Source organism: Carassius auratus, chromosome 27 (assembly GCF_003368295.1).
Source record: "Carassius auratus strain Wakin chromosome 27, ASM336829v1, whole genome shotgun sequence".
NCBI lineage: Eukaryota > Metazoa > Chordata > Actinopteri > Cypriniformes > Cyprinidae > Carassius > Carassius auratus.
In genome coordinates this window covers 25426804-25490771 of record NC_039269.1, presented here as the reverse complement: position 1 = coordinate 25490771, position 63968 = coordinate 25426804, and the positions used below count along the sequence as shown (strand labels likewise).

Genomic DNA, 63968 nt, shown 5'->3' with positions numbered 1-63968 from the left:
AAGGTCAAGCTCTCACTCATCCATCAGTCATGGAGATCGCCCAGAAACACGGCCGCAGCGCGTCACAAATATGCATACGCTGGAGTATCCAGGTACAGTTAGCATTTCAGTAGATCATCACCAGTGGGGACCTGGATAGTTCACTAGAAACTGAAAATCATCAACTCTCTCTCAAGTTGTAAATGTTAAATGCCGGTTTCCTATTAACTTAAGGTCTATTGTAGTTAATAGTTTCATAATATTTGTGAAGCATCCTGTCTGCTCTTGATATTTTTTTTTCTCAGCTAGAATGTCAAGCAAGTGTAAATCAGAAGCAGCAGTTATGTTACTCATTTATTTTAGTTGTACATTTAATTTCAGAATGGAGTTGTCACAATTCCAAAGTCCACCAAACCAGAAAGGGTCCGTGAAAACTGCCAAGTAAGTTTCTGTTTTTTTTTCTTCACTTTTTATTTTTCATGACTGAAGCCATCAATAGTTTCTCTTTGAGATCATCCTTTTTTGAAGCTGCACTCACAATGTTGTGCCGTTCAGGTGTTTGGGTTCAGCTTGGATGATTCAGACATGGCAGCGCTCAGTTTGCTGCATGATGGGAGACATGTGAGCTGGGACCCAACTCATTTGGAATGACCAAAGCTCCAAGAAAACCACCTGTTCAGGTGAGCTTGGAAAGCCACCAGAGGCTCAGATTTAAAATGATCAAAAATGGTATTCTATCCAGATGAAATCATGTATGGGATATTAACAGGTTACAGTATGAAGGATGATCTCAAAGACAATTTTAAACTACCAGTTTCAGTGTTTAAAAAAGTCACAGGCCTTCTTAATCATTTCACAGGTTTTTGGATTCACACTAACAGCAGAAGACATGGACCGGATTAGAGATTTACACACCAATCAGAAGCTGATTCATCTCACTTATCCAATCTGGAAAGGATAACCTAGCAATCAGAATGCAGGATCATGATGTCCTGAACTCACTGTGAAAGGAACGCTTTCTTTAGAAAATGAAATCAAGGGATTCAGTGATTTGCATGCTGCTGATGTCACACATGCTGTGCCTTTTGAAAACTGGTACTCGGGGGTGTTGAGACTTAATATTTGTTATGGTCTTAATAGTAACAATTAGTACGGAGAGCAATTTTGTGTGAAAACTAACTGCTAGTTACACTTCATATCCTCAAACATCAGATGTGACAGAACCACTGGTAAACACAGTCAAGTTGACATTTAATACACATTGTATTAACTGTTATGACATGTTCTCATTTCCCCTATGAATTGTTTTCTGTTATGCTGAAATGTGTCAAATTGTTGGTTAAAGAGTTTCTCAGAAACCGCTCCGGTGAAACCATAATAAATGGAGCCAGCACACATCTTTATAGCAGTGTTACCAATATTGTTTATTCCATCCCTCTCATTTAGAGTCATTGTTGAACACAAGTTACATTTTCTTCAATATCACAGGTTTCTGTTCATTTTTTATCTTGTCCTCTTAACATCCAGTTTCACCTCCCTCTCTCATTTTAAACAAACAAAAAAGCAGATTGTATTATACAAAAATGCAAACCAATTTTCACACAGTGAATTCTTTTACAAAGTCATAAAATGGCGTAATAATGGCTACATCCACATTGGAGTAAGATGGTTCTAAACATTCCTTAATGGAGTATAATATATATTTATATATAAAACCTTTCCTTGTTGAAATTGAGCCTGTACCTTAATTTAAGAGATTTTACAAGACAACTTGGAAGTAATCATAAAAAAGCCATTACATATCCCAAAAAGTTAGGAATAAAACAAAACGACAAAGACAGCCATAACAGTGTTGTAAGGTTGAAAATGAGTTAATTTGCGTTGCATTTAAATGAATTCAACAGGTCTGCTCAAAACAGACACAATCCAGTCCGAGAAATGAATATCATCCATCAGGAACAGACCCATTCTCAAAGAAAATCACATTATCCTGCAATTTCTCACTTGAGGAAAAATAACCTCATGCACAAAACTGTAAATGAGCCTTACCGAGTCGTTTCCCATAAATTGCTATGTGTGGATGGTTGTAAAACAAACAAAAAAATATATATATCCACGCAGAAGTAATTAGCTCAGTGAGATCACTGATTATTAGAGGGGGAAAAAAATTTATTCTACAGCACCCAAGCAAGTGCCAAATATTAAATACAAGATAGCACAATCCAAAGATTCAAATAAAAGCAGCATCCTGGCAGTGCATCACTCGAGAATGCTGGCATTAGTACAGCTTTGGGCATTCTGTGAAAGCCAAATGAAAAAATCTCAACACACCGAGCACTGGCTAAACGTTTGCCCATCGTAAGAACACTCGTCATGCTAGCGCTTACGCCCAACAAGAGCCAAAGAAAATCCGATGTTAGCGGTGGCAGGAGAGTGTTAGCTCAGGAAAATTTGGTGATCGCAGGGGAGGAGGAAAACGATCATTTTCAGACTGCTAAGGAGAAATAGTATAAAAGCCTGCCGTGTTACTTATGCTTGGCCGCTTTCACATGTCTACTGATGAGACGTCAAGATTAAAACATATCCTGCGCAATTTTAAGCAGTGTGCAATCGTTTAATTTTCCCGGTTTGAATAAAAGAGTGATTTTGCGGAGCGCATTGTATCCTCCTGGTGTTACGTTCCTCAATTTAGAATTTTTAAAAATTTGATCACTGAGAATAAATGACAATTAAGAATATGAACATACGGGGGACAAAGATGTGCTTAAACATTATAGGTCCTATACATTTTCTATCCTTTATATTTCTTGCTGAAATGTGACCTGGGTGTTTTTATGAATTTCACTTGAATTATTGGGCTACAAAGCAGCTTTGAACCACAGGAGAATGTGGTACGATCTAAATTCAATAAGAGGCAGATTCACCAGAATGGAAGCAAGAAGCTCAATTAAATCATAATAAGCGAACCTTACACAGCACATCTCAGATCTAGTGGGATCTCAAAAGCATGAAATGAAAAAACTACGAGAATTTAATTTCCACGTTGTGGAGAAGGAGGAGGGTAACAATTTAGCATGGAGAAATATAACATTCTGGAGAATTTACTCAGCGAGGGTGACGGACATCACGCGATAAGTCTAAACCTCGACAGTGAGGTTGACGTCATCTCTGCGTGTCGGCACAGCTCGATTTCAATCCCGGCGACTGCTTGAAAAGGCTGCGTGTGCTCTTTGACAAGCAAGAACATCAAATAATGACCGTGACTATAAGTCATCGTAATAAGAGAAATCAACTATATCACCACGGCTATAGCACATAAACCACAAAAGATTACACGTTAAGAGGTTGCACCCAAAATTGGAGCTGTATATCATAGTCGGTCTCAAGAGACTAGAACAAAATGTCACACGTGAAGAATGTCATCACTATAGGAAGACTTGTTCTCTTCGTTTACGGGGCCACGTTCGGAAACAGTCGTTGAATAAGTTGTGTAAAAACACATTTAGGTCAAAGCGGGGAGGATAAACAACAGGCCTTGTTTCACGAGTCGCATTAAATATTCTGCTGAAATTTGAAATAGTCTCTGGAGAATTAATTCCAAACTAATTTAGAGTTTATAAAGAGGAAAGCTATGAGACATTAAATAGCTCATCTTTAATAAACAACCCTCTGGATTTTATTTAAAGGGACAGCCATCATTTATTTCCCCTGCATGACTTACTTTCTTGTGCGGAACACAAAAGATGACTTTCTGAAGAATGTTTCAACTTTTTTTGTCCATAATTTTTTCCCCCCCAAAAAATATCCATTTGGAACATCGTGAGGGCAACTAAATCCTTTTTGTTTGAAAAATCCCTATACCAATTTATTTCAGTGTCAAAACCCTGCGTTGTCCAAACTACTGCCCTGGTGTACTTCTATGCAGCGATTTAGTGTCGAGACCCGAATATGCAAACTCGACCAGGAGAGCCAAATATGCAACTTCACAGAAGTTAGGGAAAATGGATGAAATAATTTCCTAATAGGCTGTAATTTTACAAAACAACTGTGGTGCTGGCAGAAAGGAAACTCATCCCGACCACAGAGCTCTGAAGAACACAAGGGATGCGAAGTGTTGCACCTCTTCTACTAAAAAGCACACACTCATGGAAAACATGGAAAAAAAGTGTTTGCATTCTATAAAACAGAATGCTTTAGACATGTGTTGCCACACATTTACAAATTCCTTAACAGTTATATAGCCAAATCATAAAATAAACAAAACCTGACAACTGATTATATATAGTTATACTTATCTCTCTCTTCCCCCTTGTGTCATCCAGAGCCTGATCGAACTGCCTTACAGCGATACACTGCCACGGTCAAGAGTCATGTGGGGAGACCCGTGTTAACGGTCCATAAAAATGGATTCATAAAAGGTTCTCCATGCTACTTTAAACCTGGTGAGTCAGATCATATTCAAGGCTGCAGAGATCCAGGGAGTTGAACGTTTCCACAGGGCCCCGACCGCACAATCAGCAACTAGCCCCGATGCTAAAAATAGTGCGCTCGATTCTCGTTTGGATTCCACCGGTTTGTGTCCTCCTGTCTGTGCTAGCTTTGGGTTGACTGTTCTTTCTTGATGTACAGGGAAAACAACAAAGTAAGCATTATTCAGATGCCCTGGTTTCCAGGCGATGAGAAGTCATTAAAACAAAAAGCTCATTCACAGAACAAAAAGAAAGAAAATGTATATCACGGCAGATACTGCTCATTTTTCTAAATAAAACAACAGAGAAGTTTGTGTCGGTGCATGCATGTAGCAGCATGCAGGTGTGTGTATGCATGTGTGCGTGCGTGTGTGTGTGTGAATGCGTGTCCCTCATTCGAACTCCGTCTGAATATTAAAAAAACTGGTCGAATTATTCAAGAGATCAATTTCAAAGCCTTTAGAGAAGGAGTATTGATCTCTGGAGAGGTTGTCTGTGTGTGTGAATAACGCTCTTAAGAGCAAGAGTGAACAACACCGTTCTTCTGAAGGTCTGAACTACTCGCTGCTTGGTCGGTGGAGCAGAGGGCGAGAGAAGATGTCTTATTGGTAAGCGACAACATAGATCCTCCCATACTACTGGCTGGCTTCATGCCATTGGATCCATTAGACACCTCACTAATGGACAGAAGAGGAGAACAGGCAAAGACAGAATGAGTGCATTTGTGCAAACATTATTCAAACATGCCTACTAGCTAACAGAGCAACATACGAACAGACAACTAAATGACAACTAAATGACTTTTAAAAATCTTCTATTGGATGTCAGATTTATTGAGATGGCTTGTACATTTAAGTTTAATGCATCAGAAATGTGACGTAATTTCCTGCAAGAGAGCCCAGATGCTCCATGGGCTTTGGCAGTGCACTGTGGGATTGTCAGAGTGTCAGAAGACTTTGAATAGCTGGAACAGGTGTGTTTAATTTTTACAGCAGCAGGTTTGGGCACCCCGGTCTAGTGCACGTTTATATAGAAAAACAAGGTAAAAGTAGCTAAATAAAATGCAAAAACATTGTGTCAATGGCTTCTTAAAAAGCTAGTAACAAAGTCTCTTCACTCACCCCAATGCTAAAGAGAGTTCCTCCAGCTGGGCTTTATGGTCAGGCTGCCCATTCTCAGTGGCCTTCAGCTTGTATTCATGGGCCACCTGATTCTCCTTCAATCACGAAAACAGGTTCAATGAGCTTAGACTGTTCATATGAGAATAAATTAAATCTGGTCCTGGCCAGGGAGTCTCTGGTTGCACTCACAATGGCGATTTCACGGGTTCTCTTCTTGATCTCCAGCTCTACGTGATCAAGCTCCAGGCTGAGCTGCTCACTGGACACAGTGCCACCTGAAGACCACTTCACTGCAGCCGTGGGCTGAGACGCCAGCGCACACGCCTCCCTCTGCAAGAGCACAGAGTTACTGACAGCCTGTGTGCGTACGCGAGATGTTTATATATAGACAAGGCCATGCATTGTGAGTTGTGAATCTGAGTGGAGATTTAAACACACCTCCATGCCGCGGGTTTGCTGACTGATCTGTTGGTTGACTTGCTGGAGCTCAATCTTGAGCTGCTCGCGGTCAGGGGCAGACACGGACAGACTGGCAAAACACAGGAAGTCAGTTCAATATTGTTTTCTAATTTAAAAATCTAGTGTTGTGGAAGTGCAAGAGGAAAGGTTAAGTACCGCTCGCTGAAGTGTCCCTGAGAGTTGATGCTCTGGTGCTGAGGGTACGACGCTCCACCCCATCCGCTGTGGTTTCCATACGGATAGTCTGCTGTAAGGAAAACACAATTTAGCAAAAACAAAACAACATTTCCCCAGTCGTTAAACACTATGAAAACTATCTAAACGTAGCAACATTTCTGGAAAAAATTCTGGGCAAAATGTTTAATTCTTGTTGGAAAACTCACCCAAAATTCCTAAACACATGGTTTCTTTTGTAAATTAATAATTAATAATAATAAATAAACTGCCGCACCCTGAATCAGTAGCAAACACTCAGATTCAGGTGTCACTTCTTGAACCAAATACACCAAATATACTAAAACAATTCATTTAAGATGATCTTTAATCAAATCTCTAATGATTATTCTTGTAGATTGGCAGAACATAATTCCTAAGGGGTGGGGGGGGGGGTCTGATTCACATATGAATTGCGATTCAGTCTTCTAGCGATTCGCATCGATTCGCAAATGTAAAAAATACATGTTCTAGTTAATATAATAACAACAACAACATGATTTTATCGGAAAACAGAACAGCAACAACAATGGAGGAGGAAAAACAAATACATCCTGACTCAACTTCAGTGAGGCCAAGTGTCTGGAAAACTAAAAGATTATTAATATAATTATTTATTATTATGAGAAGTGGTCATTTGCCCGAACTGTGAATCTGTATTCGGAAAGGCAGGAAAACGAACAACGAGTTCTATGGAGCCTCTAAAGGGACATGGTTAGCCGCTTGCTAGCAGTTGCCTGTAAAATTACAGTACTTAATCGCACTTACCACATAAACAGAATTTGTAGAATTAGTATGACTGAATTAGTATGACTGATAGGGTGATGAATGATTTGCAGGATCCTGAACACAACTCAAACATCTAATCTTGTAAAATGTGTGGAGAGTAGGGGTGCTCCGATCACGATCTGCCGATCATTAATGCGCATCTCGTCAGTAAAGCCGGTTATTTAATCAGCGGTTAATTCCATCAGGTGCGTGATTTCACATAGAGCAGCTGTTACTACACAGAGCAGTTGTTAATAGAGAAGATGCGCAAATCCACTTAATTTTCAGCGTTTATTGACGCATCTTCTCAGTTAACAACGGCTCTGTGTAGTAACAGCTGCTCTATGTGAAATCACGCACCTGATGGAATTAACCGCTGATTAAAGAAACGGCTTTACTGACGAGATGAGCATTAACGATCGGCCGATCGTGATCGGAGCACCCCTAGTGGAGAGTCCTGCTGCTCCATAGTTTAACATTACACAAGAGTACGTGTGATCGCGAAATATTGAAAGTGAATGTTAAAGTCAAGCGTGCATTCAAAAATGCCCTGCATATTATTAACAGCTCCCTGATTCCCGCCAAGTATGTCCAGAATAGTTTCCCAATTATATAACTGCGAGAGAAAGCACTGAAATGTATTTTCTACATAAGTTAGTTAAAACAAATCACAAATTTACTCAAAAGTAAGAATTGTTAATAGCACCTTTTATTTCCCATCCCTATATATAATGAAGCATTATCTATTATATAGATGTCCAGTCACCTGTCATGGTCATGTGTTTGGAGCCAGAGGCCTGTGAGGATGCTATGGCCTGTACAGGCCCAGTGGTCTGGTAACCCGTTTTAGAGGTACGTGAAATGGCACCAAAAGGAGACACTGTGGGCAGAGGACCAAAGGGAATGATGGGATCGTCATCTTTGGCTTCCGCAGAGCGCCGCTGAGTGTCCAGTGGAGGTTCACGGAGAACTTTCCCCTCTGCATTCTGTCACAGGAGAGTAGAGGAAGAAAGCAACAAATTAAACCTCTGTTTTTGATCGTTTTAGTTAATGTGTGTGGAACACAAAGTATAAGACAGGTCACTTGCCATCATTTCCACAGAGCTGCTGACATCTTTTGGTTTAGCATCCTTGGAGCCAATGTATGATCCTATGGTGTCACATGACCAGGGGGAATACTGCCCAGCGTAGTCTGGCTCCCGACTGCTAAAGGCTTTAGAGCCGTCCTCCAAATACTGCAGGCATTCAGAATTTCAAAATGAAAACAGCGATGTTGAGCACTATATTCATGATCCATGAAGGACAGGAGGATGTCGTTCAGAACTCACCTCCCGAGGGTAGTCGTTGGGGAACGGGTGTGAAGGGAGAGTCGGGGAGGCGGCGAAGGGGGGAGGAGAGATGACTTTTCTCTCCTCCAGCTGGACAAGCAGCTCTTTGCGCCTGCGATGCAAGTCATCCAGACTGGGCTGAGAGCAGCTGTACGGGTCCTGCTGGGGGAGAACATATAAATCAGGTTAGGGAACTAACATTGATAAACTGACCCGAGTTGGTTAAGATGCAACAAGTACTCACGTCAAGTGACCTGATATAAAAATGGGAGGTACTGGCTCTTAAAATGGTCTAAATTTAAAGCATGTTTCCATATTTGACCTGTGCTGACAAAATGAGTAACGATCAGCAAAATTAAAAATAAAAATAAAATTAAAAAGACAGATCTACACCTGTTTGAGGTCGTGATTAAAGTCCATTTCCAGAAATCACCCAGCAATGGATATATTTTTTTTTTACGAATATAATTAGAATAGTGAGTGCTAAAGTTAGAGGGTCAAATAAAGTTTTAAGCCGATTCTTAAAGATGGCTAAGGACTCAGCTGCTCGGATTGAGTTGGGGAGGTCATTCCACCAGGAGGGAACATTTCATTTAAAAGTCCATAAAAGTGGCTTTGTGCCATCCCAAAGAAGCACAATCAAGTGACATTCACTTGCAGAACGCAAGCTTCTAGAGGCACATAAGTCTGAAGTAATGAATTTATGTAAATGGGTGCAGAGCCAGTGGTGGTTTTGTAGTAGTGCTGCAACGACGCATCGACGTCATCGATTACGTCGACTACAAAAATACGTTGACGTGCATGAAATGCGTAGACGCGTCACACTGTTTGTTTACATCTCGCGTAATGGCATACTGGGAATGGAGAAAGTTGCATTCTATCACAAAAACAGAGACCACTGTTATCAAAAGTATGGGAATACTTTAAACAGAGGACAAATAAAAATGGCCCTTTGTTCCCTTTGCAAAACCGATATGGTGTACCACGGCAGCACAACTGCGATGCGCGAGCACCTCAGAGGAAAACATCTTGGCGCTCTCCGGTGTAAATTATGGTTTAACTGGTTACCGTGTGATCTGGTGACCAACTTCCTGGTTCAGGTCTGATATTCTTGCGCTTGCGGCATTCTGAAAAGTTGAGATGTTTTTAACTCGATGCGGTGCGGACGCGCCTGGAAAAAACGAGCTTATCGCACGCCTACATTGGAAATAACGAACTTGAGCATGCAAAAGACGTGATATGTGAACGACCCCTTAAAAGACAGCGCGCCGCGAGACAACAGTCACAAACCACCGAGCTACCCCGAATCAGATCCAGATCTCTGGAAACCATGCTAAACCATAGCAGAAACCTGACTACATTTTATGGTTTGTGATGCTAAAGAACATTTCATGACGTCTTAGACAACTGTACATTTATGGCTACTGTGGTTTAATTAAAAACGCTATCATAAACTCATTTACCATAGTAAAATAATTTTCTTTGCCTCTTTATTATTTTATACTGTAAAAACTTCAACCATATTGGTTGAAAATGAATAAAGGTAGAAATATTATATTAGAAGTTTTTTGTAAAGTTATCCAAAGGATTCATTACCTAATTAAAAAAAAAAAACATTATTTATTTTAATAGAAATAATTGTTAGATTAATTGAAAAAATAATCGTTAGATTAGTCAACAGAAAAAATTATCGTTAGTTGCAGCTCTATTTTGTAGACAAACATCAATGCATTGAATTTTATGCGACCTTATAACAACATATGATAATTATCACAATATAGTAGGGCTATACGGCTTATTGGACCAATATTGGAATTTGCCAAAAATGGCTTTAAATGTAAATATCGGCATCGACCCGATAATAGGAATACATTAACTTACATGTGATCAGGGCATGCTAGCGATTTCTGGGAAAAAAACCCGCAGTGATTAATATATAGTTTATTTATAGTTATTTTAAAATCTTCAATATACTATCATTATAAAAGAACTTCATTATTGTTTACTGAATTCTAACAAATAAGTTCTTGTTAAAAACCAACCAAAATGAAAATAGAAAATTATCGGCATATCAGATAGATAAAAATCCAATAACCTGCATCCCTACAATATAGCTTTTTCAAATTTTATCTTTGTTGTTACAAATAAGAACATATGTAGTACTTTCTTCATTTTACATTTAAATAAAAGCATTCAAGTAAGAAAAACAATTACATTTAAATATCAACTTTGTGTGTTCTTTACAAATAAATGTATTATTAAAATCACAAAAGCAGTTCAATCAAGAACAGTGAGTGGTTCCCTCTTTTTTTATTTTTAGATTAACATTGAGACAGAAATCCTATATATCATTAAGAACAAATTTTTGTGAAAAACTTAAATTCTACATCTCATTTTTTTTTTTGCCTGTAGCTCAAAATTAGACTGTGTGCATTCCGACTCATTTTGCCATTACAGGTCACATATGTTAAGATTAGTTAAACTAACAATGAAAAATACTTTACATTTAGTCATTTAGCAGACGCTTTTATCCAAGTTTATATTTTCTGTAATGTATTTGAATGTATAAGAGTACTATTACTCATTCATTAAACGAAATGAACCAAAAGGTCAGTAGACAGACTAATAAAAGTCTAACTAATCTAAAATAAACAAAGCAATGGCTCCCATTTCATTTTGAATTGGCTACAACTAAAAACTTTGTGGTTCAATAAGGGATTCATTTGTGAACAGTGTGGGCTTTGAAAAATGCACTGACATCACAGAGTCCGATTCATAACATGAAATCATGTGTTCTAAAGTGTTTCATAAAGACTCATTAAACCGGTTCTTAAGCATCAAATGTCCATAATTCAAACATTGGGGCTTAAACTGATTTTTTAAATGTTTTTTTATTCCACACACACATAATAAAGATAATACGTTATTATATTGGTTTTTTTGGGGAGCTGTAAAAATAAGTTGAAGTTATTTTTTGTATTATGGCAGTAATTATAATAAAAGAGTAATTCAATTAATTAACAAAACTTTTTTTTTTTTAACAACACTTTTTTTACATTGTTAATAGGCTAGGCATGCATATCAAACAAGTGGAACTACTGTTTATAATGCCAAAATCTTGAGAAGAACAGAACTCACTCCTATGTGGGACCTCATTTGGCTGGGGTGTGGTCCAGCTGTGTAGTACCCGTCCGGTCGGTATCTGTCTCTGGATGACGGTTCCTGGGAGTGGTACAGAGAACCTGCAGGCCCTGCTGGAGGTGGAGGCATAGCGGACGGGGGAACGTCCAAAGGAACTGGGCTCATCCTGACCAAGTCGTCTCTGGTTGGGGTAAACGGAGGTGGGGGTGCTGGATAGTGTCCGTGTCTGCGACTGTAATGTGAGGGCTGTGCGTATGTGTGGGCTGAGAAAGGGGCACCAGAGTGGTGGCTCGGATATTGGCGATCTGGGCCATATCCCGGGTAGGTCTCTGGGTAAGGGGACTCACCCGGAGGCGGCGGATTACGGATGTAGCGGGGAGGGACATACTGTGGAGGTTGGTATGGGTAGGGGTTGCCTGAAAAAAAAAAAAAAAAAACTAAGGTTATGAGCATTATGATGTGCCAAGACTAATATTCAATTAAAACATTTTGTGCAATAAACATTTTGATTTGAATTAACAACTGACAAAATATTAATTTAGACTTGACTTTGCGTGCTGTAAAGAGTTGTTTTAATCTACTTTCACACTGCAAAGAAAATTTGCCAGTTCATAAGATCTTCTGTTCCTTAAAGGGTTAGTTCGCCCAAAAATGAAAATTATGTCATTAATAACTCGCCCTTATGCTGTTCCAAACATGTAAGGCCTCCTTTTATCTTCGGAACACAGTTTAAGATATTTTAGATTTAGTCCAACAGCTCTCAGTCCCTCCATTGAAGCTGTGTGTACGGTATACTGTCCATGTCCAGAAAGGTAAGAAAAACATCATCAAAGTAGTCCATGTGACATCAGAGGGTCCGTTGGAATTTTTTGAAGCATCAAAAATACATTTTGGTCCAAAAATAGCAAAAACGACGACTTTATTCAGCATTGTCTTCTCTTCCGTGTCTGTGTGAGAGAGAGTTCAAATCAAAGCAGCTGGATTTCCGGCTCGCTAACGAATCATTCAGTTCACCAAATCGAACTGACTCATTTTAAACGGTTCAGATCTCTAATACGCATTACTCCACAAATGACTTAAACTGTTAACTTTTTTAATGTGGCTGACACTCCCTCTGACTTCAAACAAACCAATATCCCGGAGTAATGCATGCACTCAAACAGTACACTGACTGAACTGCTGTGATGAACACCGAGCCGAGCCAGATAACGAACAAAAGACTGACTCGTTCACGAGTGAAGAACCGTTTCTGTCAGACGCGTCCGATTCGTGAACCGAGGAGCTGATGATACTGCGCATGTGTGATTCAGCGTGAAGCAGACCGACACACAGAGCGTCTGAACCGAACTGATTCTTTTGGTGATTGATTCTGAACTGATTCTGTGCTAGTGTTATGGGTGCGGGTAAACCGAAGGCTTGAATCAAGGGCAATCATCGCCAATGACGCCATTACGTCGAGCGCAAAAGAACTTGTGAACCGTTTTCTTCAACCGGTTTATTGAATCGAACTGTCCGAAAGAACTACTGGTGATCCGAACACCGATGCAACCGGTTCTTCACTCGTGAACGAGTCAGTCTATTGTTCGTTATCTAGCTCGGCTCGGTGTTCATCACAGCAGTTCAGTCAATGTACTATTTGAGTACATGAATTACTCTTGGATATTGGTTTGTTTGAACTCAGAGGGAGTGTCAGCCACATTAAAAAAGTTAACAGCTTAAGACATTTTTTGGATTAATGCATATTAGAGATGCGAACCATTTAAAACGATTCAGTTCGATTTGGTGAACTGAATGATTCGTTCGCGAGCCGGAAATCCAGCTGCTTTGATTTGAACTCTCTCTCACACAGACACGGAAGAGAAGACAATGCTGAATAAAGTCGTAGTTTTTGCTATTTTTGGACCAAAATGTATTTTCGATGCTTCAAAAAATTCTAACGGACCCTCTGATGTCACATGGACTACTACGATGATGTTTTTCTTACCTTTCTGGACATGGACAGTATACCGTACACACAGCTTCAATGGAGGGACAGAGAGCTCTCGGACTAAATCTAAAATATCTTAAACTGTGTTCCGAAGATAAAAGGAGGCCTTACATGTTTGGAACAGCATAAGGGTGAGTTATTAATGACATAATTTTCATTTTTGGGCGAACTTACCCTTTAAAACTATGACTTGATGGCGCTCATGGACAGTCTTATACACCGGACAACTGAATACAGAAACAGCGCTCTTGTCCTTGTACTCTTGTATTTGTTCTTGCTTGATAAACATCATAGCAAATACACACACAAAAAACTGAACAGCTGTTTAAAAGCATTTAAATACTTTTTAAACGGCCGGTCATCTCTGTGAAAAGCAGGTGTCAGAAACAGAAAGTTGCACAGCTAAATTAGATACATTTCTAGTCATTATGCACAATAAATTGTAATCACACTAGTTTTACATGGTCTTTTAAATTATTGGCTGATGTTGTAAGTGATATTGTTACAAATACTACATTTGTCACCATCTAATGCTCACTTAAAGTTAATCTTTAAGAATTATTTGATAACACAAATAAGCTCACTAACAAAAGCATCGTCAAAAGAATAATTAACTCATAAACCGGAAATCACTCTGGCTGAGACTATAGATATAGATTACAGGTAAACATTTAGTAAATAGTTACAGCAGTTTCTTGCACAGACTGATTGTTTTGTTTCATAAGACCTCAATATATCATCAGGACCCACAGGTATTAATTTTGTGTTGCTTCATAAGCTTTTTTGACTCTCAAAGTGACAGTTGATACTGACTTGCATTTTATGAATCAACAAGGACCTTTCAGCTAAAAATCATTACTGTTCTACTGAAGAAAAAAAGTCCCCTACATCTTAAAAATGTCCTGAGTCTGAGTTAACAGCTATTTCTTTTAGGGGGGTGAAATATGCCTTTGAGAACATTTCTAAATGAATATCCATTATTCATTATGTAAATTATTATCTTGTGATGCATGAACTCACTTTTCAGTTTATAGCATTTTATCGTTTTATCTGTTAATACAAACAATAAATGTTAATTAAACTGAAAACTAAAAATAGGCCAAATTCCTCTCAACAGAAATGTACAAATAAAATTCTGTAAACTTCAAACTAAAGCCCTATTCGGACTGGATTAGTTTCACAGGGGCAGATGGAGTGATGTTAATTTACCACAGCACATCTGTAATATTAATGGTTAATTTGCATGCGATAAAAATAAAATAAAAATCTCAGTAACTACTAGAAATGGGAGGAGTAACAATTTACGCACCGCCGTCACCTCCCTGTCATCAAGTGCGTGCTACAACGATCTATTTATTCTTTAAATTATAATTGGATTCTGTTTGCAATAGGTACTTAGCTAAAGCTAACAGAAGTGCTTCCGACCTTCTTTTTGATCTGAATGGTATGCTTTGTCCAGTGGTGAAGTGGTGCCTGAAGAAGTGGGTATATTCTTAATTTATGCCCCAATGTCTTTTTTAAAGTGACCCAGCAAAGGATGAACACCCTCTGTTATTAACAGTGGGGTGTAAAACTAGTCTTGTACATTTAGTTTACCCCAAAAAGGGCCAATAGTATTTGCATATTGTCACTCTGCTGCTTGACTTAGTGCAGTAATTCTCAAAGTGTGGTCCGCGAAACGATGACCTAAACTAGGCAAGTGTTTGGAGCCAGACATTGATGTGTGATAAGCAGCACCACTCGTCTCATTAATATTCACGTTAAGTTTTAGATGGAAATCTCAAAATCTAGAATCCACATATCTATTAGTTTTGTAATGTACTAGTTTTTGTTTCATTTGTAAAATCCCAGTAATTTCAGTGATATTGGACATTAAGGGGAACATTCTTTTCAGCATTTTATTGTTACCATAGTTACAACCATAGACTTCCTATACCCACCACCTCAGTTTTAAACTAATGGCTCTTTGGAATGGCATTAAGTGGGACCTAGGCTGTTACAGTGTGTAATTAAACAGTATGTTTAATTGCAGTTTTTTTTCCACATGTGCAGTTTGTTGTTCATATTAAGCTGCAACTCATTTCACATTTACTTTTTCAAATTAAATAAAAATGTATATAATAATTTCTGATCATATTATTGCATTTGTGTTTGAATAATTAGTTTTTTACTTGAAACAGTTGCATATTAAACTTAAATTTAGTTTATCCTTCCTATTTTGTTGGTTTTTGTGGGCATGTTAGAGTGGGATTCTGTTAGGTGGTCCTCAGAAAAAAATTGGAAGATAAAGTGGTCCTTGTGCTGAAAAAGTTTGAGAAACACTGACTTAGTGGAGTAAGGATTATTATGAAATCAAAATTAGCCACAGAAGAGGTGCGGATTTTGCAATAATTTAAATTTAACAAAATAAATAAATAGACTGCAGGAGTTACCATTTTGTCAGAACCTCTAGAAAATCACATACTATTTTGTTTAGTTGTCTGTTCATAGAAGAATCATGATCTCTATTTGAAAAAATATATATATAATAAATGATGACTTAATTTATGCAGAATTTATTTCATTCTAAATAAATAATCAATTATCATCTATTATTTTACCACTCCACACGCTGTCGTGCATGAACCGGCATCCTCTCTGACTTGGGGACGGAGCGGACGCATGCATAGGACATATTGTCCTGACCGCACCACTGTCTTTACTGGGTGTTTTAGGTTTTTAACATGCGATTGGATAAGCTATTTGTGTAGTGGACTGTCGTGATTTTACCTAATTAATGATGCACATCAGAGGGGATTTAGAAGTTAATATTTACGTTCTTATTTACAGCTGGTCTATTCACTCGGGATTAGTATTACCTGAGGTAGTTCTTCCAGACATTTTTACAAAGGGTAAGATTTGCTGTAATCATCTGTAATTATTACTGAGATGGCACATATAGACAAGACTAAGACCTCTCCATGTAAAATAATCCCATCCGAATATGGAATATAAGACATTCAAGTTAATTATTTAACATCTACATCATGGACACAGTATTACATGAAAAATGAATTGGCTACAATAAGGAGCAAAGGACTTCACTGCTCAGACAACCATCCAAATGAGCAAATCCAGTCACCTGTTGGGTACTGAACATCATACTGAGATCCTGAGGGAGGAGGTCTGGCGGGCTCTGGATAGAAGAGCTGGGGCTGCTGTTGTGGATACATCTGTGGCGCACCTCTGGGCATGACTGCCACCTGCTTGGGCATGGGTAAGTGCTCCGCCCTGGGGTGAGGCACAGGGTGGGGTGTCAGGGCCAAGCTACATTTATCCAAACTTAAGAGAAACAAGAGGAGAAATGAGTTTCTTCCTGTTAAATCCAAACCTACTAAGCACAACTTCTCACTATCTCAGCAGTTCTGCTGCTGCTCTTGCTGTCTAAAGAGTTCAGATACTGTAGTCATGACAGAAAAGCAGGGAACAAGAAGTCAAAGTGAGAAACAAAGGCTTACGAGTCAGGTGGCGACCCAGGAGCACTCAGGCTAGTGGCGTCCATCTTGGGCTTGAGTAAGAGGTCATACGTGGAGGGGTCTGTGCCTCTGGAGATGAGCTGGGGAAGAGGGCCCCCGTTGGTATGCATAGAGGCCTTTCGCCCAGGCTCCAGCGGGACCACATCCTCAGGCAGCAGGCCAGGGGTGCAGGGCACTCGTGCAGCAAGACGTTTGTTCATTTTACGGTACCTGCAGAGTGAAAACCAAATGAGATTCTGATTATTAAACAAGTCTGTGGTTTAACACTAACCAGACATGCAACGGCACCCACTTTTCCAGCTCCTCCTGAGAATGGGCGAAGGTACAGCTGGCTCCTCTGGGACAGCCTCCTTTCTGCTTCATGTCTCTGCACATGTACGTCTTGTATTTGCTGTGCTGCGGTGGCTGCTGCGTGTCGGCACCCTTCTTGCTGTGGTTCTGAATGAAGTCCACTAGGCCGTGCACCACCGTCTTTACCGCCACCAGCCCCTTCTCCAGCTGCTCCCAGGTAGGAGGAGGAGCATCTGAATAAAGATGAATCAAAGCAAAACGGATCACAAAAAAGAACAGAAGCATGTTACAAATTCACGGGGTGTGTGCCATGACCTCAAACCTCAAATTACAGTAGGAGTAATATCAGACTAATTTATTTTCACAATATATATAGTTATTTTTAAATTCACTCTAAAAGCACCACACATATTCTTTTTTTTATATTATAACTAATGCATTATAAGCCTCTTATGCTCAACAAAGCTGAATTTGTTTCATCCAATATATAGTAAAAACATTAATATGGTTTAATATTCTACAATAAATACAAAACTTTCTGTAATGGCAATTAGCATATACATTTACCACAGCAATTTCTCCAGTCTTCAGTGTCAAATAATCCTTAAAACATCAATGTGGAAATCATACATACATGATACAATCAACAATAAACGTCTCCACTGCCATTACATATCCTGTCATACTGCTAATCTTTAATTCAGTGTCTCAGATTCTCAGTCATCATATTAGGTTTTCTGTCTCAACACACCTGGACTGGGGTCAATGTTAGCAAGCAGCTCGAGGTGAGGTCTGAGCCGGTTGAGATTGGCCGGGTCACCCGTCCTCTGCAGTGCGATGGTCAGCTCCTGCACACTCTGAGCAAACGATGCCGGGGTCTGCAGCTGAAAGACAAAGAGTCATGTTCCCTTTTTCTGTATTCTGAAACATAATACTACTTCTGGCATTTGAAAGAGTGCAAACAGATAGCAGTTATACCTTGTCAATGATGGACTGCATGTGAGACTTATGAGACTGGTCTCCATACAGCAGAGAAGACCACTGATCGGGCGCGATGCGGAGGCCTCCCTCCATTGCGATTTGAACAATCTGAGAGTCGTGTTCCCTCCGAAGTGCCTCATACGTGCGGAACTCCTCTTTCAACTGCATTAGTGATGAATCCTCATCTCGCTTAGTCACCTACGATACAGAAGAGACTCAACTGAAACCTCAGAACTAAGCTGTCGCGGTGCTGAAAAAGTTCATTTGCGCATCAGAGTCTAAATAATCCCAACGGATCTGGATATGAATTAGAAAACAATTGCAAAAAAAAACACAATTAAAGTGCACAATTAAAGGCACCTACCTTGAAGCACGAGGCACGGTAGAGGAGCTGAACTACATGTCCAATACTAGTTTTGGAGGCCTGAGGAAATCTCGGTTCTAGTCTCTGGACCACAAAGAGGACCAGAACCTTCCTGGAAAGAGCGGATCCATCTTCCAAGGCCAACAGCACCAGCTTTAGTGCCTCCTCCTGCATGGCTGAAGATAAAAACGGTCACATATAAAACTAATTTTAGCAATGATCATTCATGTCTGTGTGAACAGAATTTAAAGCATTATCTTACCGGGGCCCAGGAACTGGCAGCCTCTGGCTCTGACAGCAGCCCACAGGTTGGAAGAGAGCTGCTGGGGGTTTTGGTGCTGCAAAATGAGCTCAGTAACAGTTCTTTCGCCCAGAGAACGGGCCGCCCGCATTGCCCTGACCCGTCCTTCCTCTTCCACCAGCTGACAGTGCACCAGAGTCACCAGCTTCCTCTGCATGGGGCGGCTCAGCATGCTCTGAGCAGCATTACTCAACCCCACTCCTAGAAACAGCCAAAAATATGCATCAATCACTTGACCATGCCCATTATACCGGCTTACATGGCATGAAATTAATTCACACTATTTTTTAAATGTATCATTTTAATCATTCTGTGATTTGTCTGAACAGGTTTCATTAAAAAAAAAATGTGAGGAAGCTTTTTTTAATCATAATATAGTAACTTTACTGCTGAAATGACTGAAACAGTGATGTTTCATTAGTGCTTGTCCATCGACATTCTAACTGTCAGAAACCATTTCTTTCCCACACTGCGAGTAAGATACAGCATTTCAATTTCATCATTAAATTTAAACATTTTAAACGTATCATATCTTATGTAATTGTTCAATCAGCGTTTCAACAGCAGAAAGACGATGTCATGTAACATTTCAATATCTATAGCTCATTGGTTAGCTAGAATATATAACTCTAGAGAGGAGCATTTCACTAAATACATGCACTACATTACAAATTCAATGTAATTTCACGAACCCTGTTAGTGATATCTTCATGATTTAAGGATGTCATGAGAACATGTTAATTATAGCTACATTTAAACAATCAATTGGAGTAGAAACATCATATCATTATAAAGTTCATACAAAACTAATATGAAATGTAAATGATTGTATAAAACAACATTTATCATTTGAATGTTGATTCTTACATTTGATTAACAAACTGATTATTAAGTAAATTTGATTTTCTTTTTTGGGCTAAATTAAAATTCAGATTTAGAATTTTTGTTTATTTTTATCAACTACTTTTTAGAGCATTTGTGAGCATGTCAGTCACCTCGTGCACTGCTGAGGGGTTTGAGGTAGAGGGCCAGCTCCTCAACACACTGCCGTGCCTCATCATAATGATTGGTGTCCTCTGGACATGTAATGAGCGCCACAGGTTGCTGTTTGGACACCTGAGAAAAAAAGAAAATTAAATAAGCACACAGTGATAGAGCTGAAAAACTGTGGTTATGCTTAAGGCTGCACTATTGAGGGAGACAACCGCATTACCACAGCGGTTGAGCACGACCACAATGACATACCACTGGCAGTGGTGTGAAAAACAATTCAATAACTGAACACATTTTAAGAAACAAACAACACTTTAGCAACTAAATATTGCAATAATGGAAACACTTGGATTTGGGCTGAACCAATGGTACTCATGAATTTATGTTGGTGCTGAATTGTCTTGTGATCTGATCACCAGATTTCCCACAAATGGAAAACTGAACACATGGAATCACTCGTTTCTTTTCCCAAAACAAATCACTCACATCTCACCCTTAGTCTTTTTTAAATTTATTTATACAACAATTTATTTGTAATTTTACTGGTCAGAATGTGATTTTGTACTGTAGGCTTCAAAAATATCTTGTTTTTCACTGTTTAGGTCCTTTCACACCTGGCCCGTTGTTTCGGAACCTGGCGTGTTTCCCCCCTAAGCGCGGTTCATTTGGGTATATGTACAATCGGTCCAAGATCACCTGAACAAGGTGGCCTTGGCTTGATTGAAAATGAACCCTCGAGCACTTCGGTTGTAGTGAGAAAAGGAATCCGATCCAATGGACCAACGAACCAGGCTATATCACAATCTATAGTGGGTAATTACGTAAGTTATTTGAAAAACAGTAGACACTGTCTGTGGGTGCACACGTCTTCTCCATTCAGAATGAAAGAGCACCTTTTCATTTTATAATTCAGTCTAATTGCTCTTCGTAGTAGGTGCATTTTAACAATGTTTTCCAGATGAATCCTGGACTCCAACTCAAAAGGATAAATGAATATACAACAGCGATATCTATATATATATACACATATATCTCATAACATCAATAAGCCCTCAAAGCTGAGCAGAATTCCCGAAAATAAACCGTGGAACATAACTTTGAACAGTGAGAGGACCGTTTACTCGCATGTGACCCGTATTAACAATTTGGTTCCATTTAGAAACTTTGCCGTGTGAAAGCAAACTGCACCAAGAATAAAAAGCAACAAATGTAACAATTTTAATTCCTGTTTCAGAAAGAAGAAATCGATCTACAGGTGTGAAAGCACCCTTTATCTCTCCTCATATTTGACTTTAACAAAGTTGGTATTCATTAGGCAAGGAACATCTAGTTTATCTGTAAAATGCAATTTACAAACGCTGTTAATTTACTTTGTAGATTAAACGTCTTGCTGCTGTGAATGATATGATCTCTCTTCCAAACTTTAAATATCATCAGTTGCTTTGGAATATCAGGACAAATATGAAACAATAAAAGACAGAGAACTGCTCCAGCAAAGTGAAGACCGGGTATATAGTTTTTCTTTGTTGGGAAACAAACTTTGTTGGTGTAGTTTGGCTGAAACCTCACTGATTTTTTGTGTAATTGTTCTTTCCATGCTCAAGGATATCATGCTGTTTAATTTCAATGTAATTTGCACAAGAAATACTGTATGTATAATACATTTCGCAGATGTTTTTTCCACAATGAATGAACTGAATGAACGCCTTGGAGACAAGAAACCATGCAATGTTATTTTGGCATCGAGTCTTTAGATCTAGCATTCGGCATGCTTTAAATCAGACACTGGGATGAAGAAGTTTGGAAGGATAACTTTTTTTGTACAAATTTAAATCAAAAAGAGAAACTGTGCATGTGGATTTCCAACATCTGTGCAGTTTCCTTCTAATAATACCGAAGCTGCAAGTTTATTTGCTTCAAAAACATACAACATCATTATAGCTTTTTAGTATGCTATCAAAGCCATTTTATTAATAAGTATCATGTCGGTAGGGTTGACAAAATGTTTCTGTGGTCCTGAATGGTTTTGTGTGTGCGCAGTGTGATCTCTGATCTCTCTCTGAGTGAGTGATGTGTGCTTCAATGCAGAATATGATTATAGAATGGTGATTAAACTGACAAAAACTAAACCAAAACCACCAGTGGTTGGCCCTTAACCAGTACGGTGGTTTAAAAATCACTACTATCACAGCCCTAATTATGCTCCTCAGTAAACACGGTTGAAATGCCTCACCTGACCCCCGACCAGCTGTAAAAGGGCTGAGTTGACGGGCAGCTGCTCGATGTCAGTATTGATGGCCGTCTGGTCAAAGGGACAAGCCTTGCGGTGCAGTTTGTTGAGGCACATCTTGCAAACGGTGTGGCCGCAACCCAAACTGATGGGCCGGCGCACCGTCTCCTCGAACGTCTGGGTGCATATGGGGCACAGTAAAAACTCTGTCCATTGTGGAGCTTGTACAGGCATCGTAGCAAGCTTGTTCTACATGTAAACAAGGGTGGGGGGGGTTCTCTTGGGCGTGCGTGCGACTGGGTGTGTCATTTAACAAAAGGGGAAAAATAGATGGAAAACAAAAATGAAAGATTCCACTGGAATCAAAAAATCTTCTGAACACAGGAGTTCTTAAATAAGTTCACACGTCCCGGGTGATCATCACATGGTGTGAAACCTGAAACCTGGAACAAAAGAGATGCAGTTGATGATTAATCTGACAAATATGGAAATTATAAAACAGTTAACCTAGTGGTGGGTTCACATGATGCACATTACTAAACAACACAACTACATAGTAAAATACAGGAACCAACTGCCGCATTGTCAATCAAGCACGTCTGGCAGCTGTTGCTACCCAAACAAACAAGAAAACTAACAAAAGACTACAGTTTATACATTTATTATAAGAATAAATAGTTTAAAACCTACCGAGGCAGAATCATTTCTTAATTTCTGAAAAGTAATTATGTGTGTTGAGCTGATTGTTTTTAATGCCAGCGACAATTTTAAGATTTTGGCCTATCCTGCTTCTAGAAGACGTCTTGTTTCAGATTAGTGGGAAGCAAACATCCAGAATTGAGATTTTGCATCTGCATTTTGCATTGCATCTGTACATTTCAAATAAAATGCATATTTAATGAGCGGTTTCCTCATTTACTAAGCCAGAAATCTCCAATTCAGCAGCACTTACTCCAAGAAGTTTGATCAAGTATAATTTAACGGATTTATAAAAGATTTTTCCCTAGCAGATGACTGTATTTTCAAATTTGTGGAGTGATAAAAGGAGATTCAAAACCCTCTATGTATAACCTTTTACTCTGTAAAACAAAACGAAACAAGAATTTTTAGCCTCGCTTTATCCAGACTTTCTGTTCTGGTAATGTATGCTAATTATTTATTTATTTTCTGAAATATGCATGATGGTATTTAGTAGTTAAAATTGTTACTCTAGTTACCTGTGGTGTTTTGCCTCAAGTAAACAGGCTACCTACAGCTAACGTGAACTCATCTGTCAGTAAACGCAACCTCACACCGTTCAAGCAATTTTGAATGTATAAGCATTACATTTAATCGTATGTGCACAATTAACGCCATTTGCCGGCTAAAAACAAACCAAACTTGTAAAGTTCAATATTGTTCTCCGCTGTCCATCTCCATTAGCTATCGAGCTAATACAATGCTCCCTGGTTCCTAGCTTACCTCTATCTGGACTGAATACGCTAATAGCATATAACGTTACACAGACGTTTTACAAGGATTGCGAGTGTAGACAAGGAGTTAAACCGACTCCAAGAGGTTTATTTTTATTATTATTATTATTATTTTTACATTTCCTAATGTAAGAGGTGAAACGAGCGAAAATCACAGGATAAAGGCGAAATGTATGAGTTTTAAGGGATATCTGTTTAGGATAAACCACAAGAGATCCCTCGATTATGTAACTCGGCAGCCGCTGAACCGGACCAAAACACTAGATTATTATCCACCCCACTGTCGAAACACTGTAACTAGCGGAAACATGGCATGTGTTAAGAACAGATGCAAACACACAAATCACGTGGATTACTGTAAATATCTATTTTTGTAAGCGGAGGCCCGTGTAAACAGCATTCAGCTCCGTGAGCTAATAAGCTACACTGGCTACCGACTTGCTATTACAATCGAATACACGGCTGAAATACAAATTACTGACAAAGACAACGTTAAAATCTGCATATGACATGAACTACCCACCAAGTAAGCCCCAAACCTGACTGAAAATAGACACAAAAATAGCTCAAGCCAAAGCTACACAAGGCTAGTCGGGCGGCTAAGTGCTATCAGGTTAGCCGTTAGCAGCCGTGTGCGGTCCACACCCAGAAAGGAACACATAATGCACGCAAAATGCGCTACTCTGCAAGCCACAGGCGCAAAATAATAAATGCACTCACTCACTCAATAACTCATTCTTACTTTGTATCGGCTATCTTCATCTTTTCTTAAGAAAACGCTTGATTATTTCCTCGGTCGCCATATCGACCGTTATAACGGGTTGCCGAAGTAATTCGGGAGTTCCTCGCGTAAAACTGCCAGCAGCAGCCAGCGGCGGCACTCGAGCTGACCGAGGAGGAGAAGAATCTGGCGCCTCCTCTGGCGGAGCAGGGCGCTGCAGTCGGGCTCATGGTGAAGACACGTGCAGCGATGGAAGCTCATTTCCGCCACAGAAAAACAGTTCTTTGGTAAATTATAATTATGACTTAAGGTCAAAAGAATGATACAAAAAGTCAAAATTCTGACGTAATTAAGTCATATTGCTGATATTATTAGTGGAAACTATGCCATGAAACGTAAATTGTGAGATGAAAGCCAAAATTAGGCTATGACATAAAAATGTTTATGAAATGAACATGTTATTGTTTTGGAAGGTATATGTAGTATTGTATACAAATGCCATAAGAGTGAATGCACATAGGAATTGAGTTTTGCACAAAGGAAGTTAAGATTATGATATAAAAAAACAAAATTATAACATACCCAAATTTATTTAATAAAAGTAGAAATTATGACATTATAACTCATAATGAGCACATAAATATCCTTTATAAAATGAAACTGAGTTTTTATATAATTAGTACAAAAAGCAAAATGATGACATTGAAGGTCATATTAGATAAAAATACAAAATTATGATATATTAAGTCTTTATGAGATGAAAAAGTAAATGATAAAAGTCAAAATGATAAGTCATAAATCAACTTTGTACTTCTTAATTCTGACTTTTGATCTCATCATATACTTTTATGCCATAATTAAGATTTTCTAAAGCATTAGGTTTTTTTTTTTTTTTCAAATATAGCATAAATAGGCTTCCAATATGAAACATTTGCTCAACAACAGCACGCATTTCAGATTCATTGGGAAACAGTATAATTCTTTTTCACACCAATTCAAATTTCAGTACAAAAAATAAGCACAAACATTTTTAATGAACGTGGAAAATTATAAACCAAACTGAAACCTACTAAATAAACATATAAATACATTAACACTTTTTGGAATTTTTTTTATATTAATTGATAACATTAATATTGGAATTGAACAAATATGGGACATATTTCATTTGTAAAAATGCATTTATTTTTCACCTAAATATAGGCCTGTATAGTTTACATTACAAATTATTAATTTCTGGTCTAATTGTCTAACATGTTCTGTGCTTTTTAAAATAATATTAATTGGAAGGCATATGTACTATTGTATGCAAATGTCATAAAAATGATTGCACACAAGGAGTGAGTTTTGTATCTCTGTGTTACAGACATTAAAATATAATACAGCCTCCTGAATATTATGATAATAAAAATATCTAGGACATAGTATTTTTGTTTTTTTGTATTTGTCAATACTAGAAAATGTTCAAGTTTCCCAGGCAGATTATCTTTTTGTACAGTTGGAATCACTAGCATCTCTCAAAATACTTGATCAATCACAGTTGACCTTTACAAATGAGTACACTTTTTAAATACCATTTCTGTGAATTGTACCAACTTATGCAATGGAATGCTGCAGTCGACATCAAAGGAATTAAAGTACGCATTTATTTTCCATTTTTGTCTAATCCCTCTGATTTCTGTGGGGATTAACAGACCAATCATGAATATTGAGCGAGCGCTCATAGGTTAGAGATGGAATCTACCACCAGTGGATGTGCAGTGATAGCTGATGGTGACAGCTCAACGAAGAAGAGCATCATGGGAGTAATTCCTCGTATCAAAGGGTAGCATTTGTTGTTGGTTTCGGCCATTGAAGTATTACTGGGCTAGGAGAGACGGGAATGATTTTGCATGTTGGGTCAGTGCAATTTATTCAACTGAACCTGTGAAATGTAACAGACTCGAATAGACCATCAGTGAAAGTAAGGTAAGATAGCATACTGTTTATAATATTATATAATGTATTAGGTCAATATTATGTAATGATTATTTAATGACATTGATGTGTGTGTGTGTGTGTGTGTGTGTGTGTGTGTGTGTATGTGTTATAATTATAAATTCTCCATCACAGTTACAACTAATATTCATTTTCCATAGAAAACTGTAGATCTGTCTACTCTTACAGTTCAGAAACCTGTGTCAGTCAATTTTGAGATCAGTTTTCTATTAGGGACTGATAAGTCAGTATTGTATCAGTCAATTCACTATACATCCATTGTGATATATTTTTCATCATCTTTAACAGTGTAACCTTGTCATGAACTTATATTCATTTCAGATCTCTTGTTGTGGATAATCTAACACTATGAAAGTATTGGTATTATGCAAACGCTTACATAGTTTGATGTGCGTAAGAGGGATTCAAGAATATTTAATCTACTAACATGGAATACATTAACAGCGGCTCTGCAAAACCTTCCTCTCCATCTGGTTTAAATTTGTGTCTGGCATATACTTTTCTCTTTAAAGTGTGCAAAATGGATGAAGGGACAGAGGACCTCTCTGAGACACAACCACTAAGAAGTCTGGCAGACCAAAGTGCTGAGCTACCAGATGATCCTCAAAGTGGACCCTCTGCCAATATATTAAAATCCAAGGCATCTCTCCCTTCTTGCTCCCCTGCCCCGGGTTCAGCAGTTTCTGCCCTGCAGTCTAAAGTCAAAGCAGTGTCCCAGAGAAAGTTAAAAGGGGCGGAGAGAGATGATCTAATACCCGAGGGCTCAGCAGAAGAATCACTGAAGAAAACTCAAGATGATGAAGCGCTGTCTACTTGTCAAACAGAATACACTGAGCAGAGCAATAAGCCAATGGCTGGCAATACAAAAGTGCAGGAACCCAACTCTGGGATGCAAGGAGAAAAAGAGACTGCCAACAAAAGTGGGAAAGACAGTCCATCTCAAGGTGCAGCAGAAATGCCCCGTGGGCTTTGTGAAGGGTCTAGCCTGGAGAATATTGCAGTGGGTGTAGCTGGTGAGCCTCAAAGAGGCATTGCAATCAAGTCAACAACGTCTTCTCCCAGGCACTGGGCTCCTCCCAAGGGCTTCTGGCGAGTGGCACGACCAGAGACTTTACTTCTTAATTCAGAGAGTTCCTCCACACTGGCGACTCCAAAGGATGTGCCACCCACAACTGAGGAGGGTCTGAAACGGAAGCCAAAACTAAAGACTGTGGGTGTTGTTGTTCACAAGGAACTGCAAAGGACTGACAGCTTGGAAAGTGCTTTTCGTAGGTATCTCCAGAAGGAGACTGCAACAGCAGATCCAACTGGTGGGCTGTGGAAGGCAGACAGTTGGGAGACTGTGTGCACCAGGGGAGGGTCTTTGTCTGTTGCAGAGAAAGTCGAGATGAACAAGACAGACCTGAACGAATACCAAGCTGATGCTATTGAGATCAATCCTTCCATGCATCCAGAGGGGCAGTATCAACCACCAAAGGAGCCACACAGAGGTAAGGCTTTAGATTAAAGGGACATTTCATGTTTGTTTTGTGTTGAAACATGACTTTGTTTCTTATGTGGAACACAAAAGAAGATATTTAAAACAATCTCTCTGTTTTTTTTAATTCGTCTGTACAATTAAAGTGAATGGTGCATTCGTTTAATTACCTTGTGCAGTTTTTCACTGTATTTATGATTTAACCAGCATTAATCACCCATGGGTCACTGAGCCAAAACTCACAGCAGGGAGTTCGGTATGATCTCTCAGAACAGATGTGGCTGCCTGTCACCATAATTACAGATGAGGGGGAAGGGTTTCGGAGGAAGTGGAGCAGTGGAGATAATAGTGTTTTAATACCGAACGACGTAGGGATAGATAGGCTGAAATCTGCCGGCTTGGTTATGTAACAGCAGGACTACAGGATATTGGTTCAGGGGGGTTGTACTATTCTTCCACTTCCTGTTAAAAGGAATGATTAGATGCTGAGTCTGGTCTTGTAGCGAATGGCCTTAGCAAGCTCATTGAAATGATAACACATGCCAAATGGTTTTGAGTTCATTATTCTACAACAGTATGTGTTTTCGTACAGATTTACCTCCCTACAAAGTAGGTGAATGGGACTCAGCGATCGTCACAAGGGACCCTGTGTTTAACTATAGGTAAGACACGTTGTCCTCAATCAAGCACATCATTGAATATGCATTTGCACTCAGCTAGACTTCTGTCAGAATACAAATCCATATGAAAGACACACCTCTTCATTTAAAGATTAGGGCTTGCACATAACATGGCCATGAAAGAGATTACATAAGATTTAAGCTTCTGACATTCTGTATGTTTATTTCTGATTTGTGGGAAGTATGGTGCAAGTTTATCATATTGACAGTGTAATGTTAATGGAAATAATAGGCTGTAAACCTTTTGTGTGGCTGTTGAGAAATGAAAACATTTGAGAAAATCATTCATAGCATTTTGAATAGTCATTACATTTACTCAGTAGAGGAGTGTAAAATGTATTTTCTGCTTTGGACAGACCTCTGATCTCCACTGCTGAAGTTACTCTTAGTCCACGACATGAACAAGCCAAGCGTCTGTTGGAAAGAGCTCGATTCAAAGCACGTTCTCAAACCTCTGAGAGTGAAACCGCCACCTGCCTTGGTCAAAGAAAGGGCCTGTAAGTCACCTTAAGACTTCCTACTGCCTTCTTGTTGTTTGTCTTGCATCATGGTTGTCTTTTTAAAAGTAATCTACTACTACCTTTTAATATCCCATCTAAAATCATATCCAAAGATACATGGAAATATTTATTTAAGCAGTTCATTCAGAGTTGTGTTCCTGTGTCATATAATCACGTGTACTGCATATAACACATATTTGGCAAGCATTATTATTAATCCTGTCACAAGTTGATTATTAAATAAATCAAAAGCCTTAATTCATGTTAATCTGTTTAACTTAAAAAAAATAATGCATTTGCCATTTGTTTCCATTCAAGTTTAAATTATAATTATGTAACATGATGCAGTGATGTAATAGAGATAATGAAATGATACAGATAGTGATTGCAGATCTCCAGGTGTTCTGTAAAAGCTCTCGTATCTGCTTTATAGGGAAGCTTTACCAATCAGTGTGTCATCTGCGCTGCACAGTGCTGTTCTTGTCACGGCTCAAAAGGAGGTTACTTCACCTCTTCAGTCACCGGATGTCCGGGGCAGGAGTCATGAACGTGGGGTGCGCTCACGCCGGTATGGCCAATCGCCCACGCGAGTACGTTTCGAAGATGAATCGGAAAAGGAGGCTAAGCGGCGATACCTGGAGCGGGTGCGTGAACGCGGGCCAGTGGTGGCTGAGAAATCCCACTCAACCCAACAGCTGAAGGTAGATCACATTCCAGAGGAAGGCAGGGGGGCAGCAATAAACTGGGTAAATGTTGGAATCCCTGTCGCGATATTAACCAAGGAGGGAGAGTGTCTGGCTGCCATGGTGTCAAATGATGAAATGCTCAGGAAATGTGAAGCCTGTGGAAGCATCTTGGGACCTGCCCAAAACAAAGATTGCCATTCCCAGCCAACACATAGTATAGTAGATTCTCAGGAGAAGGCTGCCCCTCGGTGGGTGACCCCTGGCCAGCCGTGTCACCGAAGCATCCACCCGACCTTCATGGAAAGTTTAACTTTCACAGGAGGTGTCAGCCTGGCAGAAAATATAGGACGGGGAGATGTAGGAGGTGCAGGCGAGAACACGTCAGCTTTTGGGAAGCTTCGAAGAAGGAGCAGGAAAGGAGAAAGCAGAGTTGAAAGCGGCAACGGTCCATATGCTCGAAGTCAGGATCTATGGGCTCAGAGAAGGAACTCCAAAACCAGATCAAGCCTGGAAGATAAAACTACTCGCTCTAAACTAAATACGCCTGAACAAGGTGCGACAGAAACCTCTACTGACCTTGAGAATAAGGATCTCTCTAGCAATGTCAAGGACTCTCCCCCCCATCTTCCCATCAAATCGGCTCTGAAATCAAGTTCCAAGAGTCGGCCGACAGGGCAACGGGTGGTCAAGCTAATGCCCTCGGTTCAGTACCGCCTAATTCATCTTGACCACAAGCTAGATGGGAGCTCTCACCATGACACCATACTGCCTGAAGAGCACCTCAGTGTCACTCTCAGTGCCTCCCCTCAGGTTTATCCAGTCACCTCAGGACTGACTTCTTGCAACAGACCATCTTCTCTCAGGTATTCCTCATCTATGCTGACCACAGACCTCCAGGCTCTAGCAATATGGGACTCTGCAGGTGACCTAGTCACAGGTAAGTTTACCTGGTTAAATGATCAAATGTGGCATCCCACTAGCTGACTTAAAATAACTTGGTCAGGATGTCACACCTAACACCAGTTTTTCTGCTGAAAAATGATGTTCTTGATGTTCTTCTCTTGATGCTCTAATGGTGTATTCACACTCTGAACAGTGCCCGAGCGTGTTTGACACGCAAAGCCTGGTTCATTTGACTAGTGTGAATGCTCCATACTGTACCCGGGCAAGGTTGGTTTGGCCGTCCCTGGCTCATTGGAAGAGGTGGGCCAGAGCACGGTTCGGTTGAGCTCAAGAACAGCTACTATTTTGTGTGCACTACTGTCATCATTATGACCGCATACATTTTCTATTACTACTACAGTACACTTATAAATTAATTGAAGTAAAGTATATATCAAGAATATTTAGGATTATAACGGGTCTGGTTCTCATATGAACAGCTGCAAATTCCTCCACCAATGTCAGCTTCCTGCATAATAATCATCTCATACGAGTAGCGCAATCAAGTGAAAATTGCTGCACGGCATAAATGATAAATCTATTAGGCAGTCTATAAGCGAAAGTGCTTTTCTTTCTTTCTTTTTTTTTCAAATTAAAATGTTGCATCATGAATGACATAAGCATGCTCTGGCCCGGAACATTAAAGTGCAATATGAGTGCAGGCCAGTGGGGGAGAGGGGAGGGGGAACAATCACGCTCGGGTTCGGTTGAAGGCAACCGTGCCTAGTGTAAGTACACCCTAAGTTAGCAATAGGGAGACTCTGCATCTACATGAACAACAGGTTTAAACAACCTGATTTAGAACTGGTTTATCGATTCCTACTGCAACTATGTTTGCTCATTCTTTTGTTGTGCATCAGGTCATTTGGCAGGTGAGGGTGTCTGCAGAGATCCCAGAAGCTCATGCACAGCACCTGTTCCCCCAGATTGTTGCCCAGCTTTGAGAGCTATGGGTACATCCAAAGCAGAAGACCTGAGGGCAGAACTTCTGAGAGCAGAGCACCGAAAGGCTGAAATACACTGGGATGACAGTTTAGCTGTGTCTAGGTAAAGTATATATTAAGACCCTTCAGTCCACAGTGGTTTGGCGACAGGGGGTCACACAGTACATAACTTTTCAGTGGGAAGGCCGTCAACAACTCTGTACTGTTTACAAATTACGTTACAACCAAACACACCGGAATTGATACAAGAAATAAAAAAGATCATATGAGAGACAGGTGTTCTTCTGTGAGAATGACTTCATTCTTGTCAAAAATGGTAGCCCGAAAAAAACTTGCATTCATAGTTGTCTGGACAATGATATGCAGTGATCATTTCCATCAAATTTTTGGGATAAATTAAGGGTAGGGTTAGGTTTGGATAGGACTACCTAAGGGGTGTGCAACTGGTGTGGTCACACCAGATCCTGTGCATGATGGTTGAAGAATCACGGTGACTGACAATTGCATTACAGGTGCATCTCCAAAAATATATATTATAGAAAAGCATTTTATTTTTTGTAATTTAATTAAAAAAGCTAACTTTCTTATATTCTAGATTCATTGCACACAAACAGAAATATTTCAAGAGGTTTTTGTTTTAATTCTGATGGTTATGACTTACAGCTTATAAAAAATTAAAAATACAAAATTCTGTATCTCAACATTTTTTTATATTTTTATATATATAAAAAGCAGGTTTAATAATGCTCATGAGTGGCTTGGTTCTAGGAATGTGAAAGCTGTAGCCCTTATTCTGAAGACGACTGAGTATTGTGACTCTTGCTGCGCTGTCTCTGGCTTCAGCCCACTCTTTGAGAAGCTCTCCCAAGTTCTTGAATCGGCATTTCCTGACAATTTTCCCAAGGCTGTAGTCACCCCTGCTGCTTGTGCACCTTTTCCTACCACACTTTTTCCCTCCAGTCAACTTTCTATGAATATATTTTGCTACAGCACGCTGTGAACAATCAGCCCTTTCAGCAATGACCTTCTGTGGTTTACCCTCCTTATGGAGTGTGTTGATGATTATCTTTTGGACAACTGTCAAGTCAGTTTTATTTCCCATAATTGTGGCTGCATGTTCTAAACTCAATTCCTGGAACGCCACAGCCTTGCAAAGTTTAGATTTAACCCTAATTAAACACACCTGATCCATCTAATCAGGCCGTTCAGGCTTATTTGTAAACTACATGGTATGTGTGTTAGTGTGACGGTAGGATTTGGGAAAAACACAAAGAGAGGGTAGGATCCAAATGCAGGTAAGGGTTTTATTAAACAGAGGGGTAAAATACAAAATAAACAGTCATGAGAGACAAACCAAAAGGGAACCGGATGAAACGGGGAACTCGGAAGAACGAGAAGGTAGAGGAAGTCTCGGGGAACACGAGCATGAGACACATAGGGTAAGGACTCCCTACAGATGACAGAGGAAGACAGCTATACATAGGGAGACTAATGACAAAGGATTGTCAACACCTGTGCAATTTAATTGGAGTGCAATTACTGTGAAGACAGAACCAGACTAGAGGAATTAAAGTGCCTATGGTGAAGTGCCTACAGGGGAGTGAGCTCAGTAGGGAACACCCAGGAAAACAGAGACTGGCAGCGTGACATTACCCCCTCCCCTACGGAGCAGCTGCCAGATGCTCCACCTAAAACCCAGGAAAACCCCAACAGAAAAAGAGGTAGGAGGGAGGTGGAGCGGCGGCGGACCAGGGGGAGGGACGGAGGGACAGAAGAACCAGACAGAATGGACAGACAGAGACAAACAACCAGGTGGAATGGAGAAACAGAGACGGAACAACCAGGAGAAATGGAAAGGTAGAGGCAGGAAAGGTGCAACACAAAACAAGGAGCCCAGGAGGGTGGTGGACCGGCGGAGGATAAAGGGGAGGGACAGAGGGCCAGGTCCAAAAGGAGGAAAAAAACAGGAAAAACAAATGAAAACAAACACCAAAAACATGGGTACATAGATGACATTAAATGATGCCAACCCGGGCGAAACAGAGGGCCATCACACCCATGTGATCAAGGCAGAAACTCCCCCAGGGCGGAGCGGAAGACCACCACATTCTTGCGGTCAAGGCCGGAGTCCCCCAGGACGGAGCGGAAAACCACCACGTCCTCGCGGTCGAAGCCTGAGTGCCCCAGGGCGGAGCGGAAGACCACCACATCCTCGCGGTCAAGGCCGGAGTCCCCCAGGGCGGAGCGGAAGACCACCACATCTTTGTGGTCAGCCCAATGGGAGGACGAAGATCACCTGTGACTAGCCTGGTCTCTGGAAGGTCGACGGTGATTAACCCTGACTCTGGAGGGTCCACGAACACCTCCTCGACCTCTGGAACGGCCTTGGGCCCCGCCTCGGCCTCCGGAACAGCAACGGGCACCGCCTCGGCCTCCGGAACAGCAACGGGCACCGCATCGGGAACGGTCTCGAGCACCGCCTCGGCCTCCGGAACAGCAGCGGGCACCGCATCAGAACGGCCTCGGGCACCGCCTCGGCCTTCGGAACAGCAGCGGGCACCGCATCGGGAACGGCCTCGGCCACCGCCTCGGCCTCCGGAACAGCATCGGGCACCGCATCGGGAGCAGCCTCGGGCATCGCCTCGGCCTCCGGAACGTCCTCCTGGACGGCAACGGCCCGCTCGGGAACGTCCTCCTGGACGGCAGCGGCCCGCTCGGGAGCGTTTTCCGAGTCCTGAGGAACAGTAGCTGCCCGTCTCCTCCTCCGCCCTCTACGATGGAGAGTTGGTGGCGTTGAGTCGGCCATCTTGTGCTGTGGTGCTGGGCTGGCGGCCATCTTGGGCTGTGGCGCTAGGCTGGCGACCATGCTGGGTTGTGGCGCTAGGCTGGCGGCCATCTTGGGTTGTGGCGCTAGGTTGGCGGCCATCTTGGGTTGTGGCGCTAGGCTGGCGACCATTTTGTGTTGTGGCGCTGGACTGGCGGCCATCCTGTACTCTGGCGCTGGACCGGTGGCTAATTTGGGCATTGGCGCTGGGTTAGCGGCCATCTTGTACTGTGGCGCTGGGCTGACGGCCCTCCTGGGCAGTGGTGCTGGGCTGACGACCACCCGGCCGGAAGAGACAGGAGTGGCTGGGGCATCCCACCGACACCGAAACTGCAGGTAGCGTACGAAGTCCCAGAACTCCAGCGTCTCCAACTGCTCCCTCTCTTCCAGAGACACTGGATCATCCAGACAGTTATTAAAATGATCCTTAAGGGCAATATCATTGTAGCCCATGCCCTCTGCCAGGAACACCTGAGCCAGGGTACCCACTTCATTGCCCTCTTGGCGGAGGGCGGTTAACCTCAGATACCTTGCTCGCCTCTCCGCCATCTTGGCTGGGGAACGGAAAAACGCCTTACCAATGTTCCTTGTATGATGGAGTCCTTCTGTGACGGTAGGATTTGGGAAAAACACAAAGAGAGGGTAGGATCCAAATGCAGGTAAGGGTTTTATTAAACAGAGGGGTAAAATACAAAATAAACAGTCATGAGAGACAAACCAAAACCAAAAGGGAACCGGATGAAACGGGGAACTCGGAAGAACGAGAAGGTAGAGGAAGTCTCGGGGAACACGAGCATGAGACACATAGGGTAAGGACTCCCTACAGATGACAGAGGAAGACAGCTATACATAGGGAGACTAATGACAAAGGATTGTCAACACCTGTGCAATTTAATTGGAGTGCAATTACTGTGAAGACAGAACCAGACTAGAGGAATTAAAGTGCCTATGGTGAAGTGCCTACAGGGAAGTGAGCTCAGTAGGGAACACCCAGGAAAACAGAGACTGGCAGCGTGACAGTTAGAGCAGGGTTAGAACTAAACTCTGCAGGACTGCGGCCCTCCAGGAACTGAGTTTGACACTCCTGTTCTGAACTATCCGAAGATGTACCCAGTATTTATACTAAAAATTAATCAAACTAATCAGGCTCAAAATGGAGTATTAAATAGTTTTGAGAACTGAATTTAAAATTGTCCTAAGTTGTATGTCTTAACCATCAGAATTAAAACGAAGAAAGAAAGAAAAAAAAACCTCTAGAAATATTTCAGTTTGTGTGCAATAAATCTGGAATATATGAAAGTTTACTTTTGAAAATTAAATTACAAAAAATAAAGACCTTATCCATGACATTAGATTTTTTTATTTATTCACCTGTATAATGTACACATGTTCCCACAGAGGTGAAACTCACCTGATGGAGTGTCCTTAAAATGACCTGTATGCTTGATAAATAGATAACTAAAAAATAGTTAAATAGTTAAAAATAACTAAACTGGTAATCTATGACATGACCACATCTGCAATGCAATCACACTAAAGTGCTTCCATTATAATCAATGGAATATCTGCTGTCTACACTGCAAGGGTGTGACTGCAGTTTTGTTAATTATTAAGTTGCATATGTAATCATATCTCTCCCCCTGATGCTAGGTAAAACACCAATAGTTGTAGTATTGCTTTGTCTTGCAAGCCCTGTGGATACATTTGCATCTGTGCAAAGCCAATGACCCAAAAAGGCACGAGTTTAGTTAGAAAAATGAATGTGAAATCTGTCATGTTTTCCCTGGGAGAGCACCGAAGTGTTGAACCTGAGACCACATGTAGGAGGTGATATGCATTCGATTGCACTAAAATTGTGAAATGATTTGTGTGAATGTGAAAGCAACTCAAACTCGGGTCTGCACTTGTTCAGGAAATAAAGTAAACTGCACATGTGGTTTAGCTTAGATGTGTTAAAAGGTGCATTGTTTCTACTATATATGAAACTAAACCTGCCACTAACCCAGAACCTGGTTAGCCAAAAATTACCAACAGTGTGTAAATAACCCAATAACTTAAAGGGTTAGTTCGCCCAAAAATGAAAATTATGTCATTAATAACTCACCCTTATGCTGTTCCAAACAGGTAAGGCCTCCTTTTATCTTCGGAACACAGTTTAAGATATTTTAGATTTAGCCCAACAGCTCTCAGTCCCTCCATTGAAGCTGTGTGTACGGTATACTGTCCATGTGCAGAAAGGTAAGAAAAACATCATCAAAGTAGTCCATGTGACATCAGAGGGTCCGTTGGAATTTTTTGAAGCATCGAAAATACATTTTGGTCCAAAAATAGCAAAAACAACGACTTTATTCAGCATTGTCTTCTCTTCCGTGTCTGTTGTGAGAAAGAGTTCAAATCAAAACAGTCTGGATATCCGGTTCGCGAACGAATCATTCAGTTCACCAAATCAAACTGAATCGTTTTAAACGGTTCGCATCTCTAATACGCATTAATGCGTACATAATACGCTGACACTCCCTCTGAGTTAAAACAAACCAATATCCCGGAGTAATGCATGCACTCAAACAGTACACTGACTGAACTGCTGTGAAGATGAACACCGAGCCGAGCCAGATAACGAACAATAGACTGACTCGTTCACGAGTGAAGAACCGGTTGCATCGGTGTTTGGATAACCAGTAGTTCATTCGGACAGTTCGATTCAATAGACCGGTTGAAGAAAACGGTTCACCAGTTCTTTTGCGCTCGACGTAATGGCATCATTGGTGATGATTGCCCTTGATTCAAGCCGTCGGTTTACCCGCGCTCATAACAATAGCACAGAATCAGTTCAGAATCAATCACCAAAAGAATCAGTTCAGTTCAGACGCTCTGTGTGTCGGTCTGCTTCACACTGAATCACACATGCGCAGTATCATCAGCTCCTCGGTTCACGAATCAGACGCGTCTGACAGAAACGGTTCTTCACTCGTGAACGACTCATTATCTAGCTCGGCTCGATGTTTATCTTCAGTTCTCTCTTCACAGCAGTTCAGTCAGTGTACTGTTTGAGTGCATGCATTACTACGGGATATTGGTTTGTTTGAACTCAGAGGGAGTGTCAGCCACATTAAAAAAGTGAACAGCTTAAGTAATTTGTGGATTAATGCGTATTAGAGATGCGAACCGTTTAAAACGATTCAGTTCGATTTGGTGAACTGAATGATTCGTTCGCGAACCGGATGTCCGGACTGCTTTGATTTGAACTCTTTCTCACAACAGACACAGAAGAGAAGACAATGCTGAATAAAGTCGTCGTTTTTGCTATTTTTGGACCAAAATGTATTTTCGATGCTTCAAAAAATTCCAACGGACCCTCTGATGTCACATGGACTACTTTGATGATGTTTTTCTTACCTTTCTGGACATGGACAGTATACCATACACACAGCTTCAATGGAGGGACTGAGAGCTGTTGGACTAAATCTAAAATATCTTAAACTGTGTTCCGAAGATAAAAGGAGGTCTTACATGTTTGGAACAGCATAAGGGTGAGTTATTAATGACATAATTTTCATTTTTGGGCGAACTAACCCTTTAATAAAGAGGCTGAACCCAGAGTTTGGGTTAAAAAAAACACACCATTTTTATTTTACTTACAATTTACTTAAAGCTGCGGTAGGGAACTTTTGACGCTCTAGCGGTTAATAAACAGAACTGCTTGCGTCTTGCGGAAGAACATCGTAGCCGGAACTACTTATCTCTGTTTATGTCTAAATATAAAATAGTCCGACTATAAACACTTATTGTAGGTGCACCCTAGTGATTCAGGACAAGCCAAAAACACGGTTTGGAAAATGGATTCATGGTGTACTCGATTATTATATATATTTTTCTACATTTTGAACACAAACAAAGTTACGGACCGCAGCTCTGATTGGTTATTTTTTACCGGGAGCGATGGAGTTTCTGCAAATGGCAATAGGACCACTGGGAGGAGCCAGAGGAGCTTGATTTTTTTCACAGATTATCTGTCTCATATTCTTCTGTCAGGACATAATGACAGGTTTAACAAATATGTAAAAAATATATTATTTACAAAAGTTACCTACTGCAGCTTTTACTGCTTCCATTATAGACTCCTTCTTTCTCCTATGTGTAGGAGAGCTGGGGAGCGAGAAGGCCGTCCTAAGCTATCCCTCCGTCGCTTTTTCTCAGCCATGGGACTGAACAGTATGGGTAAGCTGGTGAAGGGAAGCCGGTCCAACAGCATGGAGCACCTGTGTTCCCCCACTGCCCGCTACAGTTCTGCCTCCCCAAGTCCTACACACAGAGGCCTAGTCCCTCTGAAGAGGACCCCCTCTCTCCAGTCTCTCCACACAGTGAGTTCTCTTCTTTGTTAAAGACAGAGAGTCCACCAACAGCTGCACCCTCCCTTGCAATATCACTTGGGATCATTTGGACTGTAGCTCTGGCTTTGTTTAATGAAATATCATAGTATGTAGTTCATCTGCTGACCACAATACATCTGCAGACTCACAACATATCAGTCATGTGGACCTAACAGAACAAACTAGAAACCAACTGCTTTCTATTTAAAGAGGCAAATCGACATAAGATGCATGTTTACTGAATTTACTTGCTGAGGAATTAGGTTATAGAAAATAGAATACTGCAGGCTAAATCACACAGATGGATGCTAACCAACAGTAACGGAGACATTCATCAGGTTTTGTCAGATCAGTGTGTGGATAAGTGTCTCTTGCTGTTGGTTGCCACTTGTTTTGGCTGACTGAGCATGTTCAGTCGCTGTTTGTCAGGTCATGTAATGTCTGAGAAGTGACCTAACATTAATCTGGTGATAGCCACTGTCTGGTGTTGCAGTGAGAATTAGCCTTAAATCTAATAGAGTTAATATAACAAAACCAGTCAAAACCATAGGCATTTTGGATGGTTTTACAGTGCATTACAGTGTACTTACCCAAGAAAACACTGGTAGTTACTACATGGGTTAAGGACCGTTTTAGGAGTAGTTCAGGGTTAGTACCTATAGTTATTACCCAGTTATTGTAATTGGTATAATAAGCACATGTAAATGTGGAACATGACTGTAAAATAGTCTACTTACATTTTATTGGTATTACTTCAATGACAATTACCTCTTCATTATTATTATGAAAAGAAACAATGACATAGCCTATTATTACATTGCACCATGCTTGAATTTGTTATATGTGGCTGAAACAATTAAGCATGAGAGTGAGAATGCTTCAAATTCAGCTTTGCCATCATACTAATTAAACTACATTTGAAAACACATTAAAACAGAAAACAGTTATTTAAAATTGTAATACTATTTCACTATATTACAGTTTTTTACTACTGATTAAATAGTCTTATAAGAAACTTAAAAAAAAAAAAACATACTCTAGTGAATAAATGTTTTTTTTTTTTTTTTGATTTTGAGGTGAAATATGTGAAATATGTTTTTGTGACGTTCACTCTGTAATAAAAGTACTTAGTAGCACACCAAAGACTTTAGGTTTCTTAATCTAAACTATAATGTCCATGTAATGTCAGAGGTTTGATCACAGTCAAATCTGCTCTCTGCCACCAGGAGTCTCCTTTGGCTCAGTTACGGAAGGCATCTTCTGTCCAGAGTCTACAGTCCCCAAAGAGGAAGTTTGAACGTTCCACTATTTTAGGAGAGTTACCGCTGCCTCTGAGTTTGGGACCAAGGTCTGTAACAATGCGTGTGTGCTAAAATCTATGCTATTTTTAAGCAGTAAAGATTATTATTATATCTTTGCCTCAGCTTTGTGATCTCTTGATTCTGCTGTAAAACCATACTGAATGTGTCGATTTTCTGATTGAGCCGCTGATATCTGTGTTTCAGGGAGCTTCAGAAGGAAGTGAACTTAGAGGAGTCACTAGAGGATTCTCGAGGAGCCGGTCCACTAGGGCGGCTGGTGCAGGCCTTTCCTGACGGGACTTTACTCATAGAACTTACCAGACCAGCCAACAATAGACCTTTTGGCTTCGTCATCTCCAGGGGCAAAGGAAGACCTGACTCAGGTTAGACTTCTACTTCCTCCACATTTGCTTCCATGACACTGAAAAAAAAAAAAACAATTTGAGATGTTTCAAATCATTTAGAGGTATTTTATGGAAATCAGTTATGCTGGTTTTGTAGGTATTTACGTGGAACGGGTCGGAGACAGTGCCACGGAGAACATCTACACTGGACTCCTGAGCGTTGGAGATGAGATTCTAGAAGTCAATGGGGAAATCGTAGCTGGACTGACCCTGGATCAGGTTACACGCCTCATGACCCGGGATAGCAAAGCCACGATCCGGATTCTGCCACATTCCTGGGTCAAGCACTGATGCAAATCATGGGCAAAATATGAAAGATGGAATTATGAAGAAAAGATCATTAAGGAAAGTTGACAAAGCACTTTTAGACATGTTCTTCTGTCCTGGGTTAGGTATGCATTAGATTGTACGATGCATTGTTTCCAGAAAAGTAAGAAATAAAAGCTTCGAAACCTGGTCTTTTTTAAATAATTGTGATGATTCATGGATGGATGAGTGGATTGAAACCATTGCAAACCATTTCAATTTAGTACAAACAAAATGCATTCAAATTACATTCACCATAAAAGCCTAATGTCAGCTAGCATTACTGTGCAATAACACTGTGTGCAAACCTAAAAAAATTAAGCAATAAGCAACTGCCATCAGTGTGAAGATTCTAGCTTTCAACAAATTATCTTAACATTTGTGCTTGTTATATTTTGTTAAATGCATAGTTTACTCAAAAATGAAAATCGTGTTGCTCCAAATGCTTATAACCTTCTAAGGAACATAAAAGATATTTTGAAGAATTCTGGTAACCAACAGCATCAATATTCATTATATGAAAAATACACACACACACACACAGTGAGAGAGAGAGAGAGAGAGAGAGAGGGAGAAAAGAAAGTCATACAGGTTTGACAACATAAGGGTGAGTAAATAACGACAGTTTTAATTTCTGGGTGATCTCTTTAAAAAGCTTATTATTAATCAGCATAACTGGTTATGCTGCAAGTCTATAGACACCGAACTTTACAGACATGACAAATAGGTTCATTCATCACACTGAAAACGGAAGGTCAAGTGCTTTGCGTTTTGGAATAAAGCATCTGATGGACTGTGATCTGTTTGCTGCTCATTTTAGCAAATGTAGCATGCATATACGTAAGTATTTCATACAAAAAGAAAGTCTGAATACTGTGGACTACATGACAATATTAAGAATAATATATTAGTCTGATATTCGAGAAACATAATTTTAAAGCTACATCATTTTCTCCATCTGCTGGCCAGTCTTCAAAAATCCAATTTTGAGACATTGTTATATTACACATTAAACTATATAAAATATAAAAATATAATATATGAAGAGTTTATTTGCAAAAACAGATAACTTTATCATGTTTTTTATAATGCTATCATGTTTTTATTGTGTTTCATTGTTTTAGTTAGCTTTTTATTTTTTGTTTGTTTGTTATTTTTGCTTAATCAAAATGCAGTGTGAATTTCAAAATGCATTCTGAGTCAAATTTGCAGAAAAATGGTGACCTAAATGTCTTATTCTTTCTTAAATGCATTGATACTTACACTTAAAATGTTTCAATTGCGTTTTCATTAAATACCCTGCAATCAGTGTAGACTAGTCAATGTGGATGCATCAAAAAATATTACAAGTATTATTATTATTACTTTTTTTATCAATCTGTACAATGAATTGGGGTGCACTAATAAACTTTAGCTGTGTGCCTTTATTTAGCCATTGATTTGCTTCTATGTTATTCTTTTACAGTCCTTCCATTCAGATGAGTGTACTTGGATTGTGTATAATGTAGGCTAAGCAAACTCAAACCTCCCCAGTCAGTGAGTCTTTCTCCCACCTCTCTCACAACGGTATCCTATAGTGCGGCATACTTCTGCACATTCAGACACTATGATGGACCTGAGAGCAACTGGAAAGCTTCTGTTCGGACTCTTACTGTTAGAGACATGGATGGGCTTTATTCATACACTCAGTGACCTGGAGCCTGTTCTGCACGAGACATCTCTTCTCAAGCCCAAAGTAGTCATTGCAGCTTTGGCCCGTAACAGTGAACACAGTCTTCCTTATTTTCTGGGATGTATTGAGAGACTGGATTATCCCAAGGACCGCATCTCTATCTGGTAACCGCAATTTTGCTGGAATATATATGACCATATGTCAATTTCAAAATAATTTTCTGTGAAAAATTGTTTGGTTTTTAATAGGAAGATAGGCTATCAGCTGAAGATAGGAACAGACATACAACATTTCATGAAGACTTGCATTAATATCAACCCTCACCCGTATTAAGCTTAACAGAATATTGCATATAGTTTTATATTACTTCAAATTTTGATGAATGTTTTTTTATTTACAACACATATTTGAAAGTGCATGATTATTGGTTTATTAACGACTACAGGATTGGAAAGTGTTTTTGCTGAAAGACAGTCTAAATTATCACAGGCTAAGATGTATACATATGTGGTTTTGTATTTGACCGCATTGGAGTGAGCTCAGGGCTTTAAATGACATCTTATCCTGAAATATCTGGGAAAGCTTGAAAAGTAAATATGACAGTGAAGTGAAAGAATGTGTGAAAGGGTAAAAGGAGAAATGGAGGAGAAAGTATATTTTCTTTTATCATTTATTTCTATAACATTATACATTTTGTAATAAATATAAATCATATTTATAAATGTTTAATCATAAATATTCATTTCTAAATAAAATGAAAATAATCTATTAATTAATTATTTTTTATTTTAATTCAAATTTTTTATTTTCCTTTCTTTCTTTCTTTTTTTTTTTTTGCATTTTGCATTTTGTGCACCAACTTGCAACCCCCTTAGAGTTCCTGGAAGCCTGTCTGAAAACCAAATACTTTTTTAAAAAATAATAATTTACTAAAGTAGTGGACTTATTTTAAGTTCATCACTTGCCATAATTATTTCAGACTATTTATAAGAGTAATGAAACAAACTATTATGATCGGACTTGAATAACAATGTTGTGCATTGACTACCATTCAAACGTTTATATCATTTATTACAGAGTCTTTGAGATGTTTTAATGTTTTTGAGAGAAGTCTCCATTTTCGATTTAATTAAATGTAATAAAAAAAAAATAAAAAAAAATCAGGACTCTTTAATAGAAATGGCAAAATATCAGCATTTATTTGAAATCGATTTTTTTGCAACATTAAAAATATCTTTACTGTCACTAATGATCAATTTGAATGCATCCCTACTGAATAAAAATATTAATTTATTTAAAAAAAAAAAAATTATATACTCACTGACCCTAAAATTTTGAACAGTAGTGTCTATGCTGAATAAATGTTTTGCATGGCAAGATGATGATGTTGAAAAGAAAAATACAACGTGGGCCAATTCTGGTCCTAATGTGGACTTTTGATATGTCAGGGCCGCTACCGACCACAATATTGACAACACCACTGCAATGCTACGTGAATGGCTGTCTGGAGTGGAGCGTTTGTATCATTCAGTCCATCTGCAGACCATGGAGAAGGAGGACAGGTGAAAACACTCGACATACAAAGCACTACATCTTCATAACCATTCTCTTACAACTCACTGTTCTCTCTTCCATGAGTAACATATTGAACCTTTAATGTTTTCCAGAATTGACATATATTGAAATATATTGATATTTGTGTCTGTGTAAAGCATTCTGTTCTGGTTCAATGTATTTGTAGTTATGTGGATGAACTGGGTCCCAAGCACTGGCCGGAGTCTCGGTTCACTCGTGTGATGAAGCTGAGGCAGGCTGCCCTCGCAGCGGCCAGGGCTCAGTGGGCAGACTACATCCTGGTGAGAACACCTCTCCTTCTGAACTCATTTCAGCTCAGCTTCCTGATGCATCATATTTGATGCTCCCGTTTTTACATCATTAAACATTTTAACATTCTATAAACTATAACTATAAACTAACAATACCAAACACACACAGTTGAAATAAATGGAAGATGAAAGATTTGGAATACCATGGAAGGTGGACATTTGTGCAGGTATATGAAAGGGTAATTTACTAAAAAACTAGAAACTATCAGTCAGACAACAGAAGGGTTTTTGAGCAAAGTTTTATTTTTTTGGGAGCCATTGAAATTTGCATATCAAATAAAGATACAGTAGGCTGGATATGATATTCCAATGTTATTCACATAATCAGATCAATTTCAATCTAGGCACAGATTTTAGTGGTCGTTACACCATTGTCTCATCAAAATCAAAGAACTGTTAAACAGACCATGCGATAACTCTACTTATTTAAATATAGTAGATAAATATGATATGAAAATGCAGCCAGTTGTAACACACTGCAACAACAGACATTATGTGCACTTTATGTAAGTAAACTATACAGTTTTAACCATTGACCAGTTTGATATAAAAAAAAAAAATATATATATATATCCGTTCTTCTGGTATGATTCTTATATTCTTCTATATTATACTTTGATCCATAAAAGCCTGATGTATCAAATTGTTAACCAACAATACACATACAATCTTATACAGTCCCAATACTTTTTTGTGTAATTTGATATTTCTTTGTTTTTTAAATATATGATTGTTTAAATGATTTGTCCTCTAGTTTGCAGACAGTGACAACCTGCTGACAAACACACAAGTACTGAATCTACTGATGTCTGAGAATCGGACGCTGGTTGCTCCAATGCTAGAGTCAAGAACACTCTATTCTAACTTTTGGTGTGGAATGACCTCACAGGTACAGAACAGTTCTTGTTACAATGAGTCTTGTTGTTACAACTGCAGGAGACAAGTGTGATGAACATTGAGGTCCAATGTTCATTTGTGTTCCCACCTGTATGCTATTTTCAAATAATCTTGGTGGATTTTCCAAAATTGCACCCAGTTTGCTGTAATCCACTGGGGTACGTTTAGAGGTTGGTCTTCATGATTTGGCAATTCGAGTAAATCTTGGAACTGGAGAGTGTGAAAAAGATCACAAGTTAATGTGAACACATTGCAGTTTGCTCCTTTTGAAAGTTCAGGATTGGTGGAATTCACATGAAATGAAGAAAACTACATTACCCATGATTCTGCAAAGAAATACCCTTCTACAAATCAATCAATCAATCACCTTTATTTATATAGTGCTTTAAAAAAATACATTGCGTCAAAGCACTGAACAACATTCATTTGGAAAACAGTGTCTCAATAATGCAAAATGATAGTTAAAGGCAGTTCATCATTGAATTCAGTTGTCATCTCTGTTCAGTTTAAATAGTGTCTGTGCATTTATTTGCAATCAAGTCAATGATATCGCTGTAGATGAAGTACAAATTAGAGAATAAATATAAGGAAACCACACTAAAAGAAATCAGCACTGAGAATGACAAAATACTTAAATGTTTAAACTACTTGAATGTTGGTTTATGCATATTTTGCAAAAACAACATGATCAACACATCAGTAGTTGTTTTTGCAAAATATGCATAATATTTATATAATTTTTTATGCCATTTGCAATGCTACATGGGATTGTAGATCTTAAAGCCTCTAAATACACAGTCTTGTAGGCTACAACAGGAAGTGTCTGAACATGTAGAAAACATTTTTCTTTATAAAACAGTTCAATAAATTTAACATTGAGTAACTTACATTTTCGATACAATGTTGTCAGCAATGTTTTAAATGAATCATTTGACTGAATGATTCAATGAATCACTCACTCATAATACAGTAACTAATGTAACCTACAGAAAGTGAGGACAGGAACTAACTGTAGCATAAAAATGTAATACAAATAATTATAATACAGTGCAAATTAAATAACGTTTTTTTTTTCGTTGTTGGATTTAATTTTTTGTTTCTCCTTTTGTCTGCATGATAAGCATTTGAGCATTTGATTATTTCTTCATGCTCTAAATCGCTTGTGAATCTTGAAAATCTCTTTCATTTCTGCAGGGGTATTATAAGCGAACACCACATTATGTTCCCATTCGTAACTGGAAGCGTACTGGTTGTCACCCGGTTCCCATGATTCACTCCACAATGCTGATAGACCTGCGGCGCAGTGCTAGTGCAGCCCTGGCCTTTCACCCTGTGCACCATTACTATCTCTGGGCCCTGGACGATATCATGGCTTTTGCTTTTTCGGCAAGACAAGCAGGTAGCAATTACATCTTACATCTCTATTTTATCCAAGTAGCCTATTTAAGAGGAACGTATATAGGTCATCATGATATGTTTTATATTTGCTTGAATTTTCTTGTTCTATTTCAACTCTTTACAGGTGTGCAGATGTTCATATGCAACCAAGAGCATTATGGGTACCTGCCGCTGCCTTTGAATACAAAGCAGACTCTGGAGGAGGAGGTGGAGAGCTTCAGCCACACCGTCACAGAGGCACTGAGTGTGTATCACTAAATCTGCATAATCAAAAACCAATCTGAAGAACTGACATGGGTGTTTACAGGCCACAAAACTAAGGGACTTTCTGGTGATGTGTGGTAAATGAGTGCTGAGGTGACGTTAAATACAGTATTAGTACTGTATTTGTAAGTGAATAAACTGTGAAGCAGAGGTGTGGGCCATCTATTCACCACTTCCTGTTCTACCTCTGTGTCTCTACCAAGCTCACACAAACACTTCTCTGTATGCCCTTCTGTATAGTTTTCACAGCAAAGAGAGAATTTTCACTTCTTTGTGACATCCCTCACACATTCTCTCTGAACCTCACATTAGATTAGCTTGAATTTGTTTTGAAATCTGCATGTTAAAAGAGTCAATTATTTTATGATACATAGTGTAACTTTCAAAGCTTAAAACATCCTCCCCAAACCAAAAATTCATTGATTTAACTAAACACCTGATAAACAGTAAAATAATTCGTTTTTTTTTTTTTGTGCTTTTCCCACTGTGTGTAGCACCTACAGCTCTTTATATTTGTCTGAACAAACTTGTTTTTGTTTATTTGATTGTTTCAACCTGATCCTAACAGTTTGTGGCACATTTAGCATGGTTCAATATGGTTCAATCTCAGTTTAATACATTTCCCCATGAGGCTGTCATTGAAGGATGTGGCTGATAATATCCATGATAGTGGACCAAAGAGCAAATGGGAAGTTGGTACAAAAATAATTGAATAACCACGTGGAAAACTGGGCATTCAATTTAAATTCTTTCATTCAAAATATATTATCCAATAAATAAATAAATCACAACTCTCATTAAATAATTCACTAACACCAATCATTCATTCCTACTATGACCTTCTTTCTACCAGAAAATTTTTCCTTTGGGTTAAAAGACAAATAATATGTAGTTTATCCTTCTCAGTTGACTTCAAATTGGAAACTTCACGTTATCTTCACATTGCTTCCAAACCTAAAGACACCATGGCATTCAATCAGGTATAGATTTACTGACAACTAAATGTAGAATTGTGCAAAAAGTTGCATCTTCAGTCTGTGGTAATGCATATTCTTACCCCCCACCCCTTTTTTAAGGTTTATTTGATTAATCTAAAGCGTCGGGAAGATCGCAGAGTTCGTATGCTGCGCTCGTTGGAGGTGCTGGGCATAGACTTCACCATCACCGACGCGGTGGATGGCAAGTATGATATTATAACCCACACTTTCACTCCAGTTACACAGTTTCAAAGTTCAACCTATTGCCCATCATCTCTCCTTCTCTAAGCAAAGTATATTTTGCTATTACAGCACAATCAAATATGACTCCTTCCAGTTTCTCCTCTCTCCTAGAGCCCTGAATTCTACTCAGCTAAGAGCTTTAGGAATCGAGACGCTCCCTGGTTATAAAGATCCCTACTCTGATCGTGTGCTAACTAAGGGTGAAATCGGTTGCTTCCTTAGTCATTACAACATCTGGAAAAAGGTACACAGCAAAACGTGCTCCACAACCAGTTGCTACATTAACAAACTCTTGTGTATGTTGGCATTAAGTGCAAACTGTATTCTTAAAAATAAAGGTACCTTGAAGAACCATATCATCATTCCAATGCACAAAATATTCTTCACACTAAAAAAAAGTTACTTCTAAAAACTGTCCAGTAAAAGGTTCTTTGGGGAACCAAAAAGGTTTTTTTTATGGTATTGCTGCAACCCCCCACCCCCTCGTCTTTTTTGTGTGTCGCCCTCAGGTGGTGGAGCTCCAGCAACAGCAGGTGCTTGTACTGGAGGATGATGTCAGGTTTGAGCCCAGCTTCAAGAGCCGCCTCAACACCATCTTGGAGGACGTGAAACAATCAGGCCTCCAGTGGGATTTAATGTGAGTTGTGGTCTCTCCTGCTTCGAATCAAAGTGGTCGCTGGTCTTTGCATGTGTACCCATTCTCTCTTCTCATCTCTTTAAGATATGTAGGGCGTAAACGATTGCAGATTAAGCATCCAGAGCACTTGGTGGAGGGAGTGAAGAACCTGGTGATCCCAGATTACTCTTATTGGACCCTTGGCTATGCCCTTTCACTGCAGGGGGCAAAGACGCTTCTGGAGGCTCAGCCACTCAGCAAGATGCTGCCGGTGGATGAGTTTCTGCCAGTTATGTTTAACAAGCACCCCAAGTAAGCTTTGGCAGATGTTGGCAATTAGCATTTTTTTAAAAGGGAAAAAAAATCTGTTATAAATTACTCACCATCATGTCCTTTCAAACTTTGCTCATTTTTGAAACTCCAATAAAAATGTTTTTATTATAATATTTTATAAAAATAAAAAATCCCAAGGGATATCCATCCCTCTACTAAAGTCCATGTTCTCCAGCAAAACTTTAATGCTTCAAATACTGTAGACTCTGAATGGTTTGATCCAAATATTCTGAAGAGACAGTTGCTTTATACGATCAACACATTTAACTCAAATGTTCACATATAAACATTTTTTAATGAACACACATAGAGCACATCAAAAATGCTAAACAAGAGCTAAACCTTTCTTGATTTAGGTGCAAGAATAAACCTCGTTTATTGTATTCAATGTGCTCTGTGTACACTACTTTTTGACGTTTGGAATAATTAAAACTATTTGGTAACACTTTATTTTATGGTTACATCTATTAGTTGCTTATTACTAATAACTGTGACATTTCGTCTTAATAAATTCTTAAATTTCTGCTAATTAATAGTGAGTAAGGTAGTTGTTAAGTTTAGGTATTGGGTAGGATTAGGGATGTAGAAAAAGGCATTAATATGTGCTTAATTAGCACTGATACATGACTAATATTCTAGTAATATACATGCTAAAAAGCAACTAATAGATCTAACCTTAAAGTGTTACCAACTATTTTAATGTTTTGGAAAGAAGTCTATGTGCACACAAGGCTGCATTCATTTGATCAAAAATACAGTAAAAAATTTAATAATGTGAAATATTTGTAATAATAAATATTTTAATACATTTGAAAATATAATCTAAAGTTTTTCTAATGTTACCAGTTGTGTATGTATGTGCGTTTATCAACATTTATAAAGACCAAATTAAATTTTCTCATCATATAAAATGATCACATCCTCTCAGAAGATTTGGATTAAAACACTTATGAATTATCAAGTACATATATTTTATCACATTTATGAAGAACTGAACAGTCATGGCTTTTAAAAATGAATTGTCACACTTTAGTTTTGTGCCAATTCTCACTATTAACTACAACTTAATTTGCTTCTTATTGATAGTTAGTTGTTACGTTTAGGTTTGTTATATTAAGGGATCTAAAATATGGTCATGGAGAATAATTAATATGTGCTTTATAAGTACTAATAAGCAGCCAATATGCTAGTAATGTGCATGCTAATAAGCAACTAGTTAACTGTGAGAATTGGACCCTAAACTAAACTGTCACTGGAAGTTTAGTTGAACTAACTCTAGTATTCTTTCTGTAGGGAGGAATACATGTCTCAATTTAAACAGCGAAACTTGAAGGCTTTCTCTGTACAGCCCCTGCTGCTCTTTCCCACACACTACACTGGGGAGCCGGGGTATTTCAGCGACACCGAGACCTCCACCATCTGGGACGATGAGACTGTGGCCACTGACTGGGACCGCCATCACATCCGTGGAGACCGCAGTCGGGGTGATAAGAGCCCAACGCCTATCGCTGAGAACAGCCCGAGAGATGAACTGTGATTAAGATCTTACAGTAATAAACAACATGTCAAATGTGTTAATAAAAGAAGATCATATGACAGCTCAAGGAAAGAACCATTGATGTGGAGTAAATATATATATGTTTGTATGTATATATATATATGTACACAGTACAGACCAAAAGTTCGGATACACCTTCTCATTCAAAGAGTTTTCTTTATTTTCATGACTATGAAAATTGTAGAGTCACACTGAAGGCATCAAAACTACGAATTAACACATGTGGAATTATATACATAACAAAAAAGTGTGAAACAACTGAAAATGTCATATTGTAGGTTCTCCAGAGTAGCCACCTTTTGCTTTGATTACTGCTTTGCACACTCTTGGCATTCTCTTGATGAGCTTCAAGAGGTAGTCACCTGAAATGGTCTTCCAACAGTCTTGAAGGAGTTCCCCAAGAGATGCTTAGCACTTTTTGTTTGCCCTTTTGCCTTCTGTCTGCGGTCCAGCTCACCCCTAAACCATCTCGATTGGGTTCAGGTCCGGTGACTGTGGAGGCCAGGTCATCTGGCGCAGCACCCCATCACTCTCCTTCTTGGTCAAATAGCCCTTGATGCCTTCAGTGTGACTCTACAATTTATATAGTCATGAAAATAAAGAAAACTCTTTGAATGAGAAGGTGTGTCCAAACTTTTGGTCTGTACTGTATATAGACAGACAGACTTTGTGGATAATAGTGATACAGCTAGCTAAGCATCTGCACACTGTTGTCAGTTGTGAACACTAAACAGGTACAAGACCTGACCATATACTGTACAATACTAAATACAGATGAATGTGGTGGTTAAGAAAATGGCTCACAAAATGATGTATTCATGGAATCTGCTTATATATATAAACTGACCTGTAATAACACGAGTTGAAAAATCTGTAGGCTATATCTTTTCCTAAAAAAATGAATTGATTCTGAACTTTGTTATTATAAAGAAAATGTGACAAAAAACATTTCAGGTCGCTAATTAAATAAGCAAATCTTAAATTCATGCTTGAAAACATGCAGATCAAATGCTGCTATCATAGTAATGTTACAACAAACCAAATACAAAAAAAAAATCTTTAATTCATTTATACCAATAATATGTAATGCATGTATAAAATGGCAATATTTAAAAAATGTTGCGTTAAATTAGAATGCATTATTTCAATCAATTAGGTCATAAAAATTGTATGCATAATAACTATAGAATTAGAAAAATGTTTTAGATGAAGTACAGCATGTCAAGACACTCAAACTGAATGACCTTTTTGTGTCCAGTATGCACTTGAGACACATGATGAGCTCAAAAAAACATTGAAGTATTCTCATATAAAAGTAATAAACACCAAAATACACAATAATTCTTAATCCATTTATTTATTTAAAAAGCACTGGAAGTTTTTTGACGTTTGTTTTTGTTGGAGGCAAACAATGAATCAAATCAAATTATTAGTCAAGTCTCATACCATAAAATAAGCACTGAAAAAAAGGTATTTTAAAGCACACCAAAAAAAGCATGTAATAAATAGAATTAAATTGCAGAATAATGCAAAACAAAGCCAAAAAAAAAAGAAAAGAAAAAAAACGCTTAACATTAGGTCCCGCTCATGAAGGACAGAGGTTTTCAGCATTATGTTTTATCACCTGAGGAGATCGGTTGACTGATATGAGACATGGCTGTAGACTGAGGCCTCAGGAGATCTCATTAGACATCCTTTAGTGTGATCACTATAGACTATCCGCCAATCAGTGCATAATCTTTTAGTGTGATGGACAAGATCTAGATTGTACGCCAAGCAACAAAGCAGTTCTCAAAATAAAAATTAATTACTCTACATTTCCTCAATCTAGCATCATGATTAAAAGCAGCCGCGCCGCAGAGATCGGATGCCTCAAACACAGCAAATGATGCAGCGTTTTCCCAAAGGAACTATAGAATACGCATTTTCTCCGCTATGCGATTGCCAAGTTATCCTAAACTATCTAGAGAGCTATGTTTTGCATACTATATATAGACATCTAAAGTATGTAAACCAATACAAAGCATAAGAAACAAGACGTTCCAGTACATCAAACCAAATACAAAAGATAACAACTGAAATCAAAGACCACAAAACACAAACAAATAGAAAATAAAATAAAATCAGACTTGATCCAGTGGTTTGTGATGGCTGTCCAGAGTACTAGCTGCAAATGTGTCGAGTAAAATGGGAGGGATATCAAATGCAAAGTTGAATCCAGCCTGCTAAAAGAGGGCATTGTGAGGCAAAATCAAAAGACGCGATCACAAAGGTCTCAGTCTGTCGAGAATACGCACAAAGCCCACCGCAGCCTAACACAGTCTAGCATTCATGCCGTCAATGGTCAACAGATCCACAGACGACCCGCTACAGGAAAACAACTACGCAAAGATGACAAAAAATCCTGGCCAGACACACAAGAATTCATTTAATTAGCTACAGAACAAACAAGAGTCTTATATACTATTCAGGTTTGATTTGTTATTGTGGTTGAGAACTTATAAGTTGTCATCACACTTCAGGTTACTGCCAGCAGTTACTTAAAGTGCTCTGAATATTGCATGATTAGAAAATGGTGCGACAAACCAGTAAAACCGCTGTAGTTTTGAGACCAGACGAACTGTGCAGTCAGACCTTTTGTATCCGTTACACTCCAAATGTAAAGCAAAATACAAACGCAAGTGAAAAGTTCACAAAAATCAAGTCCATTTTCCTCACACGAAGGTGCACATTTAGACGAATGAATTGATTTATTGTGCCAGGTCTCTATCCCCTTCCACAGTGTTCGTTTAGTTGAGCACTATGCAGTAGCATCTATACAGTGAAACCCATTACACTAGCAGACGACTAGCATCGTTGACAATACCAGTAAGAGAAAAAGTGCAATATCGCATGTGTATTTCTTTAGTCGAGAAGAATGACGCCTGACGGCATACCTGTAGAAAATATCCGACCGTAAACAATGGTGCAAAACAAGTCAAAAGGTTTTAAGGCTTTCTGAGTTTCCTGATGTGTTTTTTTTTTGTTCTCTGAGATAGTTTGTAAGAGGTCCGCAGGAGGGACAGTTTTGGAGAGAGATCGTTTCACGGGCTCTCCCGCGTGAATACACACACACACACACAAACGCGATGCGCAAACTTTCGCACACAAGCAGCACTATTCTATTCAAGCGTGTACGGTCACCCCTATTATAAGGTGTATTACTTCTAGTAGTTCATATAATAACATCTTTACCATTGAAGCTGCAAGCATAGATATTTATCTACACGTATCCACATTTCTATTAAACACATTGCTACATGTACCAACATGTGACATTGCATGGACAAACAAAATAATGGAAAATAATAATTATAATAATAAATGCATGGTCTAATAATGTTAATTAATAAAAAACAAACTACTATTTCTGTTGCCATGCTGATACTACTAAAAGAAAACAAAAGTAAATTAAGATGACAATAACTTATTACAGTTCCAGTAGGGAAAGCTATGTGGAAATGCGGCATTACAGGCAGTGTTTCTACCCAAAAGAAACGCACTGGCCATTTCGGTTCAATCGTTGTTTGGTTTCAACGGGTGTCAAGAATCAAATTCATGAGTAACGCACAAATACTTTTTTACGATAACCTGCAACTGAATCTGGTTATTGTGTCATACAGCATGTGTGGACAAGCAAAACCAGACAGGGTTAGCCGTTCTGGCTATACAAAAAGCCTTGACAAAGAAGGAACTACTGTAAAAAGACTAAGAACAAGTAAACTTTCCTTTTAACTGTGACGCATCCTTCAGGAGTTTCTAAAACATGGCTGACAAGTGATACACCAAAATGGCCGATGGAAAATATTGTGCTACTGCTGGTGGCCATTTTCTCTGCATGCATCCGAAATAGTGTTTTACGGTATTTCAGACGAATCTATTCCACCCAAAGCAAACAATTTAAGAGCAATGTTGCATTCGGCATCACTTGTCGGTCATGTGATCAATTAATCACGCGACTCGGGAATGTGCTTGAGCGTTTGTGTCTCCTTCGCCCATTTTGGTCATGACTGGTTGGGCGAAGGGGTTTGGAGGAAGACATGGTGAAGTTCTGCATTTTTGGCCTGTGGAAGTGAGGACTGAGCTTAAAAGGATCCCAGCATGCACGGCGATCGAGTCAAGCTGCAGTGTCTGACAGAGACGGTGGTCACAGTGCAGAAGGCAGGGGTCCTGGTGAGGGGGCGTCTACATGGCAGTGCTGGCGTACTCTGAGGAGGTGGTGGAGGCAGTGGTGGATCCCTGAGCCGAACCTTTGCGGTTGATCATGGAGGGGTGGAAGTTGGGGTGCCGGCGGGCGTGCTTAATGAGGTGGTCGCTGCGCATAAAGCGCTTGTCGCAGAGTGGGCACAGAAAGCGTTTCTCGCCGGTGTGGGTACGCAGGTGTCGGGCCAACTCATCAGAACGGGCAAACTTCTTTTCGCATTCGGGCCAGGTGCATGGAAAGGGCCTCTCACCTAGACAGAAAACATGGTGATCCAAAACTCATTAGTAGTGATGGGAGAAACTAACCTTTTTGAAGATTTGAATCAATTGAACCCATTGTTTGATAAAATGATTCAGTGTTTCGAAGCGCTGAAAACACCACACGCTGATGATGCCTGCTGGTCATAACAGCGTAAATTAGGGATGTAATGATATTACCAATATTGTTGTATCGCAATAGCAAAACTGTCTCGATATTATCATGGTCACGGGGATATGAAAAAGTGTAGTTCTTAAAATATATTTAAACTTCTTATTCTAACACAAAAGGTCTTTACAGTTGTGTTTTTGGCCATTATGCTTTAGCACAGTATCTGCCAAATGAACTAAAACTGAAGGCACAATCAGACTTAATCCCTTCATAAAGCATGTTTTCACTGCATGTTACAAAGTGAAATATTGTATCGTGAGATTTTGACATCATTACACTTATAGAAAACTCATGTCAAATGTGCATAAAAACAACTTTAATAGTTTCAAAGAGGTCGCCCCCGGCGGTGATCAATTGAAATGTAAAAAAAAGTTTTTGAGGTATGGCGACATGAAGTACTTCTAATAAATACAAATTACATAAATGTCAATGTACTATTAATTTAAATAAAATAATGGGCCATATTTTAAAGTGCTAAATGGAGCTATATTGGTCCGTTGCAATGTTTAATATGACAATATGACATTTTTATCTTTTGTCTGTAATCACAAGTTAAATTAAATGTTGCCTCTCGTGCACTTAATACCCATAAACAACCATGTACAAACCACATGTGGGAATAATTCAACTCAATTATAATGCTGGTGCCTCAACTTGCCTTTATCTTATTCAAACTGGTGATATGTGATATTTTGGTGCTAAAGGGATATGCGATGACTAGTGGGTAAATTTCCCTCTCCATTTCCTGTGAAATGATGCATTAGTGTACCCTTCTTCCCTGCCCTCTAGAGCAACATGCTGTTCTTTCATCCCTCTGCGGTGGTTTCCCGTATCTCCGTAAAATACGCAGGGACATGTCCCCCCCCCCGACATTTAATAAAACCTAAATTCTTCCCCTGCCTTTTTTTCTGCCGAACGACAAGCATAACCATTAACTGAGGAAATGTGGAGACAATAAACGATTCTGACAATATATGGTTTGTGTGTGTTTCTCCAAGTCTTCTCCAGGTAATAAATTATTAATTAACATGGCATTTATTACAGATGCACCGACTGTTTTGTGTACTTTGCATACTTTTCCAAACCACGTAGAAACCCTGCTACTAGTTTGGTTTCATATTTAAAGCTATCACTGCATTTTCACCAACATTTCTTATTTGTATGTTTAAAAAACATTTTACAAATTAATCTCATAAAATGCTTTATGCATTAAAATTTTTGCAGTGTATATACATTAATAGCATCTAAACTTCATCAAACAGTCTGTGTGAATACATCTAATGCCACTTCAGATGCAGCTTCTGTGTTTCCTTGCAGTGGAAAGATGCAGTTTGTTGAAACTGATGTCATTTGAACGGCAAAAGCTCAACAGTTTATTTTTATTCTAACTAAATTAATTGCAACAACATTAGGAATTTGACATGAAAGATGACAATAAGGTTAGTCAAAAAAATTATAATTTAAGTTACAGAGTGGGACAGCATACAGCAACTCCTTTTCAGTTAATTATTTCTACCTCTTTTCAGAAATAGGAATCAGCCAAAAAAATTGCAATCGTGTCATCTCTCTGTATTTGTCCGTTTCATTAATAGCTATTATTTTGTATTTTATAATATTGTAAAGCAATAAAATATGGCCTTAAAAACATATAATGTACTTCCATTCTTTGTTGGAGGCATACCTTGTGTTAATGTGCATAACTTGTAGAGTTGTGGCTTGTAGTAGGCTCTTGTGAGACACAGACAGCACCTTCTCATCACATTGTAATCTCACTTAAAATGGCAGATTAACTTAAGTGGACTTCACAGGGTGCACCTAGTGTTTCTTTAGTGTTCTAGCCTTTAATTTGTCCTGTACTAGATTATGTATTCTGTATGAACTACTGCACTAGTGTTTAGCAGTTTAGTTGCCACTGTACTAAATCATTACTAGTATACTTTACTGAAGATTTCTTATGTTAGTGTAGTTTAAGTAACTCACTGTACTAGTTTTACTTGCCTTAAGCTTCTGCAGTCGTGTCCGTTAAAAGCCATCCCCTTAGACATCAATTCACGAACAAAACCAATTGCTAATAGACTATTTGTTAATACCTCATAAAGAGAGGGCAGGTGTGTGGCTTAAATAGCTCTTTTAGCTTTAGTCAAATAACAGAAAGTGCATTTAAATGAGAACCTGCACGCAAGCGGGCGCGCACACGAGCACTGTGCTCGAGCTCAGTTCATATGCAAATATATGAGGCTCGTCACTACACTAGGCTACTATACTCGGTCCTCCCTCACGCGCTCCTTCCTTTGTTCATAAACTTTCTTTGTTAGGAGGCCACATTTGGAAGTTTTCCACTCTTTTGTTCAACTAACGAGAAGTGATTTAAATTATCATCCACAAATTCACGTTTAATATCTCTTTTCAGAGCCGCTGGTTGGAGTTGACAGAAGGAGGCCCTGACAACAGTCAACAAACAAACGGCGGATAATTAAAAGTTACAGTAACCGAGAACTATAATAAAACACAGCCGATGGTTAAACTGCTTATCCAACAGGGACATTTAAAACCAATACAGGCAACATGAGCAGTTTATAAACTATAATTTCATACTGTCTGTATTTATACACTACGCATTCTCGAATAAATGTGACCATGGACCACAAAACCAGCCATAAGATTTGTATTTATTTTTTTATGAAATCGAGATTTATGCATAATCTGAAAGCTGAACAAATAAGCATTCCACTGAAGTATGGTTTGTTCGGATATCAGAGATACAGATATTTATAAATCTGGAATCAGGGTGAAAAAAAAAATCTAATTGAGAAAATCGCCTATAAAGTTGTAAAAATGAAGGTATTAGCAATGCATATTACGAATCAAAAATGAAGTTTTTATATTTTTACTGTACAAATGTGCAAAATATCTACATTAAACATGATCTGTACTAATTGTCCTAATGATTTTCGCATCAAGTAAAAGTCCATAATTTTGACCGAAACGATGTATTGTTGGCTATTGCTACTAGTGACTGGTTTTGTGGTCCAGGGTCACAGATACATAGATAAACGGATACAAATCATCTCCGCAGCATTAGCGAGCATCCCGTCCCATGTGCTCCAGCTCACCTGTGTGGGTCCTGATGTGCGCCTTCAGGTGGGATGATTTGCCGTACACCCGGTCACACCCGTCGAAGGTACAGGGGTGACGCTTGGTGGGGGACCGGGGGGCGCCCCCTCCTCCCCAGATCTGCTGAGGGGTGTTATTGTACTGTCCCGGGACAGGGGTGGCAGAGGGGGTCATGGTCGGCGTTGGGGTGGTGGAGTCAGACAACGTGGTGTAGCCGCTCTCTCCGCACGACGAGTTGCTGCTCTCGGAGTAGGCCGACATGGGACGAAACTTGCCGTGCAGGTCGGTTAGGATCTCCGCCACCGTCATCATGTTGGCCCCCTCTAACCGGAGCGTCTCCCGAACCTCCCTGTCCTCGCTCGACCCGTCGGGCTCCCCGGCAGGAAGGCCCTGAGGAGGGGCCTGAGCCGCAGCAGACACCGGGGTGGGTCGATGGAGGACGGGGCCGCTGGATATCGACACCAGACACTCGGCGGCCAGATAATCCGAGTAGGCGAACGACATTTTATGTGCGACTGCGTTTAACGACAAAGCAAAAGTTACGACGGAGAGCCGTTTCCTGAGTGCGTCCGTTTCTTCTCCAGAGACTTTCAACTCGTTGCTTTATTCTCATCAGCAGCAGCCTCTGCTATCTATCTATAGTAAATACAAACAAAACAAATGAAATAAACGATAAAAATATCCAAAAAGAAGGAAAAAATAATACGGTACCGGCGTGTCTGCGTTTCAAACTCCAACGTGGTGTCCTACATTGCCCCTCGTTTCATTGTGTCTGCTACTATAAGCCGACACCACGCCCCCGGTAGTGAGTTCAGTAACCCTACTACGAAGAAGGCTTGGTTCATGAATATTAATTACGTAACGCGCCGCTCTCCACGGATTGGCTGAAAGGCAGACGTGGGCAAGTAAGGCAGTGCTCAGCAGGCGATTTAACGAATCACGTCGGACTCATGAATATTAATTGAAATGCGTGACAGGACGCTCTATGAAGGTTACCAAGCAACTTGAGCGTTACTTAATTGATATTCACACACTAAAATTTGCCGTAGTAGGATTCGTAGTCGCCAGCATGCAAAGAGAAACACGCACCAAGTCACGTGGTGAACTGACGCGCGATACGGGCGTGGACCAAAGAGACCATTTAATAGTAACGTAAGCCAAATGATTCTGTGAAAAAAATAAAAAAAAATAAAAACATCCTTCTAATCAGTACAGTTTACTTCAAATGATGACCTTTGTGGAGTGAAAGATACGACGGGAATAATAACATAACGACTTGAATAACGAAATGAATTATTATCAGTTGGTGATGAAGAGGCGGCGTCCTGTTTATACGTTAATGGGAAGCTAATCTACAAGACAAGCAAGTTTACAGTGTGAACCTAACAGTGCTTAGTTCATGGAATTCAAAGTTTGGTCTGTTTGTTGTTATTTCTTTTCAGTTTACAAACTAAATGTGGGGTCTCATTTAGACTTATGCTATTCATCTCTCATGAAATCCTCACTTTTCTGCAGTTTCCAAACAACTTTCTATATACTAGTGCACAATAAACTCCTCAGTAGACAGGACCAAGATCATCAATACAGGCCTTCAGTTGTTCCTCCAAAAGACCAGATGGAGTCTGGCATCAGAGTATTCAGTATTGGGAACGCTACTTTGGAAATGTCATAGGTTACAGATTACAAGTTACCCTATTTAAAATGTAACAAGTACTGTACTACTATTTCAGTTACTTTATTAATGTATTACTTTTTTAATTTCTAGCAAATATTTTCAACTGTTAATCATTTTCAAACATTAAAAGCAGGCGGGGTTAACCTTACAGTAGTACTCAACTCATGTCAGACTCAAAATCAGATTATAATACTTTTTTTTTTTAAATCACGAAAATCTGACTTTAACATAAAAAAAAGATCTTTCTGAGGTTAAATGCATATTTAAATTCATATCAAGAAACCATTTATTTCATGAAAGGAAACACTGGCATGGGGGTGGGGGGTGGGGGCAGTTAATATATATATATATATTTTTTTTAATAAAGCATATACATAAATCCAAATAGTAAATAAAACAGTTATCAAATAAACACGTGTCCTCTTCTGTGTCCTAAACTCCTAAAATATTGGTATTTTAGAGCAGTCAATGGAATTTGGGAAAGAAATCAGTCATACCTATATGTCTGTGAAAATATTGTATTAACATTTTCATAAGTAACTGTAATTTAATTACACATTTTTCTCAGTAACTGTAACAGATTACAGTTACATTCATTTTGCAATTAAATTGCATAATTCCGTTACATGTAACTAGTTACTCCTCAACACTGAGAGTCTTTTACAGAGAATAACAAGCCATGCAAAACCCAGTAAGATCACGCGATATACAGTCACTAGAGATAAAGCAGGGTGCTGGGAATCATACATGATGGACTCCTCCCATTTTTGTCCAATATCTTACTTGAAGGTTTAGTGGAAATGTGGAGATAATAGAATAGAGTATTAGTAGGTCAGTGAATATAAAGGCAGCATAGTTCCTTTATGCAGTGTGCTGTGTGTGTTATGTATGGTGCATAAGACACCATGACACATACACACATTTTGGGTTTACAATATTGGAAACAATTACAAAACAAAATTCTCTTAAAGTTATAATTTGCAACTTTGCTGCAGCTTTTAAGTTGATGATATTTTGTTTTGGGAATGTCTAGGGAACAAGGAAAATAATTAAGCAAATTACTTTTTGTTTTATGCCCTGGCCTCCTTAACTGTACATCTGGCCCAGCAGATGGTGCCACTAAAATGTACTGAGAGTGCAGACAAGCCTAAATTGTGTTATACAGTACATTGAACTTGTGTCTAATGTATAGACACCACCTAAACTTCTTACTATCACTCATTCTCTGACATTTAACCCTGTGAAACTTGACATATGAAATATTATTCAGAAAAATCTACTTTAAAAAAGTTTCCAACACAGTGAGGAGGCTCTGTGTGCCTGTGTGTAATAAAACCATGGTACATGCTCCAACAAATTAGTAAAATTGTGATCTGATCAGATACAATAATTTTTTTTGAAAGAACTAAATTCAACAGAAATTCAGATGTTCTAAATTTCAGTGAAAAAAAAAGGTCTTATACAATGCAAATATTATTTATATGTAACAAGCAATCCACTGAATGCGAGTTGTGATGAGTTTATTGAAACATAGTGTAATCCAAAATACAAACAAAGAATTGACTTGGCATGAACAGACTTGTTATGAACAAAAACCAACAGCAGGTACACATTATAAAGCTAGACAAGGAACAATGGCAACATGAGAGCTGAGGGCGAGGCCCGTGATGAGGAACAGGGCCTGGATCTTGGCATGTAGTGAGTCATAGCATCGGCCATGGAACACTGGTGGTCCTGGACACTGGGGCAATGGCAGACAGTGAAGCACTAGAAGAACTGTACTGTGGAACAGTGGCAGACTGTGAAACAGTGGAGGAGAAGTCTGCCAGGTCAAAAGAACATGAAGCCATGGCGGAGCAGGCAGAGCAGGGAGCCATGGACAGACCACTTTTGTGAGCCGCTTCCAAACATGACAGGTAAAATGTTCACACAAACAGCCTCTTTGGTCATCACAGGGCAGACTACAGGTTCATGCATGGCCTCCATGGTCATGGCAGAACAGGCAAAAAGTTAATGAATGGCCTCCTTGGCCATGACAGGACTGTCTGTTAGTCCTTGAACGGCCTCCATGGCTGTGACAGGGCAGACAGTGAGTTCAAAAGTGGGTGCCACTATCTCGGGAGGTGTAGCGGAAGCTGCCACCTCAAGATGCTCTGGAGCCGAAACCGCCACCTCTGGAGGCACTGGAGCGGATTTATGAGTAGAAGAGATGTCTGGTACAGACTCGTGGACAGAAGGGGCCTCTGGAGTGCAGTGTGTATCCCACATACTCAAAATGGTAGCTGTGGCCGGGGACGTCTTGACGTGAGCAGACTCTGGAATGGCGGCCATGTTGTGAACATAGACAGTAAAAGAAATGGACACAGCGACCCCATTGGAACTCAATTGAGACAAGTGAAGCCCATTTTTAGTGTTTTTTAGCACTTCCGTTTCTGACGCGCAGACTCAAACGAAGCTTGACGACGTCAGCAACCTGTCTGACAGATGTAAATCTTCTAAGTGGCTGTGCGTGCAAACTGCCATCGTTAATCTTGCAGAGACGGCGAGCTTGAGCGGGGAGTTCTTTGTCTTGAGTGAGCAGGAGTAAGTATTCTGATTAATTATTTTGTGTAGTATTTTAAAATGTAACGCCAGTACGCCATATTAAGTTAATTGCCTGCGAGCTTCTCCTCCTGTCTGTACGGTAATGCGACAGAGAGTCACGTGATTATGACGCAATCGTTAGCCTATTTTTTACAAAAACTGTTTCCACGGGGCCATAATGTAACATAGAAGGTAATGGAGCCCTTTATACATTGGGGTGTATCTTTAGAAATAAATAATGGACAAACGGAGTCTTTAAACGCCTCAGATGTAAAGTTATTCGCTGTCAAAGTGACGCCAAAATGAATGGGAGTCAATGGGAATGCTAACGCAAGTGAAGTTCTGCTACAAGATGGCAGCACGCAGCCGACTTCAACTTCCGGTCGACTTCCTTGCCGCCTGGTTGTGAAGAGGCTCTGGAAAGGAAACCATTTTGTACAAAGTCTCTTGGCAGCCATTATGGGACAAGGCTCTTGAGTGGCAGACATTTTGTAAACAGTTCTTGGTTTGGCAGTTATTTTGTGAAGAGGCTCTGGATTAAGCAGACGTGCCATTAGCAGGCCTTGGCTTGGCAGACATGACATGAGCAGGCACTGGAGAAGCATTCATGATGTGAGCAGTCATGGCAGTCGGGACATAACAATGTTCTGGTGTAGTGGGTAACAGAGGATAGCAAGGTTTCTCATGCACAATCCCTACTGTAAATGAAGAACCACTCAACCGGAGTGCAAAATCCTTATATTTAGCTAGAGTCTAGTGAGGGATGTGATGTGGCATTAACAAACAGATTTCTTTTATGAGGCCAAAACGGAAAATGTCTTCGAGGGGCCTCATCATTTAAATTCAATAAGTGGCACAAAGAACAGAAATCCTCCATATAATTAAGTCGAGTTGTGTTGAGATGAGCCCAAGTGCAGTTTATTGAAACATATGTAATCCAAAATACAACCAAAGACTTAACCTGACTGGAACAAAGGTGACTTGAACAAACTTGACTTGGCAAGAATCAACCAATGATCAAACAGAACTGAGTGTCACATGAAAGGACAAAGCCAATGAGGAACAAGACACATGACTAAAACAACCATGACACATACATTAGGCCGGATAACATGAGGATCAAGGAAATCACATGACAGGAACATGGTACTAGTGATGGGGGAAACAAAGCTTTTCGAAGCATTGAATCAGTTGAATCAATTGCTTCGGAAAATATTTGATTGTTCAAAGCACTCGTGTGATTTGTAAGTTGAAAGTGCTGAATGTTTTTACAAATTTTTTTAAATATATAGCCATCGTTGTTAAAGGGAAGTTA

The 63968-nt window shown here is 39.4% G+C and overlaps 5 protein-coding genes across 7 annotated transcripts in view; 3 read left to right on the top strand and 2 right to left on the bottom strand.

The window, feature by feature from the left end:
• LOC113046023 (uncharacterized oxidoreductase ZK1290.5) overlaps positions 1–1645 on the top strand; it is a 3490-nt gene extending 1845 nt beyond the window's left edge. The window contains exons 5-8 of one of the 2 annotated variants that reach the window (XM_026206849.1): positions 1–92; positions 361–420; positions 535–659; positions 839–1034. The exon at positions 1–92 is cut by the window's left edge and continues 91 nt beyond it. In XM_026206849.1, coding sequence (XP_026062634.1) covers positions 1–92; positions 361–420; positions 535–630 — 248 coding nt within the window. In that variant the 3' untranslated portion in view covers positions 631–659; positions 839–1034. Of the gene's footprint in view, positions 93–360; positions 421–534; positions 660–838 lie in introns of both variants that reach the window. The other variant, XM_026206848.1, reaches the window with a different exon arrangement.
• A 2737-nt stretch (positions 1646–4382) lies between these two features.
• rc3h1b (ring finger and CCCH-type domains 1b) lies at positions 4383–24522 on the bottom strand. Its single transcript, XM_026206850.1, has 19 exons — positions 24355–24522; positions 22144–22583; positions 19913–20033; positions 18879–19118; positions 18617–18792; positions 18250–18450; positions 18023–18155; positions 17273–17504; positions 16963–17190; positions 16587–16786; positions 11476–11894; positions 8338–8496; positions 8098–8244; positions 7776–7995; positions 6185–6275; positions 6008–6098; positions 5759–5899; positions 5570–5664; positions 4383–5125 (listed from the first exon to the last, which is right to left on the bottom strand). Exons 2-19 carry the CDS (start codon positions 22372–22374, stop codon positions 4963–4965), a joined length of 3288 nt encoding a protein of 1095 aa, XP_026062635.1. The 5' UTR covers positions 22375–22583; positions 24355–24522; the 3' UTR covers positions 4383–4962.
• A 1602-nt stretch (positions 24523–26124) lies between these two features.
• On the top strand, positions 26125–40908 carry LOC113046472 (uncharacterized). Its single transcript, XM_026207317.1, has 10 exons — positions 26125–26301; positions 26844–27821; positions 28401–28470; positions 28845–28985; positions 29422–30611; positions 31477–31663; positions 38526–38745; positions 39981–40102; positions 40260–40438; positions 40557–40908. The coding sequence occupies exons 2-10, from the start codon at positions 26852–26854 to the stop codon at positions 40748–40750; spliced, it is 3273 nt and encodes a 1090-aa protein (XP_026063102.1). The 5' UTR covers positions 26125–26301; positions 26844–26851; the 3' UTR covers positions 40751–40908.
• A 1279-nt stretch (positions 40909–42187) lies between these two features.
• Positions 42188–50671, top strand: colgalt2a (collagen beta(1-O)galactosyltransferase 2a). The gene is made up of 12 exons (XM_026207292.1): positions 42188–42601; positions 43886–43999; positions 44179–44293; positions 45078–45212; positions 46415–46619; positions 46743–46862; positions 47789–47862; positions 47959–48065; positions 48214–48346; positions 48612–48739; positions 48824–49030; positions 50345–50671. The coding sequence occupies exons 1-12, from the start codon at positions 42372–42374 to the stop codon at positions 50586–50588; spliced, it is 1812 nt and encodes a 603-aa protein (XP_026063077.1). The 5' UTR covers positions 42188–42371; the 3' UTR covers positions 50589–50671.
• A 1276-nt stretch (positions 50672–51947) lies between these two features.
• Positions 51948–59228, bottom strand: LOC113046022 (Krueppel-like factor 9). 2 transcript variants are annotated; one of them, XM_026206846.1, is made up of 3 exons: positions 59107–59228; positions 58395–59031; positions 51948–55102 (listed from the first exon to the last, which is right to left on the bottom strand). In XM_026206846.1, exons 2-3 carry the CDS (start codon positions 58897–58899, stop codon positions 54834–54836), a joined length of 774 nt encoding a protein of 257 aa, XP_026062631.1. In that variant the 5' UTR covers positions 58900–59031; positions 59107–59228; the 3' UTR covers positions 51948–54833. The 2 variants fall into 2 exon arrangements, with proteins under 2 accessions (XP_026062631.1, XP_026062632.1); XM_026206847.1 differs by having other exon boundaries at positions 58395–59027; positions 59107–59197.
• Between the last annotated feature and the right edge of the window lie 4740 nt (positions 59229–63968).

What these genes read in the sequence shown, in the direction of transcription:
- LOC113046022 (XM_026206846.1), bottom strand. Translation starts at nt 58,899, where the DNA reads ATGTCGTTCGCCTACTCGGATTATCTGGCCGCCGAGTGTCTGGTGTCG. An exon ending in GCACATCAGGACCCACACAG is followed by an intron (nt 55,103 to 58,394) that starts GTGAGCTGGAGC and finishes TTTTCTGTCTAG; the next exon opens with GTGAGAGGCCCTTTCCATGC.
- colgalt2a (XM_026207292.1), top strand. Translation starts at nt 42,372, where the DNA reads ATGATGGACCTGAGAGCAACTGGAAAGCTTCTGTTCGGACTCTTACTG. An exon ending in AGTGGGCAGACTACATCCTG is followed by an intron (nt 44,294 to 45,077) that starts GTGAGAACACCT and finishes TTTGTCCTCTAG; the next exon opens with TTTGCAGACAGTGACAACCT. An exon ending in ACACCATGGCATTCAATCAG is followed by an intron (nt 47,863 to 47,958) that starts GTATAGATTTAC and finishes CCCTTTTTTAAG; the next exon opens with GTTTATTTGATTAATCTAAA.
- rc3h1b (XM_026206850.1), bottom strand. Translation starts at nt 22,374, where the DNA reads ATGCCTGTACAAGCTCCACAATGGACAGAGTTTTTACTGTGCCCCATA. An exon ending in CTGCCAGTTCCTGGGCCCCG is followed by an intron (nt 18,793 to 18,878) that starts GTAAGATAATGC and finishes TTTTATCTTCAG; the next exon opens with CCATGCAGGAGGAGGCACTA. An exon ending in TGATGTTCAGTACCCAACAG is followed by an intron (nt 11,895 to 16,586) that starts GTGACTGGATTT and finishes TTTTTTTTTCAG; the next exon opens with GCAACCCCTACCCATACCAA.
- LOC113046472 (XM_026207317.1), top strand. Translation starts at nt 26,852, where the DNA reads ATGGATGAAGGGACAGAGGACCTCTCTGAGACACAACCACTAAGAAGT. An exon ending in CTTGGTCAAAGAAAGGGCCT is followed by an intron (nt 28,986 to 29,421) that starts GTAAGTCACCTT and finishes TCTGCTTTATAG; the next exon opens with GGAAGCTTTACCAATCAGTG. An exon ending in CTCTCCAGTCTCTCCACACA is followed by an intron (nt 38,746 to 39,980) that starts GTGAGTTCTCTT and finishes CTCTGCCACCAG; the next exon opens with GAGTCTCCTTTGGCTCAGTT.